General features: G+C 43.0%; 1 long non-coding RNA gene across 1 annotated transcript; it reads left to right on the forward strand.

Moving 5' to 3' along the window:
- Positions 1-30,707: 30,707 nt before the first annotated feature.
- LOC142010249 (uncharacterized) lies at positions 30,708-36,551 on the forward strand. The gene is made up of 4 exons (XR_012644741.1): positions 30,708-30,805; positions 31,311-31,432; positions 32,290-32,424; positions 36,305-36,551. It is a non-coding gene; the product is annotated as an uncharacterized LOC142010249 (long non-coding RNA).
- The last annotated feature ends 35,538 nt before the right edge of the window (positions 36,552-72,089 follow it).

Consider the following 72,089-nt stretch of genomic DNA (forward strand, 5'->3'; position numbering starts at 1 on the left):
CTTCGAAGTAGGCGGGGTCCTTTCGAAAAGGAGCCCCATCTGGACGCACCGCGCATGGCGAGGTGCATCAATTTCGAAGCGCCGCTGCTGCCCACATGCTAATGAAGAGCTGAATGTGCATTTCAGCGCTTCATTAGTAAACTTCGAAATGGCCATTTGCATGGCCATTTCAAAGTTTGGGGCACATGTAGACGTAGCCAAGGTGGGGCCGGGTGGATGGGGGGCCTGGGGCAAGTTGAACCCTCCATTGCAAGGGGCCAGATGGGGCAGGGGCTGGATGGGAGGGGGCAGGGGGCTGGACGGGGCAGGGGCTGGATGAGAGGGGGGCAGAATGGGCCTGAGGCTTGGTGCCTCCTCACACGGCTGGAGGTCGGGGACCTCAACGTGCCCCAGGTGGTAAGCCCCTGTTCCATCCTCCACAATGTCTTGGAGGGAAAGGGGGACGCCTATGTCCCCAGGGGGGGCCCTCCAGCCAGCACTGGCTATCAGCAGTCAGGCACTGCCCCCATCCGCCAGGCCCACCAGGACAGCCACCGCATCCAGGAGGCCCTCATGCAGGCCTTTGCTGACAGCCACCTCTGACCCGCATGCACACCCATCCCATGCATATCCATCACCCACTATCACTGCCACTCCCACTCCCACCCCCACCAGCACCGCACCCACACATCCCCCACCCACCGTCCCTCTGAGGAGCACAGCACAGAGTGGTAAACAATAAAAGGGACATTTATCTAACTATTTTTGTTGGTAACTGTATACAGTGGGGAACTTAATTTGGTGGGGGGTGGGGGGAACCTATCTTGGGGTGGGGCAAGGTGCTCATTCCGGGGCAGGGGTAGTGGGCCACAACCCCCTCAGCCCCTGCAGCCCATGCCTCCCCGGGTGTGGGGTCCCTGGAGCAGAGGAGAGTGTGCGGCTAGCACCGGCAGGTATTGTCAGTGAGTGGGCCTCGTGGGGGCGTGGGGGGGCTCAGTGGGGGTGGAGGGAGCAGGCTCGGTGGGGGGCAGGCTCAGTAGGAGGAGCTGCTGGGGGGGGGTGCCAGGAGGAGGGCAATAGTGGCCGTATAGTCCCGGAGGGCATGGCCAATGCCCTCCAGGGTGGTCAGCATTCTCTCTCAGGCTGCCCTCCATGTCAGCCTGGGAGAGCCGCAGGTGTTGCTCGGCCACCTTGGCCTGGTGCTGGCTGGCTGGGTCCTGCTCGGCCTGGCAGGGTGCCCTCTGGCCATGGCCCCGATGTGCACTTCCTGGGGTGGTGTCCGGGCACCTCCGAGGGCTCCGAGTGGGCTCTTGAGGAGGAGGGATGGCGCAGGGCTCTCCTGGACCACGGATGGTGTGGCTGTGTGGAGAGGAGGAGAGCATGTCAGTAATGTGCCCTGGACGGAGGGGACCAGGCTGTAGCCCACCCGCTTGAGCCCATGTCATGGGGCCCCCACCCCCAAAGGTCACTGACTCCCCAGGGGGAACATACCTGCCCCCCATGGGCTGGGCCTCCCAGCCTGGGGGTGCATCCAGGGGTCTCTCCTGCAGGTGGTTCTTCCCAGCCTGGGGTGTGTGGGCCCCAGGCACTGTCCAGCACTGACCAGCCGCCACCCCTGTGCGGCTTGTGGTGCTATCCACTGAGGGCCGGTGCCGGGCATTGCTGGTTTGCCACCGCGGGGTGCCACATCCCATGTGGGGGCTGGCCTGTGTGTGGCCCAAGACCACCAGCCCTGTGTGCAGGTGACTAGCAATTGCATCGCCCCCACCCTGTTGAGCAGGTGTGTGTCCCTCCCTGTACATACAGGAGGATCCCTCAGCAACGTCTGGGGATGTCCAGCTCCCGGTCGCCTTGACGGAGGAGCGGGAGGTGATAATGACGGTGAGGTCCCCCTCTTCACTCGGCCCCTCGGTGGTCCCCTCTCCCTCCTCGGTCCCCAGTCCAGGCTGCTCCTCTTCTTCCTCCAGCTGCAGCTCCTCACCAGAGATGTCCAGGAACACCAGGGGTGGGGAGCTCTCCTGAGGCCCCAGGATGCCCCGGAGCTCCCTGTAGAAGGGGCATGTCACTGGAGCTGTCCCTCAGCATCAGGCCTGTTCCCTGGCCTGGCCATAGCCCTGGCGCAGCAGTTTTACCTTGGAGCATACCTGCTCTGCGGTACGCTCTGGGTGGCCCCTGGTGTGGCGGCCCTGTGCCAGGTGGCCAAAGGCAGCGGCATTGCACCGCTTGACCCCCATGTGATGCAGGACCTCCTCATCCTTCCGGAGGCCGAGGAAGTCCCGCAGCTCTCACTGCATCCAGGAGGGGGCCCTTTTTTTTTCCCACCCTGGGAGCCCTGCGGGGGCTCCGAGCAGGAGCTGTGGGGCTAGCTGCTGGTCATGCTGGTGCTGGAGTGTGCAGCTGGAGCATGTGGGGAGGCTGCTCCTAGCACACTCTCAGCTTCCTGCCACGGGTTTCCTGCATGGGCGTGGCTTTAAGGCAGCCGAACACAGGGACCATAGAGCCCCACTGCTGCCAGCTGGAGCGGCCCCACGCTCCAGCTGAGAGGCGCCATGGCGGACCTGTATTTTGAAACAGCAGACTGTGGAGCGTCTACGCTTGTACTGTTTCGATTTAGTATTTCAAAAAGGAGCGATCTTCCTGATATGGGATCAGGGTTCGGATTTCGAAGTCTGCGCCCCGTTCTTTCGATTTTCTTTTGAAAGACGGGTTTACATGTGTGGCCACTCCTCAGAATCACAGAATCATAGGGCTGGAAGGGACCTCAGGAGGTCATCTAGTGCAGCCCCCTGCTTCAAGCAGGATCTGCCCCTACTAAGTCATCCCAGCCAGGATTTTGTTCAGCTCTTTTGAAAAAGGACCACTTCTTTCGAACTTTTGTGCACGTGTAGACACAACTATAATGTCTTGCACCAAGTTTACCAAGTCATTCAGAGCATTCTGTATCAGTGACCTGCTCTCTCCTTTCTTTACCACTCCTCCAATTTTTGTGTCATCTGCAAATTTTATCAGTGATTGTTTTTTATGTTTTCTTATTGGTCACCAATAAAAATATTAAATAGCAGAGGGTCAAGAACTGATCCCTGCAGGATGCCACAAGAAACACACCTCTTTGATGCTGAGTCCCCATTGTCAGGTACATTTTTGAGACTATCAGTTAGCCTGTTTTTTGATACATGTAATGTATGCCATGATAATTTTATGTTCTCTGAGCTTTTTAATCAAAATGTTGACAGCTTACAGATGTCTAAGTCTGTTATATCAGCACTATTATCTTCAGCAGCCAAACTTGTAATCTCGTCAAAAAGAGGTATCAAGTTAGACTGACAGGATCTGGTTTCCATAAATAGGTCCTAGATAGACAGATGCTCTGTCTTTCCCCACATGCCTCACTCCAGCAGGCCGTGACCTCGGTGTATCTGACTGAGGTCCTGCAAGAGTTCACATTTAATAGATGACTCCCTCGCCTGTTCTCTCCTTTCCTCTTGGCTCTGACTTTTCAGCATGTATTTAAACAACAAACAGGCCTCCTGCTCTTGTTGTGGCCATTATGGATACAGAAGGAGAAATGCTTCAGGCCTGAGCTGTAAAAAAACTGCAGCATTTCCTTTTCAATATCCATAGCCAGGTTTTTAAAATGAAATGTTGTGGTGGCTGCAAGACTGTCTTTGGCTCTAATTGGAAACAGCTGAGCAAAGCCAAATGCTCAGCTGTTTCTGAAAAGAGATTAGCACCTGTTGAAGATAAACTATGTGACAGAGTTTAACAGTAAATATTAAAAGATCATTACTATAAAACTAACAGTAACCCCAGTGACTGAACACATCCACTCTCTCTCTCTTGCCAGAGTGCTCTGGGGAAGGGAGGAAAAGCACATTAGCACATCCTCGCTGTGTGGGCAATATGTGTACACTTACTGCACCACTTCTCCGCCAGCAGGTGGGGGAACAGTTCTTTGATGCCCATCATCTACTGAAAACCAACAGAGAGTATCAGGTCAGTGTGAGTTAATGTCAACTGCTACCTGAGCACACAGCTCATCAAAATAACAGAGAGCATTACTGTAATACTTGCTGACACCGCTTGGCCCAGGAGAAATGCCTTTCATGGGTGATCTCCTGAAATATTTTTTCTCTGCAATGCTGAGTCTGGAAGACTACCTTTCCACCACGTCTGTTGGTGCACCCCCTGCACTCCTGTCTACCGGCACTATGCCTTCACGCCCAAACAGATGTGATTGGTGACTGCAGAGGATGCTGGGCTGGCAACAAAGTATCTCCCTGACAAAGGCAGGCAAAAGCAATGGAAGGAAAGGGAAGTCACTGCGTTGCACTGACAGGAGAGGTAACACCCTGTTCTTGGTTCAGTCTCCTGGGAGTCCGAGCTTTCTCCTAACAAGTCCCCTTCAATTCATCTGCAGTTCAGCCAGTCACTAAATTCATAACCTAAATTGAGACTGACAGCCCTCACTCTCCAGGGCTTACAGTGACCTTTTCTCTTCTTGTCTCTTTCTCAGAGACAGCCTTCAATGGCACTATTGCCCCCTTCTGTCCCAAGCCTTTCTGCTTCCTTTATCGCTAGTTCTTGGTCACGGCTCTGGGTGAGTGCCTCCAATGCCAGCAGTTCTGCTTGTGAGGGGATATGATCAGCGTGACTACCTGTAAATCAGGAAGACTCTCCTCTCCCTTCTGCTCATTCTGGAGCTTATAAAACCCATTTAAGACACTTCTGTTTTCTCTTTCAGGGCCTGAGCCGCCTCAGCTCTTAAGTAAGTGATTATCTTTGAACATGTGGGTAGCCCCATTGACTACAGCTGCTCAGGGTTTAGTGTCACTGCTCACATGCTTAAAGTCCACCCTGTGCTTCAGCATTTGCTGCATGGGCACCTTACTCTTTATTAAATAGTGCATACTGTGTTTGGATTTTAGAGATTGGTTTTCATATGTGAATTTGCCCATTAGAAGGCTGAACTTCTGAGCCTCTTTATTATACTCAGGTTCCTTGGTGCAAGGCAGTGTGGGCCAGACCTGTCTAAGCCACACCTCTAATCTAAAGGGTTAAGTTTAGCCCATTAGCTGAAGCTCTGTCACTATACAAATGTCAAGTCGTGTAAGAGTTAATAGAAGTGAACCTTATTTTCTGCAGTTACTCTACTGAGTATATTATTATTGTAGGCAAAGATGGCAATAAAAATATTGACCATCTTTGTACCATGCATTAGGATGTAATGACACAGAAGACCTAAGATGTTATTATTAATGAACTGTGTCTTGTCTTTATCATGCAGATCTATTGCTCTCCAGACTGCTTCCAGATGAATAGAGTTGTAAGTGGCCACTTCAAATGCACATTATTATCCAGATCTTCAGTCACTGATTTCAACAGTGCTATACAGATTTATTTCAACTGAAGTTATGGCTCCATAATCCTCCAGTGCTAATTTACATTTATTTCAGAGCCACGAATCACAAAAGAGTCTCTCTTTTTGTTATGTACTTTTTAGTAGTGATCAATGAATGCCTAGGTTTCTTTCTTTCTTTTTTAATTTCTGAACCTACATGTAGATTTTCATATGTTTCCCATGCTGGAGTCTACATTAATTGTCACTACACAGGAAAAATACATCAATATCCTTGAGTGTTGTTAAGTAAACACTCTCGGGGGCGGGGGGGTAACCATGCTAGTCTAAAGGTACACAAATAATAAGCAGTCCTGTAGCACCTTGAAGATGAACAAATTTATTAGGTCATGAGCTTTTATGGGTACGAATCACTTCTTCAGATGACTGACTTTCACATGCCTTACCCACAAAAGCTCATGACCTAATAAATTTTTTAGTCTTTAAGATGCTACAGGAATGCTTGCTGTGTATTAAGTAAACACCTCAGCCTAATGCAGCGTGGCAGTCATAAAAGCAAACAAATGTGAGATAGGTAAAGAATGGGGATGAAAATAAAGGTGATAATTTTATAAAGTCATTATACAAATCACTCGTAGACCTGGAATGCTCTCTTTCTCACATTAATGGGGAGGGGGTTGTTAAAGTAGAAATAGAAGAGTTCAAAAACAGATTGGAAGCATGGGAAAAATCCATATGAAAAGAGCCTTTAAAGTTCTGGATCTGTTTAGTTTATAGAGGAGATATAAGAAGTATATTTAATAATGAATGGAAGTGGGAAGGTAAAGCAGGAATTTGTATTTGTCATCTCTCAGATTGCAAAAGCAAGGAGGCATTGCCATGAGATGCTATAGGGGACAACTCTGTAGTAGAGGATTTGGGGGAAAGGGTAGATGTATGTACAGGCAGAACACCCACAATGTCATTATACAGGATTAAAAATAAGGATATAAACCCATTTACTTACAGTACAAGCCAAGCACTAAATGATACAGTGATAAACAGTTACAGGTAACTAATATGAGGTTTCTTGCATCTTCCTCTGAAGTATCTGGTACTGCCACCTCGAAAGATAATGTACTATTTGCTTGGGTATGGCAATTCCTAGTTTCTTTTGTGTTGTAGTCCTTATCCACATAGGCTCTGTCTACACTAGAAGCATCTGTCTACAGAAGTTACTGTCGAAAGAGATGTTCCAACAAAACTTCTGTTGATAGATTGTGTCTACACATAAAAGCAGATCAATCTTTTGATCCGCTCTGTGGACAAAAGGGCCCACCAGAGCATCTACACTTTTTTCTGTTGACTGTTTCTGTCAACAAAATGCATCCTGTGTGTAGATGCTCCACTAGTTTTGTTGGCAAAACCCCAGTCTTGTCTACGAAACTCTCTAGTGTAGAGGTAGCCATGGAGGCAGAGGGCTGGTCCTATATGTAACCCAAATATGCATTTCCTTACTGTAGTACTGAGTAAATATCATTGGAATATACTTTTTGTACAATATTATATATTCCATCTTAACACAAATCTACAATAATAGGGAAAACAGGATGACACAGATAAATTATTTTTTTTACATCAATTCCTCAAGGAAGACTGTAAGGACAAACTTGGTTTAAATAGATCATGCCCAAGAAAAGATATTTCATTTCATTTACTGAAAAGTACAATTCTAAATGTTTTAAATCTTTAACCACAAGGTGAATTTCATGAGGCATAAGAACCAGACCATGTTTCCAGTAATTGTGTTGTGGATTACTTGTACTCACAGTCTGATGCTCATCTCCGTTAAGCACACAAAGAGAATGTTGGCTTGTACAGAATTAGAGCAGGTATTAAGGGAAAACACAAGCAACTTCCTCTGCTGCTGTGGGAAAATATTGATGTTTGGGGCTAATGCTAAAGTAAACAATAGTTCAACAAGTCCTTATAAGTGATATTCCAACTAAAACCTCATCACGTTGCTGCAGTAGTTAATCTTTCTAAAGTTAAGGATGCACTATTTTACTTGAAAGTAACAATAGTTTCCGATTCAGCTGTAAAATCTGTTCATGGTAGAGTCATAAGAAATATTCACTATTTGTTTCAAATCCTATGGTTAGTAAAATAAATGGCTTGTCAGATTCATTCTCTGAAAGAGCATCCATAATCTAAGCTCTTTGAATTTTTAGTTTTGCTACATTTTTTTTCAAATTTGTTCAAAGCAGAAAATAAAACTGTCAGGTCTGATAATTACAGGTTATGCATGTCTGGAAGTACAATATCTCTCTGAATAGTGACAGCTGAATACAAAAGGCAACACATTTGAACAATTCCCAGCCTGCTGCCAGAGAATGCATAATCTCCACCTTCTTGGGACATTGCATATTACTCTAATTATGAAGTATTAAATGAAGACAATGAAACAGTTAATAGGAACACTGTCATGTCTCATTGAGTCCTGATTTTAGGCTTTGTATAACCCAACTAGTAAAAAAACTGAAGACCAATAGAAATGCTTTACTGAAGTTAAAAAATTAAGATGAAAACAAACATTTCAGGGGAAATAAGAATTTGCTTGCAATACCAGAAAAAACTGCATTATTATCAAGTTGCCTGGGATGCGTGGGCTATAAGACCTCCAGTATATATATCAATGCCTTACTTCATGTATACTCTTCATTCAGGGTTTGGGTTTCCTGGGACACACTTCCTGCAAGGGAGCACAAACAAAGAAATGCAAGGCTGGGCAGTTGCAAGCGGTAGTAGTAGGACATTTCATTACCATGTTTTTGTCCATAAACCTTTTCACTTGAAATGGAAACAGGTGCTGTGGTGGAGATAACTGGGGCTGACACAATCCCTGTGAGGTATCTGAAAGAGTCCCCACGGTTTCCAAGGCATGGGATGTGCAGTCCTAGGGATGGGAGTTCTATGACCACCATCCCTAAGAGAAAAAGATGGGTGGTGGGGGTCGGGGTCTCCCTCCTAAGAGGGACGGAGTCATCCATCTACCACCCGGACCTAGAATCCTGGCAAGTCTGCTGCTAGCCTGGAGCTAGAATCTGGGATATTACAGAGTCCCTGCCAAAAATTGTTAAACCTGTAGACTATTACCCATTTCTACTTCCTCATGTAGGAACCAATGACACAGATAAGAGCAACTTTGACAAGATCACAGCGGATTATATAACCCTAGGAAGGAAGATCAAGGAATACAGTGTACAAGTGGTGTTCTTGTCTATCCTCCCTGTGGAAGGAAGGGGTCCGCATAGGGATCATCGAATCACAGAGGTAAATGCGTGGTTGCATAGGAGGTGTAGCAGGGAAGGATTTGGTTTCTTTGACCATGGGATTCTTTTTCATGAACAGGGATTGCTGGGAAGAGGTGGGATCCACCTCACAAAGAGAGGAAAGAGCATCTTTGCGGGCAGGCTTGCAAACCTAGTGAGGGGGGCTTTAAACTAGGTTTGTCAGGGGAAGGTGACACAAGCCCTGAGATAATGGGGAAGGAGGAAGGAACAATCAAGTGGGTTTCCTTGGTGAAAAGGAGAAAGTGGGCCAATTGGCCTCTTCTCTAAGATGCTTGTACACTAATGCCAGAAGCCTGGGGAACAAACAGGAAGAATTGGAGGCCCTGGCACAGTCAAAGAAGTATGAGGTAGTTGGAGTAACAGAGACTTGGTGGGACAATTCGCATAACTAGAGCATGGTCATGGAAGATTATAAACTGTTTAGGAAGGACAGACAGGGGAGAAAAGGAGGAGGAGTTGCGCTCTATGTGAGGGAGCAGTATGATTGCTCAGAGCTCCAGTATGAGGAAGGAGAAAATCCACTTGAGTGTCTTTGGGTTAAACTTAGAGGTGGAAGTAACAGAGGTGATGTTGTAGTTGGTGTCTGCTATAGACTGCCAGATCAGGGAGATGAGATAGATGAGGCTTTCTTCAGGCAGCTAAGTGAAGCGTCCAAATCACAGGCCCTGATTCTCATGGGAGACTTTAATCATCCAGACATCTGCTGGGAGACCAGTACATCAGCACACAGACAATCCAGGAAGTTTTTGGAGAATGTTGGGGATAACTTCTTGGTACAAGTGCTGAAGGAACCGAGCAGGGCCTGTGCACAACTTGACCTGCTGCTCACAAACAGGGAAGAACTAGTAGAAGAAATAGAAGTGGAAGGAAACCTGGGCTGCAGCAAACATGAGATCATAGATTTCAGGATCCAGACAAAAGGAAGGAAGGTGAGCAGTAACATACAGACTCTTGATTTCAGGAGAGCAGACTTTGACTCCCTGAGAGAACTGATGAGCAGGATCCCTTGGAAAATGAAGATAAAGGGGAAAAGAGTTCAAGAGAACTGGCAGTATTTTAAAGAAGTCCTACTGAATGCACAGGAGCAAACCATCTCACTGCATAGTAAGAAATGCAAACATGGTAAGCAACCAGCTTGGCTTAATGAGGAAATCCTTAGTCAGCTTAAATTCAAAAAGGATGCATACAAGAAATGGAAACGTGGACAGTTGACTAAGGAGGAGTATAAACATATGGCTGGAGAATGCCGGGCAGTAATCAGGAAAGCGAAAGCACAATTGGAACTGCAGCTGGCAAGGGATGTGAAGTGTAACAAGAAGGGTTTCTACAGGCATGTTAAAAATAAAAGGGTTATCGGAGAAGGTGTGGGGCCATTACTGGGTGAGGGAGGTAACCTAGTGACAGATGATGTAGGAAAAGCTGAAGTACTCAATGCTTTTTTTGCCTCAGTCTTCACGGGCAAAGTCAACTTCCACATGATGGTCCTCGACAATGTAGTATGGGAAGGTGGAGGGCAGCCATCTGTGGGGAAGGAACAAGTTCTGAGCTATCTAGAAAAACTAGATGTGCACAAGTCCATGGGTCTGGATTTAATGCACCCGAGGGTACAGTGGGAATTGGCAGAGGTCATTGCTGGAACTTTGGCCATTATTCTTGAAGACTCTTGGAGATCGGGGGAGATACCGGATGATTGGAAGAAGGCAAACATAGTGCCCATCTTTAAAAAAGGAAAGAAGGACAATCCAGGGAATTATAGACCGGTCAGCCTTACCTCAATCCCTGGGAAAATAATGTAGGGAATCCTCAAGGAATCCATTTTGGAGCACTTGGAAGAGGGCAAAGCAATCAAAAGTAGCCAACATGGATTCACCAGGGGCAAGTCCTGCCTGACCAATCCGATTAGCTTCTATGATGAGGTAACAGGATCTGTGGACATGGCAAAGTCAGTGGATGTGATATACCTTGACCTCAGCAAGGCTTTTGAAATGGTCTCCCACAACATTCTTGTCCATAAGTTAAGGAACCATGCATAGGATCCTTGGACTATAAGATGGATAGAAAGCTGGCTTGACGGTCAGGCCCAACAGGTAGTGGTCAATGGCTCAATATCTGGATAGTGGTCGGTTTCAAGCAGAGTGCCGCAAGGCTTGGTTTTGGGGACAGTGTTATTCAACATCTTTATTAATGACCTGGATGAGGGACTGGATTGCACCATCAGCAAGTTTGCAGATGTCACAAAACTAGGGGGAGAGGTAGATACGTTGGAGGGTAGAGACAGAATCCAGAGTGACCTGGATAAATTGGAAGACTGGGCCAAAAGAAATCTGATGCGGTTCAACAAGGAGAAGTGTGGAGTCCTGCACCTGGGGCAGGAGAATCCCAAGCATTGCTATAGGCTGGGGACCGACTGGCTCTGCAGCAGTATGATGGAAAGGGACCTAGGGGTTATGGTGGATAAAAGGCTGGATATGTGTAAACAGTGTGCCCTTGTAGCTAAGAAGGCTAATGGCATACTAGGGTGCATTAGGAGGAGCATTTCGAGAAGATCTAGTGAAGTAGTTGTTCCCCTCTATTTGGCACTGGTGAGGCCACATCTGGAATATCGTGTCCAGTTTTGGGGCCCCCAGTATAAAAAGGATGTGGATTTGCTGGAGCAGGTTCAGCGGAGGGTAACAAAAATAATTAAGGAGCTGGAGCACAAGACCTCGGAGGATAGGCTGAGGGATTTGGGCTTGTTTAGTTTGCAGAAGAGAAGACTTAGGGTGATTTAATAGCAGCCTTCAACTTGCTGACAGGGAGCTCTAAAGAGGAGGGTGAGAAACTGTTCGCAGTGCTGTCAGATGGCAGCACAAGGAGTAATGGCCTGAAGTTGAAGAAGGAGAGCTGTAGGTTAGATATTAGGAAAAACTACTTCACCAGGGGGTGGTGAAGCATTGGAATGTGTTGCCTAAAGAGGTGGTGGATTCTCCATCCCTCAAGGTTTTCAAGTCCCGGCTGGACAAGGTCCTGGCTGTGATGATTTAGTGGGGGTTGATCCTGCTTGAAGCAGGTGACTGCACTAGATGACCTCCTGAGGTCCCTTTCAGCCCTATGATTCTGTGATTCTGTGCGAAACTGTCTTGAAACTGCTCTGTGCTTCACTAAAACCTGGGGAGTGAAGTTAACGAGACACACAATTGAAAATAAGGCTCTCTGTAGGCTACACGGTAGCCGTGTGATTCTCCTGCTCACCCCAGCTTTCAGAGAGGCAGCATGAGTATAAATGGCAGTGTAGTCATGGGGGCACAGGTAGTAGAGGCATAACTGAGCCCTGTCAATTACCTACCCTCTGGTTTCACACAGCATGTCTCCACCACCACTCCCAGTGCTACCACAGCTATGCGGCTATTTATACTCCTGCCCGCTCAGTGAGTGCTGGCATAGAAATGGCATAGAAATTAGTTCCCAGTGCAGGTGAAAATCCCTAGTTTATCATGGAGACATAGCCTAAAGCTGTCATCATGGATTAAACAGAGAGAAATGGAAGAAGTAAACAATTGATACACAATGGAAAGTAAATGGTGATTTTAAAACTTTGTGGTTTCATAATGTATGGTGTTAAGTTTAATGAAGTGGGCTTCCTCTGAAGTGAGCCCTTCCAGATTACAATTCTTTTTGTCATGTTGTTAAATAATTTGCAAATGAACACCAGACATGTGCAAACTTCTCCATGAATATACATAGATCTGCTTATTTTTAATTTATGGACCTAGACGTAGATTTTCATAGTTAAAAATGCTGGAGTCTAAACTAACTGTTACTGTACAGGAAAAAGACATCAGTGCCATTGAATACTGTTAAATAAACACCTATGCCTCATGCCCAGTGGCAGTCACAAAAGCAAACCAATATGAGTGAGATATATAAAGAATGGGATATATATACTTCTCAAAGTAAAGCCTTGTAGATTTTGTATCACCACGTTCCAGGCCTGTTGAACCCATACAAACATGGAGAGATAGTCAGGGTTTTCCCATTTTTTGGAAATAACTGACTGAAAAGCAACCAATAGAAATCTGAGTATAGGCACCTCTGTATATAGGCACCTCTGCCTGTTACTGGGAAGATCCTATCAAAAAAAAAAGCAGTCAAATAGCACTTTAAAGACTAGCAAAATAGTTTATTAGGTGAGCTTTCATGGGACAGACCCACTTCTTCAGACCATAGCCAGACCAGACCAGACTCAATATTTAAGGCACAGAGAACCAAAAACAGTAAGCAAGGAGGACAAATCAGAAAAAGATAATCAAGGTGAGCAAATCAGAGAGTGGAGGGGTGGGGGGGAAGGTCAAGAATTAGATTGAGCCAAGTATGCAGACGAGCCCTTATAAGCTGTCTCTACACGTGCACGCTACTTCGAAGTAGCGGCACTAACTTCGAAATAGCGCCCGTCACGGCTACACGCGTTGGGCGCTATTTCGAAGTTAACTTCGACGTTAGGCGGCGAGACGTCGAAGTCGCTAACCTCATGAGGGGATCGGAATAGCGCCCTACTTCGACGTTGAACGTCGAAGTAGGGACCGTGTAGACGATCCGCGTCCCGCAACGTCGAAATTGCCGGGTCCTCCATGGCGGCCATCAGCTGGGGGGGTTGAGAGATGCTCTCTCTCCAGCCCCTGCGGGGCTCTATGGTCACCGTGGGCAGCAGCCCTTAGCCCAGGGCTTCTGGCTGCTGCTGCGGCAGCTGGGGATGCATGCTGTAGGCACAGGGTCTGCAACCAGTTGTAGGCTCTGTGTATCTTGTGTTGTATAGCGCAACTGTGTCTGGGAGGGGCCCTTTAAGGGAGTGGCTTGCTGTTGAGTCCGCCCTGTGACCCTGTCTGCAGCTGTGCCTGGCACCCTTATTTCGATGTGTGCTACTTTGGCGTGTAGACGTTCCCTCGCAGCACCTATTTCGATGTGGTGCCGCGCAACGTCGAAGTTGAACGTCGACATTGCCAGCCCTGGAGGACGTGTAGACGTTATTCATCAAAATAGCCTATTTCGATGTAGGCTTCACGTGTAGACGTAGCCATAGTGACTCAGAAAGTTCCCATCACGATTTAAACCATGTGTTAATGTGCCGAATTTGAATATAAAAGCCAGCTCGGCTGCTTCCCTTTCCAGAATGGTGCGATAATTCTTCTTCAGTAACACACATATCTTTACGTCATTGACAGAATGCCCCATTCCATTAAAATTTTACATTAAAATGTAAAATGGTCTGAAGAAGTGGGTCTGTCCCACGAAAGCTCACCTAATAAACTATTTTGCTAGTCTTTAAAGTGCTACTTGACTGCTTTTTGTTTTGATAGTGTATAGACTAGCACAGCTTCCTGTCTGTTACCAAAGATATGTGTGTTACTGAAGAAGAATTATCGCACCGTTCTGAAAAGGGAAGCAGCCGAGCTGGCTTTTATATTCAAATTCGGCACATTAACACATGGTTTAAATCGTGATGGGAACTTTCTGAGTCACTATAGGGGCTTGTCTGCATACTTGGCTCAATCTAATTCTTGACCTTCCCCCCCACCCCTCCACTCTCTGATTTGCTCACCTTGATTATCTTTTTCTGATTTGTCCTCCTTGCTTACTGTTTTTGGTTCTCTGTGCCTTAAATATTGAGTCTGTTCTGGTCTGGCTATGGTCTGAAGAAGTGGGTCTGTCCCACAAAAGCTCACCTAATAAACCATTTTGCTAGTCGTTAAAGTGCTACTTGACTGCTTTTTGTTTTGATAGTGTATAGACTAGCACGGTTTCCTCTCTGTTACTATTCAACATGGGAAGATCCTGTTAGCTGCAATCTGGCTCTAGAGACTACAACTCCCATGAGGCTTTGGGAAGGAAAAGGAAGGAAAGTGGGGCTTTTTGGCTAGGCTGGAGTAAGAAGGTGGTGGTCTCCCTGCTTTTGGAAAGTTAAGGCTGAGCCAACAGACTGCTTCAGGGCCAGTGTGGATTTTTTTTCCCAGTAAGGAACTGTTGTGGGGAGATACAGCCTGGTAAGGAGAGACCTGCAGGGAAGGAACTTTATCTGAGTCTGTATAAGTGCTGCAGAGACCAGCTCCAGGTCAGAGGGGCTGATCTGCTTCTTGCCTTGCCTTGCCTGGACTTACACTCAAAACCCTCACCAAGCTGTCAGCACTCCAGGGGAGCAACAGCCACATGCCAATACAAGCAAGTAACTGTAACTTTGATAACTATAGAGTGTAAAGTGTAGGGTGGGCTAATAGGTTGGAACTGATGGCAGTGTACATGTCAGTTATATGTTTCATTTATTTCTGTGTACACGTTTAAATTATTCATGTTTAGTCTGTAACTCTGTTTCCTTAAGTTGTTAAGTAAAGGTGTGTGTTATTTCTAATTTGGTTTATTATATACATTTACTATTTATAATTTCTGGTTAAGAATTAAACCCAGTTTATAAATGGAATAGGTTTCCTGGAGGTTTCCAAAGGCACACCATTAAGATGGAAGCACCACCATTTTACAGACCTTTAGAAATCGGGTGGAAAGGGGATTCCCAACTATCCAGCATCACCACAGGGACACTCAGGATTTCCTTTAATATTAAGCCCATCAGGCGCGCAGGCACACAAGTGAGTGCTCTTTACTCCCGAGTAACCCAGGGATGAAAGAAAAATGGTAACAGAGTTAGCATCAAGTTGTCTTTAGCACAGTCTTTGAAGTTCAAATAACCCAAGATTCAAGTTTCTAATGTATTGGCCACTTATTTTGGAAAAGAACATGTAACCTTTTGTAGATTCTTTCCTTCTAGCTGTGCAGCAGTACAATGCAATAGGAGCGCAACACAAAAAGGAAGCAAAAATAAATGCTAGCACAAGCATCAGGTGGAATGACATATGCAACACATTCATCACTCCCTGACTCAGTCAGCTTGTTGTTAGAGACATCAGATGTGAAGCAAACTCAGCTATTATGTGCAGGTTTGAGAATATATAATTAGCCAGTATTTTAACAACCAGTGGAAAAAAATGCCAGTAATCACATTGAGGATGGGGGTTGAATTGCCACAGAAAGCAGCTGAATTAGCCAGCTCACCCAGCAATTTTTTGCACTGTCTCATTGAGCAGTTTGTCAGTCTGTAACAATAAAAGTAATTTTACAAATCAAAGCAGTATATAAACTGACAATAGTGTTCGTTTACATCTGTGATCCAAAATAAGAACATGTTCATGAATTTGTTATGCAAAATTATCTTAAAGGACTGTTGAGGAAAAAAACTGTCAGGAGAAACTTTTGTCAGTCTTTAAAATGTGATCAGCAGGATTAGAGGACAATCTATATAACAGGGGTTACAATGAAGTAGAAGAGGACCTGACCTGCTTCACTTGTGATTCTGGGGAAGATTAAAACTGTTTGATCAAAGGAAGCTTGTCTTGAAATGCTCCTTAAACTGAATGGGGCAAGAAATATTCCATCAATAATGAAAATCAAGGCCCCGATCTTGCACCTACAGAACTCATTAGGAGTTTTGCCATTCATTTCTATGAATCAGGCACTTTTTCCCAAAGGTGCGTAGATCACATAGTTAATTATTACAATGCTTCAGTTGCAGGGTTTAAAGTGTTGCCCCTCCAGTGTAATGTCTGTGCACCTTCCCTGTATGCTGGAATCATAAATAATGTCCCTCCTGGACTGCATGCAGTCACTGGCACATCTCCCTTTTGGGAGTAAAAAGTCTTGTTAAAGTAAGTTTCAGGGGCTAGTTGGTTGTTAGTTTTACATCAATGCCAAAAAAGAAGTTAAATAAGCAAAAACAGAGACATCTCACTTTTACAAATGAGTAGTCACATTTATGGGAATGGAAAGATATGAATCGATATTTAAGATACTGATGTTACATGAACTTTTGTCCTATTTTAGGCATGTATGTGATATGATACATAAAACAGGAAAATTATTTTAGAGAGTTGTTGAAAAGGAGAGGATTATTTTTATATTCTTCTGCCTGAAAAGCCAGGCTGCCTCAGCATGACAAATCCAACTATACAGATTTCAGAGGAAGAGACAAAATGTATCTTAATAAAAATTGTAAATGCAACTTTTTAATACATTCTTGAAATCTTTGAAAATAACCTAAACTAACTATCCTACATGTTTAAATTATACACCTTGGAAGTCTAAGTACGTTCAAAGAGTAGAAGAAAGTATTATGTATTCCTTTGGAAAAGCCATAATAGCTTCTGTCTAAGGGCTGAACTCAAATGTCTATCCAAGAAGATATTGGACCTTAATCTCTGTCTGGAACAGGGCTGTTGTCAGGACCTAGTCTCAAATTCAAGCCCTTTAGAAGCTCAGAAGACAGCTTTAACCATCACCCCACATCCACATGCTGGCTTCTGAGGGCATTTACACAGTTGAATGGCTCGGCATCCAGGGTCCTGCAGCCTGTTCCCTCATTGCCCACATGGTCTTTGACGCTGATTGATTGGTGTCTCTGTATAACTTCCAGCTTCTTTTTTTGTTTCTATCTGACCAATGAGCTGTTGCCTGCTGGTTGCTACTGGAACTAGGATGACCAGATTTCCATTTTTAAAGGGTTAGTCCCATAGTTAAGCCCTCCTGCAGGTGTCTTCACTTCTTAAAAAAGGACAAATTGTCCCGTTTTCTGTCCCTTCTCCCCCATCAGTACTGACATGTCTTGCTACTGGCCAGATCCCTGCTTGCCAGCTGCCTGCTCAGCAGCAGTGAGGGTGGGGGAAGGTCCAGCAGCCAACTGTAGAGATCCATGTACAAAATTGGTGGTGGGGTGAAGCCGCAACATGCAGGGCCAACTGCTCCCCCTGCTGGCCTGTGAGCACAGTCTCCACCGTGGGCCAGCTCTCAGACGGCAGGTCCCCAACCTCATCCTATTTCCCACCAGCACTAGCTGTGAGTTGCAGTGGATGGTGAGTACCGGCAGGCCCCAGACAACGGTGCTTTGTGTGTTGCCTCTGCTGTCCACCATCAGCCCTTTATGAGTTCCCCCCCTCACTGTCCTCTCCCTGCTCCTCTGATGCCCCAGCCCCACTGCTGCTCCATATCTCCCTTGTCAAGGTGTGTCCCATTCTCAGTGTAATGCAGAGAACCAGCCTCTGGTCAGAGTATTCAGCTCACCAAGTGCCTGGCTGGTAGGCACCTTCCTTCCCCCACTGCCTCCAGCAGGGACAGTGCCTCAAGAACTCTTAAGGGCCAGGGCATTAGCCGGGAGGAGCTGAACCCTGTGTATGCCAAAGACCTCAGCAGCACTGGCATGGGTAAGCCTCTCCACTCCTCAGTTAAGCTATGGAGAGAGAGGGAAATTTCATTTCCAGTCTGGTCACAACCCAGCCCTGCAGGATCCACAGCAGCCCCCCCAAACTCTCTTCACACACACCTTGCGCTGGTTTCCAACACCAATGTGTTTGGGGCCACTCCATCATTTAGGCACTGTCTGCTAGCCAACTCAGCCACAACCACTGCACATCTTCAGGTACATAGTGTAGCCAGAGGACTGTAGGGTGCTGAGTTATGTTCCTGGCCAGCAGCAACCTGAAGGTGTCAGCTACCTTTTAGTACAGTGCAGTGCAGGCAGGAAGTAAAAAGTGGCTTCCAGACACTTTTGGGGAGAGGAAAAGGAGGAGGGAGTTCTAGAAGCTCTGAAGTCAGGTCATTCCTCCACACACACGCTCCTCACCTGCAGCGGGAAACTGCTCCTGTCCCTTCCCTCCTGAACAGTGGGGAAAGGCTGCTGGTGGCAACATTCTGGTGTAAACACTGGTAGAGATCTGGGAGGGGGTCATGCAAACTGAATGCCCCCGTGTGTTGCCTCAGGAAGACCGAGTGCCATGTAGGAGGGGAGGCAGGTCCATCTTGGGGACCCAGCCAGGTATGGAAGATAGAAGGTGCTGGGGAGGGAGTGTCAGTCAGTTCTCTATTCTCCCTGTGTGAGAGAAGGGTTTGTGGGAGAATATCCCTGTGCAAATCCTAAAGCCTTAAAAATAAGGTAAATAAAAAGAATCCAATTACACTGTATTTCTTTTAACAGGGACTCAGGCAACTTGATATTAATTTGAATTTTTGCACTGCACAGTTCTGACTGATTGTCATTGAACTGGCTTGAATGTGAGTAATTTTACAGGTTGAACCTCTGAAAATTTTGACTCTCCGGGTTGGCAACATCCATAGTCCAGCATGACCACAGATGTTGCTGGAGCAGAGAGCCATGGAGCCCTGAGAGTTGAGGGCTCAGAGATGGAGAATGGTAGTGTCGAGCCATGGCTTGCATCCACTGCCACAGACCTCCCATTCCCTGTTCCCAGCTGCGAGCCGTGGCTCTGTGGTCCTGCCGCAGTCCACTGCTCTCTGGCCCTGGCTGCAGTGTGCTGCTCTTCAGCCCCAGTGGGGGTGGGGATCAGCAGACTGCAGCCAGGGCTGGGGCACATTAGCCCACAGCTGGGCTGGGGAGCTGTGGTCAGGGCTAAGGAGCAACAGCCAGGGCCAGAGAGCCACAGCCAGGCCTGGGGAGCTGCAACCATTGTCTGGGGCCAGAGAGCCATGGCCTGCGATTGGGCTAAGGAGCCACGCTGGAGCCAGAGAGCCGCAGCCAGGGCTGGGGAGCAGGGACTAAGGCTGGGGAGCAAGGACTAGGGACAACACGTCGCTGGCAGCTGGAAGGGTAGCCTGGGAGTGGGGCCTGAGGCCAGCAGGGAATTGACCTCCCCTGGTCCAGCGAAATCCCTGGTGTGGGACTGCTCAGGTTCCAAGGGTGCTGGATGGAGGAGGTGAAACTAGATGTTCTCTATGCCACATAGGAAAGTATGGTCGCCCTAACTTGGACCCTATTGCTGCTTTGCAGAACCTTCCCCTTGGATTTGATCTCTTGGTATCAGTGCCTTGCATGAACTCTGATCTGTGGACTATGCTTTAATCTGCACCACCTTCCGTGGGAATTAAACCTATGTAATGCCCATCCTTAATTATGCGCCAGTGTAGTTTTTGTAGAGAAGGGGGTGAAGAATCCCCACTTGCAGGAAAGAACAATGCACTTTTCTCTATGATCTGTTTTAATCTTTGAATGTTATACTGTATTATCAAATGTTAGATGAAAAAGTAGTTCCTTTTATCAGTTTTAAATTCCATGCGCTTTAATTGCATTGTGTGGTTCTGTGTTCTTGATTAATGAGGTGGAAGACCAGTAGTTCCCAATGTCCCTTCTCCAAACCATTCACTATTTTATCTACATTTCTCATATTTCCTTTCTAAAATAAGCTATCCCAATATTTTCAGTCTTTCTGCAGATGAGAGTTTTTGCAGGTGCTTTATTACTGTTTGTCACTCTTTTCTGAATCCCCTGTAATTCTATAATAGAAGAAATACAATCAAGAACTGCTGAGTTTAAGGCTCAAATGTAACTCATTTCTCCCATGCTTATGTCTAAGTATTGCCTTTTATAGAATTCTAATAATTTAAAAAATAATAAGATACACAGCAGAAATTTCTTATGCTTGCATGCAGTAAATCACATTGTAGTACATATAACCTTCCGCCTTCTGGGAATTTTTTTTTCCTTGTGTTTTTTGGTTTTGTTTTTTTGTAGCAATCTCTACAAAACAAAACAAATGTGAAGAAAATCAGTTCAGCAGCTTTAAGTTAATGAACTTTCAAATTGATGGCTTGGAATTTGGGATGATCCAAAATTTGAGCTGATCCATAAATTGTAATAAACTCAAGGGGTTTTTTAAAATATATGCTGTGGTTTCAGTTTTTCTCCCACTGGAGAAGTCATTTAAATGATCCAGAGTCTGAAGCAATCCCAAGTGTGAGATGTGCTAGAATTTGAAGCTGTCTAATGTTCTAACCCATGCTGGCTCAATTCAATCGTAAATGAAATTAAACAAGTTGAAATATAATAATGCAAATGTTCACACAAATAATAATATTTATATGATTTCCTTTAAGGCAGTCTTAACCTTAACTGAGGTGTTGTCTTGTGAAAATGGTAAAACTATAGAAAGCTTCTATTTTATAGGCCAGTTCTAAATTAGAAACATTTTAGGCATTTACACTAATCTTTATGAAAAACACAAGGGATGGAAATTGATTATTTGTTTGAACTTGTTTTTAATTTTACTGATGGATGAGTGTTGAAACATTGGTTGCTGCTAGGGTGTTTTGTTTTGTTTTGTTTAAATTTGTTAGTCAGCTATTTTTAAAGGAGTTTGATGTTGAACTTTCCATAAACTGATGATACATGCCTGCTTAAGAACTTTTACAGATAAGACTGTGCCAGCATGTTTAAAACCAGTCTCATGTACTTGAATTTATTATTCTTTGAAGGGATATGTGGCACAAACATCAGCTGAAGAGTTTGCAAAGCTTCTGTTATCTTAAGTGTTTTGTTTTTCTGTTCTGAGTATTTTTTAGCAGGGAGACATTGCAGCCTTTTTATATTCTTTTTAACTTAAGGATGTGAGCAGGTGGCTTTGTATGTGTGTGTATGAATATCCATAATGTCCACCTCAGAAAGGTGAAAAAGTTTGTCAGGTTTTGTAGCTTAAAATATTGTCTCATAAAATTATTCACAAAAAGTTTTGTTTGGTGGTAGTTTATCCTGAGAGACTTGAGAGTCATTGGTTATATCTAAATATGAGCTGTCTAACTTCTGCTTAAGTTAATTGCTGAAGTCTAGACTACCACACCCAAGAATAGAATACTAAGGAATCTTTATGCCTGGGGCCTTGTCTCCACTACTTGGTGGATCAGTGCAGCAACGACAGATCAATACAGCAATGATTGGTCCACCCACGGTCAATTTATTGCATCTACTGTAGAGGCATTAACTCCATCTCCAAGCTTGCTCCCATCAATGCTGGTACTGCAACAAAATGAGAAGTGTAGCCAGTGTCAATGGGAGAGTAGCTCCCACAGAACTTACCATGTGCAAGACACAGTGGTTGGTACATTGACTTCAGCTACACTATTTGGACAGGTGAAGTAGATCCATGGTGCAGGTAAGTATAGACAAGGCGTGCTTAGAAGATGTCATGGCTTAGGCCATGTCTACACTAAAAAGCTATGCGAACCAAACTTCCTTCAGCACACCCCCACTACAGTTATTAAGTCACTTGTGTATGTGCTCAGACTTGTCAATTTATGTCTGTAGTTTGTATTGCCTGCGTGGGGCATTGTGGGATGGCTCTTGAAAACCAGTAATAGTCAATGTAAGCAATGCAGCATCTACACTGTCTCTGTGCTGACAGCAACCTTGATTCTTTGTCATTTGGGGATAAGGTGTTATTGAAGTGGCGAAGAGAGGCACCTGCGTCAATGGGAGCCAAATTGAAATGAAGATGCTTCTGCCTCTAGGTCAATGCAAGTCAGCTGAAGTCAACTTAACCATGTAGAATATACCAGGCCTTAGACCATTTGGTTTCAGTATTAAGCCAGTGACCAGCTGTAAATCATAGCTTTGAAAAAAAGACAGGGAAATTCTTAATTAGGCTTTATAAATAAACAGACAGCAACCTACTTAAAATCCTCTTTAGAACTGATTATGTTCATTATGTTTAGTACACCAAGAAGTCCTGTGGCACCTTACAGACTAACAGATATTTTGGAGCATAAGCTTTCGTGGACAAAGACCCGCTTCATCTGATGCATCTGATGAAGCTGGTCTTTGCCCACGAAAGCTTATGCTCTAAAATATCTGTTAGTCTGTAAGGTGCCACAGGTCTTCTTGTTGTTTCTTGAGTTTGATTGCATTTTTAAATAAAACATTTGTGCTCGGAGGAAAAGAACATGTTATTGAGTAACAATGGTATTGTTGTTATGTTTACTGAGGAAGAAAATATAGTTTTATATTGAGTCTGGGAGGCACTACTTGTTCTTTGTTCTGTGAGGGACTTTGAAAAGTCCTTGAAGACGTACATTTTTCTTTACTGTTTATCAATAACTTTATAAGCAAAGTATGTTCATACACAGTGTCTATGGCTGCACTAGCAAGAGAACTCTCATTTCCTAGCTTACTGTCGTGTCTCTAAAAAACATCAAACATTTCTCCTCCTTTGCACTTAACTCTGAAGCATCCACCAGCTGTTAAGTAAGAATAACTAAAACTTGAGACATTTCACAGCCTTCTCCACTCTACAATTTAGAGGTGACAAATAAGTTGCCTAATGCAGATGTCCCCTCATGTGTAGGGATCATCAAATAAGTGAGGGCATCAGGAAGCTGGGAGTAACAAATGGCACCAAACCACCTTTTTTATCTTGTCTCAGCCCTCCCTAGTTAAATCTAGTTCACTTGTTTTAACTCTGCAAAAAATATGATTGCAGATGCCTCTTATAACCTGGCAGTTGTGCGTAACCTGAGGTTGGATTTTTGTTTTAAATAGCAATCTTTTGTTTCTTTTGTTGTTGCTATACATAATAGAGCTGGAATAAAGCCTTAGATAAAAAGACACACTAATTAAAAGACTTCTCTTTTTCTCCTGAACATGCCAATCCTCTCCAGCTGCATATGCCAAGGAGCGGGAGGGCAGGAGAAAGGGCTGCAACACGTCATGGCTTGTAGCAGTTTCCATCTGATATAGGGTTTATAGTTTTAAGGCACCTCATCTATAAAAATTGTTCCAACCTCACTTGCGCTACTGTGAGATTCCATTTTCGTATTAGGTGGAAGAGACTTCCTCCATCATTTTCTCTGTAGATACTTCAGCTCCTCATGTTCTACAATATTACAGATTTTTTCCCTTCTCTGTACTCTGTAAGATTATGATATTGATTTATCACTACTCCTGCCAAGTGGGAACCCTGTCATATTTGTAGTGGTAAGTGTAAGTTTTGTAAGCCTGCTGCAGCTTCTGACTACGGAAAAATAATGGACAAGATGCAAAATTATACCAGAATTCAGTGCTGATGTTAAGAACTATATTACTGTTGCCCCCAGTCATGCTCTTTAGGAGGGCTGCAGGGCTTCTTACTAAGCGTGTCTTAATTTTTAATACTTCAATTGATGGCTTCAGTACTGATGCACAAGTTGCTACCAGGTGTTAGAAAGAAAAAAAAATCTAAATATGTATAGTCCACAACAGTGCTGATGGGTGTGGCTCTTGGTAAAGTCTTTCTTTTAGAAGATCTTAAGTGTGGTCTGCTTAGTGCTAGCTCATCCACTTTCTTTCTTCTCAGTCAAGTTGATCAATAAAACAACTTCTAAATACTAAACATTCTTCTTTTATTCTGCTCAGAATCTTGTAGGCGGTGATTAAATAATCCATTACAGGAGTAAGTGGATAGGATACAGGAAAAAATAATTCAATGTTCAGAGAAAATAGGTTGGATGACTTTATTTGATTCATCTCAATAACAGAACAAGGGATACTCAAAGCAATTGTAAGGGGACAAATGTAACTTGATCAATAGAAATACTTTTTTACACTATGCATATCTAATCAGTAAAATTCATTGCTATTCAGTCTCATGAGGCAAAGAGTTTCAAAAAGATACAGAGAGGTTCATGGTACCCCATAACACTAAGAGGTAGAGAGGGGTCCCATTCCTGTGTGCTCAGGATGGCTGAGTGCCTGCTGGAATGATTATTTTAATGGTGCTGGCATTACTGTATTGTATAGTTAACGTGTTAAGATGCCCAAAGTCTTAGATATGTTTTTGTCAGCTTATGTGAAACAAACTAAACTAAATTCATTGGTAACGAAAGCATCTATAACTGCATTATGTATGGTTATTTTTAAAATAATCTTTTATACCTCTGAAAATAAAATGCCATCCAACTGATGAGGCTCACAAACGTCAGTGGAAACTTGTCCCTTAGTTAATGCTGTCATGAAGCCCCTATGGGTTCCATGCCAGTCGCAAGCCTGGATAAAGGAGGAGGGTTGGTCAGAGAAGCAAAAATGCACTGATAGTAAAACAAAAATATGAATGAAATCTGATGCCAGTATGACTAACTGATAAAAGATGCCCACTCAGATGGCACCTGGATAAACAAAGGTCTGTGATGCCAATCAAGTGATAGGGGTTGGGTTGACAAGTTGTCTACTGAAAGAAAATTACAACTAATACATACACTATCATTTGGAATGTGGAGCGTCTGAACACTGTGAGTGACTGGAAAGTTAGAGCTGCTTTGAAAGGAGATGGAGAGATACCAATGCTATATACTTGGACTGGCGGGGATGTGTTGGATGGCATTGGGAGAGATGTACGGTTGTGAAGTCATTTGATCAGGGAAGGAAACAAATCATGAGGCAGGAGTCAGATTCCTTCTTAGCAAAAGAGCTAGAGGAGCATTTTTAGGATACAAACTCATGAGTGTGAGAATGATGGTAGCAAGATTCAAAGTGAAACCATTCAACATCTCAGTCATTCAGATATATACACCCACGTTGGACAGTACGGAGGAAGAGACTGAGCTATTCTATAAAGACTAGTCAAAGACTCTGGAGGAGATACTGAAGAGAGATGTGTTGGTCATCAGAGGAGGTTGTAACGTGAAGATCAGAACAGATAATGAAGGTTGGGAGAGAGTCACAAGAAGGTTTGGATACAGAGAAAGAAATGAAAGAGGTGAGAAACTACTAGAGTTTGCTCTGGAGCACAAGATGGTGATCTGCAACATCTGTAATTGCTTTATTGATTTTTCAGAAGGCATTTGACAGTATTGATCAGAAAGTGACTTGGGCAGTATTGGAGTCATATGGACTGAATAGCAGACTGATATGGTTGTTGAAGAATATCAATGACAGTGCAGCGACAGCGGTGAGAATGCGCAGAGATTTGGGAAGTTGGTTTAGAACAAGTAGAGGCACGAGACAAGGAGATCCAATATCGCTGAGTATCTCATCATGAATCTAGAGAGACTGATGAATAAGATCAAGGAAGAGGTGGAAGGGATATTGGTGCACAAGATGAAAATTTAACAGCTTGATTTTCTCAGATGATATAGTTATCATTGAGGAAGATGTGGAGAAGCTAGCGAAAATGATGCAGGTGCTAAATGAGGAAGGGAAGCACTACGGACTGATTACGAACATTGATAAAACAAAAGCAATGGTATTTGGAGATAAGGAAATAGTAAAGAAGATCAGTGTAGACAGGATCAAACTAGAGAATGTAGAGAAGTTCATGTATCTGGGGACCAATATAATGTATGATCTACACTATAAGAAGGAAATAGTGACTAGAATAGCAAAAGCAAGAGCAAGTTTGAAGACAATGGATAAGATCTGGAAAAGCAAAGCAGTTAGTATAGGAATGAAAACAGGTATGCAGCAGCATGGTGTGTGGATTTGAGACACGGGTGATAATGAAAGATTCAGAGAGAAGGATGTTGGCGTTCAAAAGGAGTTGTTACAGAAAGATTCTGAGGACAGGATGGATGCAGAAGGTCACCAACAAGGAATTATATAGGAAGATGCAGCCAAAAGAGGACCTACCGCAGAAGGTTATACAGCAGAAGTTACAGCTATTGGGACATATCTGCAGAATGAACAATGAACAAAAAGTCAACACTCTGGTGTTTAGCATAATGGACAGGTTGAATAGGAGAGGCAGGCCCCAAAGAGAATGGGTAGATGATATCGTATGTTGGTAACAGAGAGGTAGTTGTGTTAGTCTGTACTCCAACAGAACAAAACAGCAGAAACGTAGCACTTTTTTAAAGACTAACAAAATGATATATTTGGTGATGAGTTTTCGTGGGACAGACCCATTTCATCATCTCAATCTCATTTCCAATACAGACTGAAATTTATTAGTACAGAGAACCAAAAAATATGTGCAATAAAAACTGACAAATCAAGTGCATAGGACTGAAGCATGTGGCAGAGGGATGGGGGATGTTAACTGTTCTGATGAATAAGTCAGACTATGAACAGGAGGAAGCTAGACAACTCTCCAACACCACATTTCACAGACCTCTTTCCTCAGATCCCACTTTAGAATTCCAAAAGAAACTGCACCATCTACTTAAAGAACTCCCTGCCGCTACTTGAGACAAAATTCATTCAGACACACTGTCTGAGCCGCGAAGTGGATTATTCTATTTACTGCCTAAAATCCACAAACCTGGAAATCCAGGATGCCCTATCATTTCAGGTGTTGGCACCCTTACCACCAGACTGTCCAGCTGTGTAGACTCCCTCCTCAAACCCTACGCAACCAGCACTCCTAGCTATCTCTGAGATACCACTGACTTCCTGAGGAAATTACAAAACATTGAAAACCTTCCTGACAATTCCATCCTTGCCATCATGGATGTAGAGGCTCTCTACACCAATATTCCACATGAAGATGGACTACAAGCAGTCAGGAATACCATTCCTGATTTAACACAGCAAATCGGGTGGCTGACCTATGTAACTTTGTTCTTGCACAAAACTGTTTCCAATTTGGGGACAATTTATACTTCCAGATTAGCTGCACTGCTATTGTCACTCGCATGATCCCATAGTATGCTGACCTTTTTTTGGCCAATTTAGAGCAATTATCCCTTAGCTCTCATCCCCTATTACTCTTCCTTTACTTATGCCACATTGATGACATCTTTACTGTTTGGACCCCCGGTAGAGAGACTGTGGAAGAATTCCACAAAGATTTTAACAACCTGCACCCTACCATCAGTCTCAGCCTTGACTATTCCACGCAAGAAATACATTTCCTGGATACCTCAATACAAATCACCAATGGCCACACCGACACCACTCTCTACCAGAAACTCACTGACTGCTACACTTACCTACATGTCTCTAGCTTCCATCCAGCACACATCACATGATCCATTGTTTATAATCAAGCCCTGAGATACAATTGCATCTGCTCTGATCCTACTGACAAAGACTGAAGTCTTCAAGACCACTGTCAAACATTTATAAAACTTAATTACCCACCGGGAGAAGTAAAAAAGCAGATTGACAGGGCCAGATGAATACCCAGAAACCAGTTACTCCAAGGTAGACCCGAGAAGATCAATAGCAGAACACCTCTTCTCATCACCTATAGCCCCCAACTCAGACCCCTGCAATGCATCATTAAAAACCTACAACCTATTCCAGATCATGATGCTACATTCCAGAAGGCCTGGACAGGCCTGTCCTCTCCTAAAGACAGCCTCCTAACATAAGAGAGATTTTCACTAACAATCACAGGTCACACCACAGTAATACTAATCCTAGAACTTTTCCTTGCAACAAACCCCACTGCCAACTTTGTCCACATATTTATTCTGGAGATACCATCACTGGACTTAACCATGTTAGTTACTAGATCAAGGGCACGTTCTCATGGACTTTGAGCAAAATTATGTATGCCATTATGCACCAACCATGCCCTGCCACTATGGACATTGGATAGACTGGGCAAAGCCTTCACCAAAGAATAAATGGACACAGAGCAGGTATCAGAAATCTCAATTCACACAAGCCGGTCTTCTGTTAAAGACCTGAGAACTTGTGTCGCAGAACAAAGAGAACTTAAAAACAGATTACTGTGAGAAAGTTGTGAATTAGAATTCGTATTCAAATTCGACACATTGATGCATGATATGACCAGAGACCTCAATTACCTCACATATTACAAGGAGTGCTTCCCTTCCTTTGATGCTTGTAATTATCTCAGGCAGGACACTTAACATCCCCCATCCCTCTGCCACCTACTTCAGTCCTATGTACTTGATTTGTCAGTTTTTATTGCAATTTTTTTTTTTTTGGTCCTGTGTACTTGTAAGTGTCAGTCTGTATTGGAAATGAGATTGATCTTACGAAGTGGGTCTGTCCCACGAAAGCTCATCACCAAATAAATAATTTTGTTAGTCTTTAAAGTGTTAGAGTTCTACTGTTTTTGTTTCATAGTAGACTGGTGTGGAGCTAGTCTACAGAAACTAAGCCACTCTGCACTGGACAGTGAAAGATGGAAGGAGATAGTAAGGGAGGCATCAGACACCAATGAACACTGAGCCCATGGTTGTTGATGATGATGGTTGTCCCTTAGTTGACCAATGTGGGATTTAATGCCTCTTACTCAGAAGCATTAAGTTCTAGAACTTTGTTGGAGACAGGATACAAGAGTAGATGGAACAGTAGTCAGTCCAATAGATTTATTATTTTGCAAGTTATCTTCTACTAGACTCATGTCTTCAAAAATGTATCCTACACAAATGTGTCATGAGTAGGTGTTCAATGAAAAATACACAGTACTACATATATATTGAGCTGTTTGGCTGGCTTCATTAATCTGTCACTCAATTTTGGTGACAGAATACATCTATTCATTATTTATTTGTGAACTTTAATGAATAGTTTTTAGTGGCATTTGCCATATTTCTGTTGTTCTGTAAGACTGGCATATTTATAAATAATTGCATAGTTTGGTATTTATCAAGAGTTAGTGACAGCTATTAAATTTCTGTATTTATGGGGGAAAAAACTAATACTCTTACAATTTGAAAGTGAATAGAAGTAACTGTTTTAAATTATTTTTTGAATTACATCTTACCCAGAGAATTATTGTGAATAAGGCTGAAGAATGGAAAATGGTTAAATGCTTGTTTACAGAGTTTTCAAATACAGTAGGGTCTCAAGATTCACAAACTTAATGTTTGCAAATTCTATTATTCGCCAGTGGCCAAGTGGCTGCTTCTTCTGGGGCCCTGGACAGGAGCACCGGCAGCCCCCATTTACCCTGGGGCCCTGGGCAGGAGCGTGGGCAGCCAGGCTCCATGGAGAGCCATATTTGCGAAATTCAGCATTCACGAGGGCTCTCAACTGGGAACCCTTGCAAATATGGAGACCCTAATGGTGAATGTGAATTGAATATGAAGTACTAGAATTGTATGGCTATGTCTACACGAGCCCCAGAACTTCGAAAGGGGCATGATAATAAACCTAATCAAAAGAAGCTAATGAGGAGCTCCCATGAATATGCAGCACTTCATTAACATAATGGTGGCCGCAGCACTTCAGAAGTGCTGCTTTTGATCATGCACAGCTTGTCTACACGGGTTCTTGTCGAAAGGACCCCACACACTATGAAATCCCCTTATTTCTATTTGGTCATAGGAATAAGGGGATTTCAAAGTGTGTGGAGTTCTTTTGAAAAGGACCCCATGTATACGAGCCACGCGCAATCGAAACCGGCACTTTTGAAGTGCCATGGCTGCCATTTTGCTAATAAGGCACTGAATATTCATGGTAGTGCCTCATTAACATTGTTCGATTAGGTTCATTATCACATCCCCGTCAAAGTTCTGAGGCTAGTGTAGACATAGTCTATGTAAACGCCATAAACATTTTATCATAGACCTTTTGAAATAGCAATACAGTAGGGTCTCGACATTCGTGAGTGCCACGTTTGTGAATTCAGTTATTCACGAGTGGCCTCGCTTCCCTGGGGCTTCGGGGCCAGGAGCACCAGCAGCTGCCAAGGCTTCTCCAGGGCTGGGTGCACTGGTGGCTGCCACAGCTTCTCCAGGTTCTGAACACAGGACCCTCACAAATGTTGAGACCCTACTGTACTGTATCCCAACTAGAATTTAAACTACTCGGGTAAGTGATTTCAATATCGGTATAAAATCATAGATCCTTTATACAAGTCCTTTTCTAGTTTACCAATCCAGTTTGATATGCCAGTTATGTAAGCTATGGGCCTTGCTTGTGCTTCCTCAGCCAAATAATGCCAAAGAATTTCAGGTACCCATTCTGAAATCTGGCGCACATGAACAGATGAGTACCCCATTGATGTCAGTGGGGTTCCATACAGGCTGCAGAGGCTGGTCCCAAGCACCCAGTTAAAGAACCGAGGTCTCCAAGCAATAACTTATTTACTGAAACTGCTCATTCAGTTCAAAACTACTTCTCTCAGAATGCAACAGACATGCTGACACTTATCACACACCAAAATCCAATTATGACGGTGATCTAAATAAAATTTTCTTATAAATATGCACTGATATACATTTCGGAAAACAGAGCTTCAGTTGAGCCATTACTCAAAAGAAAATGCACTAACAAAGTCTCTGGTCCTCCTTAGGTAACTGTCTCATGGAGTTGGATTCCCTAGCTCAGTTTGACAGCTGGCGGTGACTAGGTCTTGATATGGGAAGGACATTTCAGGTTTCTTCTGCAACTGTATGTATAGAGCTGTGTTTCTGTTTTGTTGTTCCTGGAGCTTGGCAAGTGCTCCTCTTGAATCCAAGCAGTTCAGTGAGTGATGGCACGTTAAATGCACAAGGCTATTTTTCTGGCAGTACGTGCCAGTGCCAGCACCTCCTCGCTGGGGTTCACGTGGCTGGGGCTGCCATCGGGGCTCAACACGCTGGCTGGCTTTCAGCTGCAGGGCTGCCAGAGCCCCCACCGCCCTGCAGCAGCAGGAGCTAGAGCCCATGTGGCAACAGGGCTGGGAACCAGAGCCCCCATGCAACAGGGCTGAGAGCTGGAGCCCCTGTTTGCCCTCCAGCAGCCTGGGCCAGGAGCTGGAGCCCTCATTGCCCCTCCAGCAGCCCCAGCTGCGGGAACCCAGTGGGGAGGGGGAAGCAAGGAGCTGTACTGGCTCCTTATTTTTTACACTCACGTATACGCACACACAGAAAAGGCACTGTAAATGCTTCATAGATTGTTTGTTTGGTCCTTGCAGGTTGGTCAGCTTTCTACATCCTGTCTCAAGTATCTCTCAAACTCAGGTCTCAGAGGGGTAGCCATGTTAGTCTGTATCCGCAAAAACAACAAGAAGTCCTGTGGCACCTTAAAGACTAACAGGTATTTTTGAAGCATAAGCATTTCATAGGCAAAGACCTACTTTGTCAGCATCTGGCAAAGTGGGTCAAACTTGGGTGATGGTTGGCTCAAAACTACTAGTGCGGCCATGCTCCAAATCCCAGATTTCTGCCTCCAGTTGCAATGTTTTGGGGGTTGGAAGCAGTTGTTTCGCATGAAGATCTGGTGTTCCTCACAATTGTTCCTCCTCCAGGGTCACTTGATGAATCAAAAATAAGCTCAACTTCAAGCCATTTAACACAATTAAACTCTGACAGTTTTCCTAATTATGGGTCTTCCAATGGGCAGATCCAGAAAGCGCATGTCGGGATTTCGCCAGTCATAAGCACTTGTAAAATTTTTAGGGCTAAACATGATAAATATCTGCAGAAGCCCATCCTAACATTCCCAGTTACATATTCCATTAAATCATTTAGTTAAAGTCCAATATTCCAGTTAATTGTGTGGTTAATGCGGAGCCCCTGTCTTGTTGTAACAGGGGTTAGCATGTCTAGCATGGTTCTACACCAAAGTAAACAGTATTTTAAATAAATTGTGAATCTAACATGCATTTCATCCAGCTCTGGATGACAGATTACATGCCTTAACTCAATGCTAACAGTGTGATGTTGCACAGTAATAAACATTAACATACATGCCATTTTGGTGATCCCACTCATTCTTGAAGCCTCATGGAATTTAGCCTATTTTATTAGATTGGTTCTGCTGCATTTAACATAGGTAATGAAAGCTGAAATGACATGTTTAAGAGCATTTACTTCCTTGCTAACTTGGAATTTATCTAAAATTAGTTTGAAAGTCAGAAAATGCTTGCTGATCAGTTCACATGAACATCACAGGTGTATTTCACTATAAATGAACGGCTAGTGTCAACTGTCATGGTTCCATTGACTTGAAGACAATTTACACCAGCTGAGGACCTGCATATCACGGCAGAAGCATCTTTTTCACCAGATAAACAGAGCCTCCTGAAAGTAAGTCTTCAGTCAGAAAATGAGATGTTTATGAGATAGCCGGAATGACCTTAGATTGTCAAATTCAAGATAACTGGAATAAATGAAAGAAGAAGAACTTAATGCAACTTTATCAGTATCTCCTTCAGCTGGCTGGATAACATTACTTGTAATACAGGCAAATACCCTTAAATGTGAATAACGTAATTGTACTGACACATAATCCTCAGCTGATAGTTTTGGTTTGCCTTCCCACTGACAATCAATTTTCTTGTCTAATTTGTGTTTACCTTACATCTCTGTGGCTACGTCTACACGTGCAGCCAACATCGAAATAGTCTATTTCGATGAATAACGTCTACACGTCCTCCAGGGCCAGCAACGTCGATGTTCAACTTCGACATTGCTCAGCCCAACATCGAAATAGCCGCAGCGAGGGAACGTCTACACGTCAAAGTAGCACACATCGAAATAGGGATGCCAGGCACAGCTGCAGACAGGGTCACAGGGCGGACTCAACAGCAAGCCGCTCCCTTAAAGGGCCCCTCCCAGGCACAGTTGCACTAAACACCACAAGATACACAGAGCTGACAACTGGTTGCAGACCCTGTGCCTGCAGCATAGATCCCCAGCTGCCGCAGAAGCAGCCAGAAGCCCTGGGCTAAGGGCTGCTGCCCACGGTGACCATAGAGCCCCGCAGGGGCTGGAGAGAGAGCATCTCTCAACCCCCCAGCTGATGGCCGCCATGGAGGACCCAGCAATTTCGATGTTGCGGGACACGGATCGTCTACACGGTCCCTACTTCGACATTGAACGTCGAAGTAGGGCGCTATTCCTATCTCCTCATGAGGTTAGCGACTTCGACGTCTCGCCGCCTAACGTCGAAGTTAACTTCGAAATAGCGCCCGACGCGTGTAGACGCGACGGGCGCTATTTCGAAGTTGGTGCCGCTACTTCGAAGTAGCGTGCACGTGTAGACGCAGCTCATATCTCTCATTCCCCATGTGTAAAATCAGGATCCAGAAAATTCTTCAGTATAGCTGCTAGTAGTTACCATAACCTCCTTAAAAACAGTAACAGAGAGCTGTTAGTCTGTATCCTAACAAAACAAAACAGCAGTCATATAGCAGTTTAAAGACTAATATAAAGTGTATTAGGTGATGAGCTTTCCTGAGTCAGACTCACTTCTTCAGATCTATAGCATTTCTAGTCCAGACTCAGTTATATAGCACAGAGGTCCAAAAAAAGAGGTCCAAAATAGATCTGAAGAAGTTGGTCTGTCCATCCCACAAAAGCTCATCACCTAATAAATTATTTTGTTAGTCTTTAAAGTGCTACATGACTTCTGTTTTGTTTCCTTAAAAAAGCTGTGATTTGAAAGGAAGCTAGTTGGCAATTAAAAGAACAGTAAGTTTTGCCAGTATTTGTAACAATTTAAAAGAGAAACAGCCATCAACCACAAAGTTAAACAATAGTTGAAGGAATAGAGGGTTAAATAGAATATATATAGAGAGAGAGAAATCTTTGCCCAGGTTTTATTCTTTGTACCCCTTTCAGTTTTACTGGTGGAGAGATTCTTGTCTTTTTGGTGATCATGTTCCATCTGTAAATAGCTGTGAGATCTCCAGAAAGGCCCAGAGGGCCAGTATAGATTTGGGTATTATGGTCTGCAGCCTGCAGTGGATATTTTTTTTGTAAAATTCTAATTGTTTTCCCCTCAGAAAAGATATTTTTTCAAATCAGTGAGTAAAATACATAGATGTTATTGTCTATTGCTTTGTTCCTTGTGTGGGCAATTATCCCAATGAAAAATTAACATGAACTAGACTTACGATACCACAAAATGAAAATGGTGGTGGTCTATATCCAAGCTAAGCTCACTCTGCATAGGGGCAATGGACCGCACAAAATGCAATGAAGAATCAAACCATGTTTTTTATATTAATTCAGCCACTCCACTGTGACCAGCATGATCCATATAATAATCCAGAAGCAGCCATGTTGGATCCTTCTCTCAGACACAGCCTTTGTGTTATATAACACCATCACCACTGGAGGACACTCTTGCACTAACACAACATTGCTTTATGCTGCTTATTCTTATATCTTTACTACTGAGAGAAAGCATAAAAATTTGAAACAATTTCTTTTTTTCATGGAGTGAAAGTACCACTCTGTATATTCACTGTAACAAAAGTCTCTATTTAGAGAGAATACATGCTGGGATGGTATAACAGTTTTATTCAATGGTCAGCTTATATACACAGTGAAGCAGTGAGTGAGTCCCAAATAAAGTGCTGTAGTAAAGTATTTTATAGAATGTGTGGAAGTTTTGAAAGTAAAATATTGCCCCATTCCAAGAGGGTTACTACAGATGCTACTAATTGTCCTCTGGGTTCACTTCAAAAGGCATTCTTGGGCAAGTTCCCTTTGGAAGCCTACAGTACCTGAGCCATACAGTTCCATTATCTTGCACAACACTTCATTTCTTCCAGTGTGAATTTCACTGAATAACTTTAAGTTTAAAATAAACCTCTCTTCCTGCAAGTCAGGTGGAATTTCAGTGCTTCAGAGGCCTGATTCACTTGTTATTTACACTAGTTTTGTACTTGTGAATTAGATCAATGAAACATAAAATATTTAAATGTCATGAACCAAAGCACTTTTTTCTCAAAATGGAGGTCCTGACCCATAGGAAGGTGGGTCAGAAGCCTGTTGTAGGTGAGAGTATGGTATTGTCAGCCTTATTCGTGACCTGGGCATCCAGAGAGCAGTGGCTCCTCACTGGCCACCCGTTCTCAAGGCACTGCCATCAGCAGCAGCATAGAGAGCAGGGTGGCATGGTGGTGGGAGCAGATGTCATCACAGCCTGAAATATTTTCAGAAGGGATACCAGTAAAAACTGGATTGAGTATGGGTTAAAGTATGTTGTTGAAGCTAAGGTTTGGGGCAGGGATGGAGTATTGTTGTTTTTGATGTCTTCGCTCCTGGAGTCACTATTTGCAGTGTTGTCTTACTGTCAGTTGACTCAAGGATTACGCAGAATAATAGAATAATTAGGATTAGGTGGGTCTCCTGTCACCTCACTGTGAGAAGTTCTGGACTGTAAGTACCAATCCTTGTATATTCCTTGTAACAAAAGTCTATTTAGAGGACTTCTCTCAGGAGTTCTCTAGCCCATTTGCATGCACTGTCATAGGAATTTAATTAATCCTTAATCATCTGCACTAGATGGTTATGAAGACTAGACATGAATTCTCACAGTGATGTTGATTCTGTAATATTCCCTGCATGACTAATGTTTATACTTCTTTTTTCTTAATATTTAACTTAATTTGCTGCAAGTAAGCCCTTTATATTTTGGTCCATTGACAAATGAAGATAACTGGTCCCCGTACTCTTTATAGCTCTACATAGCCATAGATGATGATGATGTCTTTTCTCCCTTTCTCTGTTAACCAGTTCTGCATAAATATATCTATTAGTCTTCTCTTTTTAGAGAAGAGAAAAAAACATATTCCAGGTAAGCAGATACTCTAGTGGTAAGCACTATAGACAGATCTTTGAATAAATTCCATATTCTCCATTAGTCTTTCAGTGCCCAGTCAAGCCCTCACTGGAGAATAAGAGCACAAGTGGTCAATCTATTACAGGGTTAACATCAAGAGGTATTCTCACTCTGTTTTTAGAAATTGCTGCAATATCATATAAAGCCTCAAGAGCAAAGATAGAGAAGAAATTAACTGCAACGTGCAGAATACAGTGCTATTCCCCCCACACACACACACACATTTTCAACAGCAGGGAACTTGGAACTTCTAAGAAAGGGGAGAGTCTGTTTTTGTTCCAAAGCTAGGTGGCACCAACTCTACTTTCTGACAGCTGATGAATTCCATTACAGGTCTTATGATGGAACATCTGATTGCTGCTATCAATACCCTAATGTAACAGCATCTGATGCTAGGAATGCAGCATGAAAAAGTGATGGGGGCTTGCTAGCTGAAGTAAAATAAAGGAGTCAAGGAATTCTACAAGTACTCTTCATCATCTAGGAAGTTAGTCCAGTGGAGATTGGTGAGATTGTTACTTTGGCACATATTATAATTGAGTGAGCTGCATTCTGCACATTTATAAAACTGGATCTTATGAGGGGAAGATGCCTTGTAGATGCAGCTTTTGTCAGGTGTCAAGGGTGGTTCTTAACATTACAAAACAGACCTGGCTTGAGGCCCTACTCAGTCTGGGAATAACTAAACACCATTCCAGGCACCACTAAGAAGCAACACTTTTCTATTTGCAAGCCCTGAGTCTGTCCAGGACTCCATTTAAAGAGTCCGTACCCTGAGGTAGAAACATCTGCCTATAACCTCTCTGCCTTACTACCTGTGCAATCAGTCGTTAAGACCTGCAGTCACTAAGAACTGGAACCTCAGAACACAGCATCCTCACCAGGTTAAATTGTGAGTGAGTCCCTCAGTCGGGGCATGTTAAGTACAGTTCTGCTGCCCTTTACTCATTGAATCAGGATAACATTTCTGTGGCCCACAGAACCCCCATGGACAGAGAACACCTCATGACTCCCATCGGGCCTATCACATATGTTGCCCCTATTCCCTGTTCTCATAATCTGTATCTGTAAGCGCCATAGAAGATGTTACATGCAAGCTGGTCACATGCTGGCTCTTAATATTAGAGCATGAAATATGTATCAAAAGTGTATAAAGAATTATAGGTGTGTTCTGGAAATACGTTCCTCAACTGTGTTTAGCACACAGTACCTAAGTACAGCCTGTCTCAGAATAAAGAGTGTTTCATGGACCTACGGCAGTGAAAAGCACACCTATGTTGAAGGTAAAACAAAGCCATCAAGCGAGTGGGGGAAGACAGCCTCTTGATAATAGTGATGGGGGAAGTGATGACTTGGCTCATCCTTACCTGCTTCTTTAAACAGGTTCAATGGACTTTGGAAGATATAAGTAAAGGGCAAAGGCCATTTGTCATCCTTTCCCTGAGAAGACAAAGAAATCCAGTGCTTTAGGCTCTATCTTGGTTGCTGTCTAATGACTGTCCAGTCATGCTGGAAGAATGAGCAAAGAACTTTGAATAAAAATCTCTGTTTAAGATTGTAGATTTAAACACTTATTACTTTTGTTTGTCTAATACCTCTCCTAACCCTATGTTTTCTACTTGATGTCTCTTAAATCTGGCTTCTCTTGGTAATAGTTTTGTAAAAGTAAAATAATTTTATCTCAGAATTATATGTTAAATTGACGGGTAGAATCCTCAGTGAATCTAGCAGGCTGGTGTGTATTGTCTGACTTTGGAGCCAGCTAACTGGGTACCTTCTGTGAGGGTGCAGTGAGACGGACTGGATTCTGCCAGGGAGGTGGTTTGGGAGAGACTTGGAGTCGGAGGGACAGTGGGTGGATTGCTGCACACGCGGCTGGATGCCAAGCTGAGGCAATTTGCTGTGAGCGGGCTATGTGGGTGCTGAGCTGAAGCTGCATAGCACAGAAACACACAGGGTTACAGGACAAGTGGTGACATAAACTCTTACTGATCTGACTGAAAGCCCAAAGCATCACATCATAGTTCATTACTGAAGTGAATTTTAATTCACTATGGCTAAAACAAATCTCTTTGCAAAGCTGGTCTGTTGGTTGGTGATCATTTGGGCAAAATAGGAGTCTCTTTGCAAATACAGTCTGCTCATGAGGTCTTTTCCCCCCAGTTCATCATTAGATGTGAGGGAAGGGCTCATTCAGACTCTGCTTATGTAAAGGCACTGGGTTTCATTGCTGAGATTTCAAAAGACAGATTGATGCATTTCCCATGGGTTGTTAAATTAAAAAACCCTGTTGTTTACCTCAGTAATGAACACCTGATATTTTTCTTCCCTTTTTATTTTTTTACTGATTATGAGTTTGATTCACAGCTACCAGTATAGCCAGGCAGTCTTTAATTAAAATGTCTGTGGTTTGCTTTAATTACCATCTATGGACTTCTATTAGCAGAATTACTTCAGGTATAGTCTCTGCTTCCCTTTTTGTTTTTTTCTCATTCACATGATCAGTATTTAGTGTGTATTTTTAATTTCTTCTCTTGGTATTAATCTCACACTGATTAAATGCATGATCAATATTTTAAAAGTAATGGAAATTATTTATGCTATGTGTTCAATATGCCATTTTCAAACCTGGAGCTTGATCCTGGACCATAATATGTCCTGGATATTTTAAGTCAAATACCTCCTTAAAACCAGTAGGAAATTCTGTGTAACATTCCATGACATGACATGGCTGCCTGTAAATCGCATTGAAGCCAGCACACATAATGAGAAGATTTCCAGTTATATAAATAAAAAGAGAATAAGGAGGAAGGAGGTAGCACTGCCCTTGTGGATGAGAAGGAGATAATCTATCCATGGCCCAAAAACTGACTACTTTGACTCAGTTTGCAATAAAGACAATAATACAGAACAAGAGCATGAAGGCAGGACGGCTGATGGAAATGTGCACAGAAATGGAAATTACTGCATTTCGGAGGAAGAAAAAACTTTAGTTTAATGTACTCAGGTCAGCAAGACTTAATTTTCATCCCAGAATACTGAAAGAGCTGGCACATTAGGTTGCTAGTTGGGTGGCAAGAATTCTTAATCTTTTTTATTTGGGTGTGGTATGATAGTGATTGGAAAATGTCAGAAAGGGGTGAGGGTCTGCTAGTCTGGTCTCAGTAGCAGCCAAAACTTTAAAAGAACACATTTTAAAGGAAAGAAAAATTAATTCAACAGAGGCAAATAGAAGAGGGGATGTAACACAACATTGGTTTACCAAGCAGATTGTGCCAGATAATCTATCTTGGAGATAATGAACTGATATTTTAGTGTGCTAATGAAATTTACGAACAATACAAAGTTGAAAGGCATCCTTAGTATAGAGAAGGAAGAACTGGAGAACCTTGAGAAAGACAGAGGTAATAGAAATGGCATGAAGTTTAACAGTAGAAAGTGAAAAGTAATAGACTTACCATCTATAGAATTCGTGCTCTAAGCAAGGGGTTCACCAGCTGTAAGTGACAGAAAGAAAGAGACAAGGTTATAGTGGCCAAACACTGGTGTTTCATAGTTATCCGTTGTAATGGAACTGCAACAACAACAAAATGTGATTCCAGGCTGTATTGGGTAACACATTTCAGGGGCGATTGTTAAATATTAATACCACTGTACAAGACACGGGTAAGACCCCATTGGCAATACAGTAATACAAGGGAAATGCCAGAAAAGAGGAAGAGCTATTTAAGATGAATGACAATATTTGCACAAGAACAACTTGGTACAAACTGGCCATGAATAAATTTAGGCTATTTAGTAAAAGTACCACTTAATGCACAAGAACCATACTTTCTTTCCAGTATTGCAGGCTGGGAACATGCCACTTTATTGAATTATACACAGACAAAGTGAGCAGAAACACCCACTAACACACCTGGAGGTAGGAACAGATGGAGCATAGCTCCACCCCATAATACTCTGAGTAAGACAGTTAAGCCCTGGATGATCTCTAAACTGCATTGCTCCCCCTTTTGATTTGCAGCACTTATACAGTCTTGCAAAAAAAAACTTGGGTCTATTCTCTTTCTCACAGGATCATGCCTCTATTGCACCCTAGGTATCCTCCAGGGGCAGAGACCCACTGCATCCATTCTTCTGATCCAGGAGGTTTGCAGATTTCCCCATGTTAGGATCATGGGCATTCCTAGCAAAACTGGATCTTTCAGCTTCATCTCCTCCAGACTGTCATCATCTACGAGCAAAGGCTCTGTTGCTTGCATGTCACTTGAGTCATAAGAGCACTGAATGCTAGCCATTTGCAGACATCATTTAAACACTTCCAGAACATGACACGTAATGCTGCAAGGATCTGAGAACCCCCAGTGAGACACAGTGACCCAGCAGGCTCTCCCACTGGCATCAATTTTAAAAAGTGGAACTGAAGCCCTGAGATTTCTCCAGAGCAACAGGCTAATACACAGACCTCTTATAATCACAAACACACAGTAGGTGTTCTGTCCAGAGACGGATGTTGTCAAATGTTTAATCGGTACCTGCAACACCCAATACAGTAGCAGAGGCCCTTAATATTGATTGTACGTCATTCTGATGAGATCAGTTTGGGATGTGGTGTTCCCTCAACTCCCCCACTCTGGTGCTTCACATTCAGCCATTTGAGAATTAAGCTACACGTCTCAGGAGTTAAGAGAGTACAAGATTGCCGCAAAAGAGAACCCACGTAAGTTAGTCCCTGTCACTAAATATGTTTGTATGTGCAAGTAGGGCAGACATAACAAATCAGAAGTAAGCTTGGTGTAAAACATAACAAGTACTCAGTTCACGGCAGGCAATTTAAAACCATTCCACTTCTTGGGGCTCTTGGTACAGATGTACTTCCTCATCTTGACACTGAACTGAGTGGGAAACTTCATAAAATATTTGAGCTTTCACTGCTTGACACTTTCCCTTGCTCATTTAAAGGCTGATCTCTGTTTAACTACATCTTTTACACAATCTTGAAAAATCATCATCTTATATTGTTGTATTCCCCCCACAGTTTTTTTTTTCCCTTCAAGCTAACTCAGTTTTCTTTGTTCTACAGTAAATCTGAGAAAATTGACAATCAGTGTGTGAGGTTTGGCATCTGAGGCAGGCTTAGGAGCCAAGGACCTATATGATCTCGCTAAATCAGATTTAAAATCTTCTGGCAGACTGACCCGCTTCTGCAAGGACATGGGAAGCAAATTCGAAGGGGCTGCCTATCTCTGCTTATTCAGGTATACCTATAATTCTCAGATCCTTCTAGCAAGAGCTCTGCACAATATCTTGCACTTTTGATTGAAGAGAAGATTAGTTTGTGAAGCATCGCTGCGCCTGAGCAGAGAGCCTTTGTGCGTGAACTTCCACCACTGGTACTCTCCCTTCTGTTTCATTCATGGTTCCTGTCAGCATTCCAGGGAGGAGTCAGTTGAAATAAGTCAGCTGTGCTGTGGCTTTGATAGCTAATGTGTCTGCGGTGCCAACACAGACTCCATGCCCACATCAGCCACCTTGTTCAAGGGGCGCGGGGATTGAGCTAGGCCTCCATTCTCTTTTTATTTGGCTGCTTGCAAAGCTCCCTGCAGTCAAATATTTCCTGAGCTGGCATCTACACTACTACCTAAAATCGAATTTATTAAAATCGGTGTATTAATGCTGGGTTTTATCAGTTCAGTTTTGAGCATCATTACCTTCCCACATGCTCTCCGCAAAATCAATTTATTGCTGCCACACACAAGTAGCTTACATCGACTGTTGCAGCGGTGTACTGTGGGAACGTATCCCACAGTTCCCTGAGCTCCGTAGCAATCTCACTATTTTCACTGGTGCAGAGTGGGGAAAAAAATACCCTGCAAATGGCTGTAGGTATCTGACAACATCTTCCCACATTTCATTTCTTACATTTCATTTCTCTCTTTCCCCTGCTATTAACCAAATGTCCCTTTTTCCAGGCAAGATCTGGCTTGCCTGTATAAGAGATGTGCTTTTTATAATTGAGGGGAGAGGAAGAGTATTAAAGCACTTAGGAAAGGTTAGAAAACAGATTTTGGGTTTCCCAACCAACAGGTTTTCCAAACAGGATGCCAAAGCACTGGCTCTTTGCAGGTTGGATCTGGATTTAGACCTCCTGTCAAAGAAAATCCTCAGATCAATAATTTTGTCTCAAAGGCCCAAGAGTCAGCCTGGGGCACCAAGAGGCAGGTCTCTCCTGGACCTATGGAGCAAGGAGGATCTACTGCAAGACCCCAAGGTGAAGTGACGTAATGCCCAAGCCTATGCTGGATGGCCACCACCCTGGCGGAATGAATTCATCCCCCTTCTCCCCCTCCCCCGCCCACTGCAACATGGAGGAAGTCCAGGCGAAGGTGCAGGGGCTCCAGCAGAGCTACATCTGGGCCCAGTGTGCTGTCCAACACTCTGGAGCAGGACCCGCCACCTGCCCCCATTACCAGTGTGCCCAGGCTTGGATCTAGGTTTAGAGCTGACAAAGAAGACCCTCAGAACAAGAATTTTTTTACTGAAAATGCAATGGATTGTTGACTCAGTTATGGCTGCTTTGGTTGCTTGCTGACACTCCAGCACAGGACCCACCACCTGCCCCTATTACCAGTGTGTCCTGGAGTGTTGGCGGGCAACCAAAGCAGCCATAACTGATTCAATAATTCATTGCATTTCGGTGTACCGCCTGTGTCTACTTAAACATATATTTCAGTTGAAAAATCTTGTTCTCAGGGTCTTCTTTGCCAGGTATTTTCTTCTGTTGACTAAAAATTGGGTCTGCCAAGGGAGACTTCCCCTGGGTGGCTAAAAGACCCATGAATACCACCCAGACTGCCAATATGCTAGCCACCAAGGGAGACTTCCCCAGCCAGCTACAGGACCCTAACCATGCACAAGCTGCCTGGCATCTTGCACAGCATGTCCTTTTATTGGTTTGGGGTGACGCTACGTGACGCAGCTGGGCACAGAAAAGTTCCAGGCTGAATGGCACCTCCCAGGGGAAAGGAAGGGAGAGGATGTGGGGGCCAGGACAACAAGTAAACAGCTGAAAAGAAGCATGACCCCCACCCACAGTCTAGACAGCTAGCAGAGGTAGACACAGAACCACAGACCCCACAGACACACTAATAGCAAAAACAAAAAAGAAGATTTTTCAATCTCTTATGACTCTACAGCTGTGGACTTCCAGGGGCTGAATTGAAATGGTCTTCCTGTTGCCTGAGTCCTGCTTACCTGAGAGCAGTGGAGATGGAAGAGGCCAGAGCAGAGACAGTGGGGCACATACAGGACATGTCTGGAGGCTAATGAATTCGATTTAAGACATGTCGCTTCCTCATTACCCTTCATTCAGAATTTTAAATTCGAACTGAACACTACACCTGTCAGGTTAATATGATATTGTCAGTTTTAGTGCACCATACATCGAGCTAATGGAATTTATAGTGAAGACAGACACTTGCTCTAATTGGGCTAAATGACTTAAAATTGATATTATCTAATGGTGTAAAGCCTGTATTACATTCCAGAGATTTTGAGGTATTTGTTCCATTATTGGGGCAGTCAGTCATGGCCCTAAATTCCAGAGAGAAATGCACAAGTGGATAGCTATGGAGGTCAAGCAATGTGCTCTTCCATGTTGACTGGAGCCCTATGAATTCCTTCTAGTCTGTCATATAACTTCTGCCTCCAGTCTGTGAAGCGCCTTCTCCGGTGGTCACAGATGTTCCACATCACTTCCAATTATTATGAGGATGTCATCAGTCCTCACTACAACAAATTTTTCATGGCCCTCTGGAAAATTCCTGGTGCTGCTGATGTTCCGTACAGTAACTGATGGTATTGATATAAACCTTGGAGCACGTTTCTTACAGTCCTCTTCCTCCTCCAGCCCCATCCACTGGTATGCCTGTGACATTTCTAGCTTACTAAAATTTTCATCCCCACCTAAGGCCTCTGTCCTGGGAAAGGAGTAATTGTCTGACTTGGAGATGTGATTCCCTGTGACGTTGTAATCTATGCAGTTGCAGATGGCCTTGCAAGGTTTAACTACGGGCATTTATTATTGGGGTGACCCATTCAGAAAAGGTGGTGAAATTATGCTCTTTTGTTTCCAGCATGTCTAACTCGCCTCTCAGTCTTTCCTTTGAGGGCATAAGAAACTGGCCTTGCTTTAAGTTATTTCGGGTTTACCCCATTCTATACATAAATTCTGGTTTTGTTTTTTGATTTGTTTGTTTTTGGTTTTTTTAAGTTTCCAGAGTCCCTAAACCTGCTTTTAAAATAACTGGATGAGCATTCAAGACTAATTTAAATATTTCCTCTCATGTTAGTTTTAGTTTTTTTCAAACAATCTCTGCCTAACAGGTTTTGCATGTGTCCCTGGATTACTAGGACTTGTATCCTTTTCTTTTGCCTCTCATATTTTACAGAAAGAAGCACAGAATTTACCACCAGGACAGGTTCCCTGTTGTAGATCTGCAAGGTCACTCCTGCACTAAGAAGATAACTCAGTCTCGCTTTTTGCATTGCTGATACGTATGGTCATCATATGAATGGTTTACTGCTAGTGTTACTTTATAAGGCCTGATTTTCTTCTACCTTTTGAACACTCAATCCCATGTGCCACCTTTCCCTTGAGGGAAAGAGTTACTCTGCTTTTGTTCTTTTCCTCTGGTTTTTTGGAGTCTACCTTCCTGGCTTTGAGATCCTGTTTGATAGTCACCTTTGCATTTTCTGACATAGTGTGCAAATTTGAGTCATTCATAACACTAGGCCATTTTATACTTAAAAACATTTGTGGCGGGAGGGGAAGCTCCTGCTCAACAGAAGCACCACATGGAGCCTGAGCTCATTCAACTTGCTTAGTCTTTTTTTTTGTTCATGGACTTTAAGGCAAGAAGGACCATCAAACTCATTTATTCTTGCCTCTTACCAATCATAGGCCACAGAACCTCAGCATCCTATAACCTCTCGCTGAGTAACTAAAGTTCTCAAATCTTGATTTAAACACTTCAGGTTATGGAGGCTCATTCCACCATTTAACAGTCTCTTCTATTGCTGTTACCAATTCTACTGGTTTTGGCCAGATTAAATTCGCCTCCACCAGCAATTGTCTTTGAATTCTCTCATTACTTATACCACAAACAAATCTGTCCCAGAGCATACCCTCTAGAACACTTCTGAAGGGACAATCTTCCAGCTTATTCAGTCTGACCAAATCGTAAACCACCACCATGTCAGCTCTGTCACATACACAGGAACACAACCACAGGCTATACCACAATAATACTAATCCTGGAACTTTTTTCTTGCAGCAAGCCCTGTTGTCAACTTTGTCCACATATCTATTCTGGGGATACCATCATTGGACCTAACCACGTTAATTACAGAATCATTGGTACATTCTCCTGTTCCTCAACTAACATCATATATTCCATCATGTGCTAACCCTGTCCACATACTTTGTATATAGGACAGACTGCAAGCACTCTTTGTCAAAGAATGAATGGACATAGAGCAGACATCAAAAATCTCCAAATACACAAACCTGTCAGCCAGCACTTTAATGGAGTGGGATGTTCTGTTAAAATCCTGAGAGTTTGTTTTCTACAGAAAAGAGACTTTAACAACCATCTGCAGAGGGAATGTTCAGAACTAACATTCATATTCAAATTCAGCACATTAACACACGGTTTGCATGGGGACAGCAATTACCTGACCCATTACAAGGACTCTTTTACATACTTTGATGTTTGATCTAACACTTACTTCCCCATCTCTCACCCCACTCTCTTGCTCTTCTATCTGATTTGCCACCAATGATAACAATTTTTCTGATTTGTCAAACTTGATAACAATGTTTGGACCTCTCTGCTTTATATATTGAGTCTGTTCTGGTACAGCTGTAAATCTGAAGAAGTGGGTCTGTCCCACGAAAGCTCATCTGACTGGAGCTGGATGAGAGAATTTGCCAGACCATGGGAGGTCAATATTGTCTAGCAGCATTATCAACACTTTCACTGCTTAGTAGGCTCTTAGAAGATATTTAGGGGTAGATTGCAGCTAAATAAAAGCACAAAATATTGAGAGCCAGGATTGGTGTCTGTAAACAAACTTTATGGGACCACAGGACACTTGGCCACACCCATGATAAGTGGTCGTCCAGCTAAGTAAAATCATGTTGGATTACGGATTAGAGGGATCCAACCTGTAGTTTTTAGATAAAGTGGACACATTTATGAGTATGACTTGGTAGGTTTTGGAAGAGTGATTGGGACTCAACAGCCCTGGAGGTATCTTCTGATTCATGTCTTTGTATTCCATAAATCTCAGGTTTTGGGCCTTCAGTTTTGTCACCTGCAGGCATCAGGAAGGGATTTTTCCTACAATGTGCACTGAAATGGGTTCCTTTTTCTGGAACATCAGGGGTGTCCACTGCTGGAAATGGGACATCACACAGGGAGGGCCAGGGCACTGTTGTAGGATTCTTTTTCACCTGCTTGGCTGGTAAGCACGTGGTCTATCTGATTTGCCTGTCGTGGGTCTGGGAAGGTATTTTCTCCCAACTCCAGTTGGCAGTGGTATGGGAACATTTTTAAGAGAGAGGGTGCTGGCACCACTCCTTACCCCTGCCTCCCCCAGGTGAAGCCGGGAGCAAAGCCCTAGTGTGCAGGGCCAGCAGTCAGGACCTTGGACATGGGGCTGGCACCAGAGCCATCTGGTGTACAGGGCCAGCAGCCAGGACTCCAGACCCCAATCCGCCATTAGCAAGAATCCTGGGTGCAGAACCAGCAGTAGGGCTCTGCCCCCACCAGAAATGACAGGGGGAAGAAGTGCAGCAAGACAGCTCAACTGCTTTTCTCTCCCAGCTGCACAGATCTGAGGTAGAGGGCACAAGTGACTGGGGGATCAAAGCAGTGGAGCCATCTTGCACCACACCTTCTCCCCACCACTGCCTGTGAGTCCAGGTGGGGAGAGGACCCCTGTTCCTGGTGTCAGCGCCCAGCCCCACTAGTTCTGCGGCTGCCTCAGTTGGGGGGAAGAGGAGAGGTGGGGGTTTGAGCAGGAGCAAAGACAAGGCAGGGAAGGGTAGAACATGGGCTCTGGTTGCCTGGGTGTAGGCTGGCAGCAGAACCGACAGTGGATGGGAGGCAGCTGCAGCAACTCCTGCTCTCCTAGTTCCTGCCCAATACAGGCTGGCAGTTACACTAGGTGATTTTTGCCTCTTCGCAGGGGGAGACATGGGTTTCACACCAGGATTATCTGGAAATATGTCATTTAATTATTTCTCTGGTGTTTGCCGGGGATGTCGGGCACTGGTGCACCTTAGTTCCTCCTGTTTTCTGCTGGTGGCAGACAGGAGTTTTGTTTCCTGTGAACTGTCACATTTTCTGATTCCTAATTCCAAATATTGGGTTGAGTGTGCAGTTTCTGAGTGGTGTTGGTGGTTTATCATTTGGTCAGACTGAATGAGCCGGTGATCCTATCTGGCCTAGTTTTGACTCTGACACCTAAAGTTGCTGAAGCTTTCAAAAAACCATTTTTTTATAAAAAGAAAAAAAACCCAGACCATTTCATGAGAAGCCCATGCAAACCTCCAAAGCAAAGACGTGTACTTGGATAGCAAGGTTAATCCACTGACCTCTGAAAGCACTGGTTCAGTTCCAGTTCAGCTACTGATTTCCTGTGATATCGTGGGCAAGCCACTCAGAATCACAGAATACTAGAACTGGAAAGGACCTTGAGAGGTCATCAAGTCCAGCCCCCTGTCCTCACAGCAGGATCAAGTACCATCTCTGTCATCCCCATTAGATATTTATCCAACCTGTTCTTAAATATCTCCAATGATGGAGATTCTGTAACCACCCTACACTTTAACCTACCCTGGGCCTTAATTCCCCATTGGTAAAATAGAGGGAAGTATCATTCTACCTCATTGTATTGTTATGAATATAAAATATATTAATGACTTAGGGGTGCTCAGATACTGGTGATGCAAGCCACCAAAATCAGTGATAGACCTGTGAGTGTTTTTCTTCAAAATATTCAGAAAAATGAGAACAAGATACCACATGAACTTATTTTTTCACCTTTGATCCCCCTCCCTCTCATGACAGCCATGAACTGTGTTTGCCTTCTCCTGTTGTCACACAAACACAAGCCCAATCATGCAAACAATTAGACAAATGCGTAACTTTTCTGACTTAAGTAGTTCCACTGAGGTCAGTGCTCAAACCAATGTTTTCAGGCTTGGGACCCTGACTTGTAAGTTTCCAGGTTAGCGTATTCATCCTTACTTGTTTCACAAAGCCTCATGCTCTTTTCTTTTTACGTTTGTAACACATAATCAACATAGCTAAACATAGTTCTGAAACTGAAAAAGAGCTAAAATCCTAGTCTCTTCACTCTTCATACTCTTTTTTTTTTTTTTTTAAGTAATTTCCGGGCTGCAACTAAGCATGAGCAAGGTCAGCCCAAAAGTTGTATTTTTCAGCCATTTATTAGTACCTCATATTAAGATTTTGGACTGTGCTGTGAATCACAGTTGCAGAATTGCTATTAGGAAAGCTATTGTGAAAATACCATTGAAGTTAAAAGAAAAAAAAATCAAGTTAAATCTAGTTTGTAAATCCCTTGTCATTGCTTTAATTTTGTCTTTCTTAGCCCCAATCATTCAATCACTTAGGTATGTGAATTACCCTAATGAAGTCAATGGAATTACTCACAGGAGTAAAATAGTCATACGTACAAGTCTACAGGATTAGACTCACTATGTTCAGATTAGAAGTTAGAGCCAAAAGCACAAGTGTTGTTAGCATTATTGTAATAATGGCATCATCAGGACTAGAAATAGGAAATGTAATGCTTTCATTTTGCATGATCACTGTTCCATATATTGTATACATTTTACAACATTGCAAGTATCTTGCAAATGCAAAGAGCAAGAGCAGTTTACCCTCAACTTAAGGAACAAACAGGAGCATATTATAAGTCTTGCTCTACAGGGCAGAACAAAATTGTGTTTATCACTATATATTTAAATGGGGCAGATTTACCCTATCATAATTTAATAATTCAGAAGAAGTGAGAAGACAGCTAATTAGCTGCAGTAATTTGCATTTTTATGATCATTCATTATTTTCCAAGTTCTTGTCTGCTGTTAAAGCACTACAGAAACCATCTTTCAAAGGTGAAAAGCAAACCTGGTTTTTCTTTGTAGGATAATCATTCCCCTTTAATTATTGAAGACCAAACAAATGAATACGTTTCAAAGAAAATTCTTTGGCTGATTCAAGTTAGTTGTGAAATACCCTTTTTCAGTGTAGTTTGTTTTCCTGTGCTGAAGAAAATTGTGCTTATTTTCAAGTGTTTATTAGGGCACTAAATGCAAGGGGACTACTCACATGGTTTAAGTTAATCATCTAAGTACCTTCTAGGTTTGGACAGAGGGCTACACGCAAGATGAGATAGCTTCTATAGCTGGGAAGCTTTCTCTCTTATGCAAGCACACATATTGCAAATAGAAGTTTCCTTACGAACCTTCCCACCCTTAGGCAAGAGAAAGAGCGGGATATAGGCCTCTCACCAAATATTTCATTACTAAATAGTGGATCTAAGCAGGAACTATGGCACAAGATGCTCCCTTCCAACTGTTCCAGGAATCTTCTTTACTAATTACTAGTGTAAATTATTGGCACCTCTGGCCCTGCTCCTGCAAACAGATACACATTTGCTTAATGTTACACCCAGGAAAAATTCAACTGAAGTCAATGAAACTGCTTGTGATCATAAATTTATGTACATTCATGCATATTTGCGAGTTGGGGGCCTCTGTCGCTAAATTGTGTTGCAAAGACATTATGCTAGCTAGGATCCATTCTTCTGGGCAGGGTACAAGTAGTGCAAGCCAAAACAGGGAACGAACAGGCTGAGGCTATTTAGATGAATTAGGTGCATTCAAGTTGGCAAGGTCTGATTAAATTCATCTGAGGGTACTTAGGAAAACAGCTGAAGCAATCTTGAATCCCTTAGCAATTATCTTCAAGAACTCCCAGAGGATGAGTGAGTTCTCAGAGGACTGGAGAAGGGCACGTGTATTACCTATTTCTTTTAAAAATGGGTACAGAGACAACCAAGGGAATTATAGACTGGTCAGCCTAACTTTGATACCTGGAAAGGTACTGGAATAAATGATTATATAATCAATTTGTAAGCCCCTAGCAAATAATAGTGTTTATAAAGAATAGCCAGCATGGATTTATCAAGAACAAATCATGCCAACCCAACCTAATTTCCTCCTTAGACAAGGTTATGGCCTCATGGGCTGGAGGAAGCAGTAGACATGATAATCTTAATTTTTGGTAAATCTTTGACATTGTACCACATGACATTTTCATATGAAAATGAGGGAAACATGGTCTATCTGAAATTACTATAGGGTGGGTACACATCTGGTTGAAAGACTTTACTCAAAGAGTAGTTATTAATGGTTGACTGTCACAATAGGAGATATATCAACTGGGCTACGTCTACACGTGCACCCAACTTCGAAATAGCTTATTTCGATGTTGCGACATCGAAATAGTCTATTTCGATGAATAACGTCTACACGTCCTCCAGGGCCGGCAACGTCGATGTTCAACTTCGACGTTGCTCAGCCCAACATCGAAATAGGCACAGCGAGGGAACGTCTACACGCCAAAGTAGCACACATCGAAATAAGGGAGCCAGGCACAGCTGCAGACAGGGTCACGGGGCGGACTCAACAGCAAGTCGCTCCCTTAAAGGGCCCCTCCCAGACACACTTTCATTAAACAGTGCAAGATACACAGAGCCAACAACTAGTTGCAGACCCTGTATATGCAGCACGGACCCCCAGCTGCAGCAGCAGCAGCCAGAAGCCCTGGGCTAAGGGCTGCTGCCCACGGTGACCACAGAGCCCCGCAAGGGCTGGAGAGAGAGTATCTCTCAACCCCCCAGCTGATGGCCGCCATGGAGGACCCCGCTATTTCGATGTTGCGGGACGCGGATCGTCTACACGTCCCTACTTCGATGTTGAACGTCGAAGTAGGGCGCTATTCCCATCCGCTCATGGGGTTAGCGACTTCGACGTCTCGCCGCCTAACGTCGATTTCAACTTCGAAATAGCGCCCAACACGTGTAGACGTGACGGGCGCTATTTCGAAGTTACTGCCGCTACTTCGAAGTAGCGTGCACGTGTAGACGCAGCCCTGGAGTCCCATAGGGGTCATTTCTAGGTCCAGTACTCATCAATATTTTCATTAATGACTTTGATAATGAAGTGCAGAGTGTGTTTATGTAATGCCGACAAACCAAGATCGCCAGTACCAGGGATAGACCTGTGCTCTGTGGCGTGAGCTAAAGGCCAGCTGGCTCTCAGCCAAGGCTGTAGAGCAGAAACTTCATTCACCCTTGTATGAGGTCTCAGTGCCTCTGGGTACTATGCTTATAAAATCTGTGGAAAATGCCAGCTGGGTGGGATTACAATCATCATGTGAGGCAGGATTAGATTTCAGAATGATCTGGACAGATTAAAGAATGAGTCTGAAAATGAACATGAAATTCAAGACATACAAATACAAAGCATTTTACTTACAAAGGAAAAAACAAATCCATAAATACCAAATGGGGAATATCAAACTGCTTGATAGAACTGCTGAAAAGGATTTGGGGATTATAATTTATCACATGTTGAATGAGTCAACAATGATTTGCAGTTGCAAAAAAAAAAGGCTAATATTCTGTACTGTTTTAACAAAAGTGCTATAGGTAAAATATAGGAGGTAATTGTCCCACGGTACTCAGCACTGATAAGGCCTCAGCTAGAGTACTGGGTCCCATTCTGTGTTCTGCAATTTAGGAAATATGTGGATAAATTGCAGAGAGTCAGAGGAGAGCAACAAAAATTATAAAATAATTAGAAATCTTGCCTATGAGTGAATGTTGAAAATACTGGGCCTGGGTCATCTAGAGGATGAAGTGGGAGAAGATAGTGGGACAAGATAAGAGATGTTAGGAAGTGGACAACAATTAACTGTTCTTCATTTCCACCGATGGTAAGACAAGAAGTAATAAATTTAATCTACAGCATGGGAGGTTTAGGTTTGATAGCAGGAAAATCTTTCTAAACGTAAGGGTATCTAAGATGCGGAATAAGCTTCAAATGGAGATTGTGAAATCCCCATCCCTGGAAGTTTTTAGGAACAGGTTGAACAGCCAACTGTCATGGATAGTCTACGTTTAATTGGTCCTCTCTTAGCACAGGGAGTAACTCAGTGATCTGCTGAGATCCCATCCAGCCTTACATGTCTGTGATTCCTGAAGTAAATCTCATTGGCCTCAATGGGAATTACATGCACCCCCCTACAAGTTGTCTGTGGTAGAGCTGTTTTTCCATTTTTATTTTGGTAGTTTTCTTTTCCAAATGATTTTTTACCTGGGTCTATTCGCATTTTATTTTTGTAATTATTATTTAATTTTAATATAGTTCTTCTTCCCAGAGGTAGATCATGCTTTATAACTGGTAAAAGCATAAATTTAAACCCAAACAATGTTGAGGCTGGAGCCTTATAAAATGTCCCTGGCACAGGGTAATGAGCCCCTTCACTGAAATCAGGCCCAGTGCTGCGGTTCCAGTGCAGAAGTACTTCAGTACAATGTAATGAAGAACACAGGGCTTCTCCTAGGGTTTACATATTAGAAACATCCCAAAGGCTAAGTGGGGGTTGTCAGAACTGAAAGCTGAACAGGGCCTGACTAGAGAAGTAGTGAGAGAGAGAGAGAGAGAGAGAGAGCTCAGAAAAAGAACAGAGCTGGGTTGAGAGGATGCCCCTAACAGAGGAAGCAGAGTTCCGAGTGGAGCCGGATCAGGCTGGTAGGTGGTGGAAAGGCAGTTGGGGCCATCCACAAACTTCTCCAGGTCAGAGAGCCATGGCCAGAGAAAACTGATGTCTGAAAGCAATGGAGGAAGATGCTTGCTGGCTTTCTGAGCTGCATAGATGAAAAATTAAGGGGGCTGAAAGCTGAGTCAAAAATGGAGGAGTGATACTGGTGAGGTCTCCAGGCAAGAGCTGGAACTGCGCCTGAGAAGGAAAGAGGATGGAGGATTGATGTAGCCAGGAGATCTAAGGTGGGACATGGTGAGAGACACTGGAGCCGTACCTGAGAGTCTAAAGCTGGGGAGGTGATTCCCAGCATGAGCAGACATGCTCATGCTAGCCCTCAAAGAGCTAGCATGCTAAAAATATTAGTGTAGCTCTGATTGTACTACCCAGGCAGCAGAGAGCAGCAGCACAGGCTAGCTGCCCACAGTAAGTTACCACAGAGTGCAGTTGACTAGCTTGTGCCACCACTCGCCACTGCCTGTGCTGCTGCTATTACACTGCTATGTTTAACACACTATGGCTACGTCTACACGTGAACGCTACATCGAAATAGGCTATTTCGATGAATACCGTCTACACGTCCTCCAGGGCTGAACATAAGAACATAAGAATGGCCATACTGGGTCAGACCAAAGGTCCATCGAGCCCAGCATCCCATCTGCCGACGGTGGCCAATGCCAGGTGCCCCAGAGAAGGAGAACAGAAGACAATGATCAAGTGATTTATCTCCTGCCATCCATCTCCTGCCCTTGTTATGAAGGCTGGGGCACCATACTTTATCCCTGGCTAATAGCCATTTATGGACCTAACCTGCAAAAATTTATCAAGCTCTTTTTTAAACCCTAATAGAGTCCTGGCCTTCACAGCCTCCTCGGGCAAGGAGTTCCACAGGTTGACTGTGCGCTGTGTGAAGAAAAATTTCCTTTTATTAGTTTTGAACCTACTACCCATCAATTTCATTTGGTGTCCCCTAGTTCTTGTATTATGGGAAAAGGTAAATAATTTTTCTATATTCACTTTCTCCACACCATTCATGATTTTATATACCTCTATCATATCGCCCCTCAATCGCCTTTTTTCCAAACTGAAAAGTCCCAGTCTCTCTAGCCTCTCCCCATATGGGACCCTTTCCAAGCCCCTAATCATCTTAGTCGCCCTTTTCTGAACCTTTTCTAATGCCAATATATCTTTTTTGAGGTGAGGAGACCACATCTGCACGCAGTACTCGAGATGTGGGCGTACCATAGTTTTATATAGGGGAAGTATGATCTCTTTTGTCTTATTATTGATCCCTTTTTTAATAATTCCTAACATCCTATTTGCCTTACTAACTGCCGCTGCACACTGCATGGATGTCTTCAGAGAACTATCCACTATAACTCCAAGATCCCTTTCCTGATCTGTCGTAGCTAAATTTGACCCCATCATGTAGTACGTGTAATTTGGGTTATTTTTTCCAACATGCATTACCTTACACTTACCCACATTAAATTTCATTTGCCAACAACGTTCAACATCGACGTTGCGCAGCACCACATCGAAATAGGCACTGCGAGGGAACGTCTACACGCCACAGTAGCACACATCGAAATAAGGGTGCCAGGCACAGCTGCAGACAGGGTCACAGGGCGGACTCAACAGCAAGCCGCTCCCTTAAAGGGCCCCTCCCAGACACAGTTGCACTAAACAACACAAGATCCACAGAGCCAACAACTGGTTGCAGACCCTGTGCATGCAGCATGGATCCCCAGCTGCAGCAGCAGCAGCCAGAAGCCCTGGGCTAAGGGCTGCTGCACATGGTGACCATAGAGCCCCGCAGGGGCTGGAGAGAGAGCGTCTCTCAACCCCTCAGCTGATGGCCGCCATGGAGGACCCCACAATTTCGATGTTGTGGGACGCGCAACGACTACACGGTCCCTACTTCGACGTTGAACGTCAAAGTAGGGCGCTATTCCCATCCCCTCATGGGGTTAGTGGCTTCGACGTCTCACCGCTTAACGTCGATGTTAACATCGAAATAGCGCCCAACACGTGTAGCCGTGACGGGCGCTATTTTGAAGTTAGTGCCGCTACTTCGAAGTAGCGTGCACGTGTAGACACAGCTTATCTGGGAATCACATGCTTCACTCCAGGAGTAGATGTAGTCTCAGTAGGGTGAAACACACGGGAGCTAAACCGGAGATCCAGAGCATGGTGAGAGATGCCACAGCTGTGCTTGGTATGTTGATGGTCTAATGGAGTCTGTGTGTACTGTTCTGACCATACTGGGGAATTCTGGGTTAGAGTTGTGAAACTTTTTGTAATAGCCATTATGCTCAGAAAATTTGCCAGGAGTGACTGAGGGAGTCTGGAAGAGGGGAACCAAGGCAGAGGCTTCTTGCAGGGTCAGTATGAGGGCTGCCTCTGGCAATAAAACTACCCTAAGTTAGTCCCATAAGATTTATCAGAGAGGAAACCAATAGGGTCTCTAGAAGTGTAAACATTCTGTATGAATTACTGTATTCTGAATCAGTAATTTTCAACTTCTAAAGACCCTCTAAAATATTCACATGGACATGCAAACCCCTTTAGAAATCTTAGACGTCGTCTATGGCCTCTCAGTGTCCACAGGATCACAAATTGAAAATTCATGCTCTAAAATATTATAGAAGTCAGCCATGGGTGGTGGGTGAACCTAGAATTGGTGGAGGCAAGCCCCCTGCCCCATCCTGCTGCCGTCCAGACCTGGGAGTCCCACAGGGAATCTACCCTCCCATTTTAGGGGCAAGCCAGAGCCCCTCGCCCCATTGTAACTGCAGGCCACCTCCCTCCAGCCGAAGGTGCACATTGCAAGCCTTCCCCAGCACCCGGAGATTGTGCAGTCACAGCCTTCCCCACCCAAGGAGCACCAAGAGGGAGGGCAGTTTATGGCTGAGTCTCCAGAAAGACTGGCAACACAACCTAGCCTTGGTGGGGTTGAAGCCCAGGCAGTTCCAGGAGATTGGGAGACCCAAGCTGAAGGACTGAGGCTTCTGACTTTTTTTGCTTTTCTGCTGCAACCCACGCCTCACTACTGCTCTCTAATCCTGTTTTCTTTTCCTCCCCACTAAACCAAAGTGTGGAGTCATAGAATAGCTCTGATATTCTGGCAGCAAAGTAGGGTTCAGGGGGGAATGAAACTGTATTTTATGTGAGAAGAGAATAATTGAAAAGAGCTTCTTGGTGTGCTGTGTTTTTAAGGTAGTCTCTCTCTCTCTCTCTCTCTCTTAAGCATTGTATGGAGTCTGGATGTGAAGCAGGCTCACTATAGGGTGCGGGAAAAGAGGGCAGTTGCTCAGGGATTCAAAAGGGCATGGGGCTCCAGGCCACTACTGCAGCAGTAGCGGCAGCTGGAGCACCAGACCTTGGCGCTGGAATGCAGAGCTGCACACTCCAGGCAGCTCTGAGAGGTGGCTGGAGAGGTGTGTGTAGCACGGTTTCAGTCGCACTGAGGGGTGGGGTGCCCCAAGCCCTGCCCTTTCCACCTAAGGCTCCATTCCTTCCCACAGCATGAAGCTGCCCCCCTCCTCCTTTCCCAGGGGTCCAGTAAGTCTGTTGGACCCACTGCTGTGGAAACAAGCTTTTGAATTTTAATTTGTGAAGTGAGGGGCACAGCTGAATCCAGGATATTAGCCATGACTCAGCAACGATTGTTGCAGATGGAGAAATAGAAATGACTTGATGTTAACGTATGCCAATAATCTCATCTGAAGTCAAAAATAGCAACAGGACTAAAGAATGGCTCCTGAAAACAGTCCACTCTGCAAGCAATATTTCTAGTTCTGCACATTGACTGGGGTGAGATTCTGTGCTGCACCTTTATAGCCATGTCCCTGGCTTCCCTTGCCCTGCACCAGGGCCTGCCATTGCAGGTTCTCAGGACAGCTTGCAACTTCTGCGCGCGTGCACACATAAAAACAACAACAATATAAAAAAACCACCAAAAAACACACACTCCAGTGGGCTCAAAGTCTCTTAGAGCCCATTTATACTACGTTGGACCCTTTACCCAAAGCATCCAGGCTACAAAGTTCTCTCCAGGAATGTTATTTCCACTATGGAGATCTGCATTCAGGTTAGGTCTGTGCGGCACCTCATTCAGAAAATTCAACCTCTTCATCTAGTCTTACAAGCAATGTACACTCTCCTCTTACTCACAGTACTTCCTTTTCAAGTGAAGAATTAATTTTCTGAGAATTCACAAATTTGTTAATATGACTATAAATTAAAATTACAGTAAACTCTTTCATATCCAGCAGCCCTGGAACCGGGAGGTTGCCAGATATTCAAACATTCTGAATAATAGAGAGGTATACCTGGCAATCCATAATACTAAAGAAAACCACGATTAGATATTAAGAAACAAACAAACAAAAAAAGTATGCAGAGTACTTTATTTCCCAACAACAGTAGCACTGTACACTGTAAATGTATACTATACTTGCTGTATTTATTTGTATTGACTTTCACTACACTGTACTTATAGAAACTGTAACAAACTTTACTTACGGTTAAAATGCCAATTATTTGAGAGTTCCGAATGATAGAATACCAGATATGAAAGAGTTTACTGCAATTACAGAGTGGTCCTTTAAGAAATTTACCTTGTGCTACAGTCTTTGCCTCAAATGATCTTAATAATGGAATGATGCAGACTTAAATTTTTCAGTTTTCATTAAAATTACTTCACAAATTCAGATTTTTAAAGCCAAAAAGCACCACTCTGATTGTCCAAACTGACCTCCTGTGTAACAAACTGCAGGACTCCCTGAATTAATTCCTCTCCCAAGACCCATAATCTAACAATTATCATAGTCTAATCCTGAATTTAGAATTTTTGATGCTGTAGAATCCACCACAACCTTTTGTAAATTGTTCCATTGGTTAATTATCCTCACTGTTGAAGTGTGAGCCGTACTTCATGTCTGAATTTGCCAGTCTTCAACTTCCAGCCATTTTATCTTGATATTCCGTTGCTAAACTAAAGAGCCCTTTACTATCAAATTTCTGTTCTCTCTGGAAGTATTAGGGACTATAAAAGAGAGAAAGAACAGGTGTGTGAGGGACAGTGTTCCTTGTAAGCTGAGTGCTTGGGTGGCTGCCCAGAAGAGTTTTGGGTGCCACCCAGATGATTGGCAGAGAGCCCGCAGCCAGCAGTGTGTGCTTCTGCTGGTGGTGTACATCTGCACATGCCTTAGTGCACATAACAAAATCTATTCCATCTATGGATGAAAAGAATTAGAGGGAACACTGGTGAGGGACAATCTTTTCTTGGACCAACTTCTGTTAGTCAGAGAGGCAAACTTCTCAGTGGCCTCTGCAACTTCATTAGTGAAAATTTTGCTTTATTCCAAGTCATTGACAAGAAGGTTAAATAGTGTGGGGCCAGGAGTCAATAGCTGCAGGTCCCAACTAGAAGTACACATGCCCAATGACAATGCCTTGTTTACTATTATCGTATCGTAGGTAGTCCGTCATGTCCAACGATGACGTCTTGAGCTTGCACAGGTTCATCGGTTGTGGACTTGCATGTGGTTGAGGAGTCCAAGCTTTGAATGGCATGGGTGTTCACGGTGGGGGCAAAGGAATTGTCCTGTTTCTGTTGGTGCAGCTGCTGCTGTTGCTTTTTTCCTCTCGCGAGCATCAATGAGGCGTACGCATCACTGCTCTTCAAAGTTGTCATGTGCGTGTCGTACGAGAACACGCCAGCCTGTTTAGTCTTTTGCGTGCTGCTCTAGCTGATCTGGTTTTAAACCAGCATAAGCAATGTTGGCCTTCACACAGTCTTTATATCTCTTGCAAGGCCTACCTTGATTCCTTTTGCCCTGGGAGAGTACAGTGTAGAGGAGTTGCTTAGGGATTCTTGACTCCTCCATTCGTATGACGTGCCCTGTCCAGCGAAGCTGGGCTGTCAGAATCATGGCTTCGATGCTCATGGTTCCTGCTCTGTCCAGGACTTCCAGGTTCGTAACTCTGTCCTGCCATCTAATGAGCAGTATTGACCCCAGGCTGCATGTGTGGAGGCGCTCCAGCAGTTTTATATATTTTCTGTACAAGGTCCAGGTTTCACAGCCATACAAGAGACTGGTCAAGACTACAGCCTTGTACTCCTTCAGTTTAGTGGACTTGCTATTTGCAGTGGTATGCTAATTTGGACATCAACATCTTGGGAACCGTTACCTTGCCTCCATTGCACACCTCCCAGCAACCACAAATGGAACATAAGAAAATCAGTGTAATCCATTGTGGAACTTCAAACATTAAAATACCCTCACCGTAATCATTCTGTCATTGCACAGCTTTTCCAGAAGGCAATGTTAAAAGATTTGGGGTGTCTGAAGTTCCCATTTCCATTCCTTAACATTTTGGGATTTCTAATCTTAGTTCCTGTCTTCCTTGGTTTACAATACCTGTTTTGGGAATAACTACAACATGCCTGTAAGATTTTTTTTAAAACCTTTCAGATACAGTATTTTATCTTTTATCTTGGCATATGCAGAAAATTCAACACAATTTCATTTGGGTGAAAAAAACTAAAGGGTGTTGAAAAACAACTTAAGTCACTGAGAATAGCCAGGAAAGCAAAGTCAGATGGTGCATGAAGGAAATTGCCATCAGAGAGAGCACAGGTTGAAATCACTGAGAAGAGCATTGTGGGGGATGCTAAAAGAAGACATGTGGCAATTACCAAGACTAGTGAGAACAGCATAAGGGAAAATTAATAAGACCTTACAGCCTACACACATGCAATAGATACTCAGCCGGTGACAAGAAAGAGACAGTAGAAATTGAAAAATATGCTGAAGAGATAGAGTAGGTCAACCAGGAACAAGAATAAAATGCTAAGTGGGAGAAGGAAGGAAAGAAAAGAAAACAAGTGATCCTGTTCAGCAGAGCAAGCCTTTGGTATTTTGCTGTCCAGGGCTGATGGTGTTTTCACTGCTCTGGAGCAGCCAGTTTGTTTTGGTTTTGGTTTTGGTTTTGGTTTTTTTTGAAAAAGAAGAAGCACCAAAAATGAAAAACAAAAAAGCAGCCCCTATGGCGTGGCTTCTACCCACAGATATTGATTTGGTACTTATGGCAGTTGGTTCCAAGGATGACCACCCTGATTGTCCCCCCTTAAGGCCAGTAGGGTAAACTTGCATCATTTCTACTGAAACAGAAGGGGTATCATCCACCTGTGTTCAGAAGTGACTAAGCATTATTCAGCTATCCACTCATGCACGAAATATGAGAAATAAGCATCAAAAACTAGAAGTATTACTAAATAGGTAAGATTATAGTGACAATCTATATAGCTACAGGTTAGAGGTGGGACAAGTGGGATACGTATTTGATATTAGTTTCAGATTTTGAAAATACTCCCTCCTGATGTTTTGGTTTTGCAAGCTAAAGGCCAAAACCACTCTGGTTTTAATTTTGGATTCCGGGATCAAGGGCATACAGAATAGTTTATACTTTCTGTGTTTCTTCTCTACATTTGTCAAACTTGAACAGAAATAAGCTCTTTCCTCCCCTTTTAAAGGAATCTTGCTTTGCCTCAAGACTTGCAAAGGGGATCAATTTTAAAACTCACATACCCATGTTGCTAATGTCAAAGAACATGAATGAGACAATATTAAGCCAATGTCAATGTGGATAAATATGTAAAAATTTTAGACTCATTGTGATGGTCTCGCCTGTTTTTAAAATTAATCATCAAATGAGTGAATAATTGGAGAAACTCAAAAGAAGAGCTGTCTAAAATACTCTACTTGAACATTTGGGACCTAATTCTCTTACATTTACTATTCATTGATATAAAGCAGAAGTCGATACATTGAAATCAATGGTGTTACAGTGCTTTAACAAGGACCTTGCTGGAATTATAATAGCACTCAGCAGAACAGTTCAAGAAATATTGACGAGGCCGTCAATGAGAAAAAGGTGTGAAGAGTCCCACACCCAGCACTTACTCTGATAATGCTGGGTAGTAATTTTCTTCACAGCCTCCAGCTCTTTTGCCCTCCCATTCCATTAAAGTTTAAAGTTTCAGGCATGGCTCTATGAAAAAGTCAGTATTGTTGAAACCTTGTATCAAGGAGAAACCACTCAGCACAAGCTTTAAGAGGTAAAGAGATGACACTGAATCAACTGAAAACCAAAAGTAAAATGTCAAAATCAAAATGCTGTTGAAAAGATTTGCACTGTAGGGGATTTCCACACCTCATAATCATATTTTCTAATAGACTGAGCTAGTGAAAATGGTGCAGGTGCTAAACAAAGAAGGGAAGTGGTACTGACTGATTATGAACATTGATAAAATGAAAACAATGGTATCTGGAAATAAGGAACTAGGAAGGAAGATCAGTGTAGATGGTACTGAACTGGAGAATGTAGAGAAGTTCACATCTGGGGAGCAACATAATGTATTATCTGGACTGTAAGAAGGAAATAGCAACTAGAACAGCGAAAGCAAGAGTGAGTTTGAAGGCTATGGATGAGATCGGGAAAAACAAAGTGATTAGCTTAGAATGAAGCTGAGCATCTTGAAAATGTGTGTATTCAGCCTTATGAATGAATGTGAGAGATGGATGATGATAAAAGATTTGGAGAGAAGAATATTGGCATTTGAGAGGAGTTGTTATAGAAATATCCGAAGAATAGGATGAATGCAGAGGGTCACCAACAAGGAATTATATAGGAAGATACAGCTGAAAGGGAACTTACTGCAGAAGGTTACACAACAGAAGTTTCAGCTATTTGGGCATATTTGCAGAATGAACGATGAACAAAAAATCAAGACCCTGGTATTCGGCATAACGGATGGTTTGAATAGGAGAGGCAGACACCTCAGAGAATGGGTGGATGATATAGTTGGTGTAGAGCTAGTTTACAGAAACTAAGCCACTCAGTACTGGACAGGGAAAGATGGAAGTAAATAGCGAAAGAGGCATCAGACACCAATGGGTGCTCAGCCTGTGGTTGTTGATGATGATGAGCACCGAAAGTAAAAGTTTTCTACATAATAAGGTTTGGTAAAAGAATTTAGAGAAAATTTCAAATAGGCTGATTAGGACTTAGTCAAACAGCAAAGTAGGCCTGAGGCAAAGTTTATTCCAGAATGCAAGTTTTACATGGTAACAGCAAGGCTAGGGGCACATGAATCCCTGGCCTCCCCTGCATAGTGTCTCCAGCCCCCTCTGTCACCAGACTCACACCAGGCAGGGCTCCCAGCCATTGACCCTTTTCTTTGCAACCACCCAGCCGTGAGTCTCTGATCCAGTAATGTTGGTGATCCTGCTGGACGACGGATGTTGCCAGATGAAAGAATCCATGTTTCAAGAGGTGCAGCCTGCACTGCCTTTTGTCTCATGAAAGCAATGAGAGATGAGTAGCTTCACTTTCCTTATAACAAGCTTACACAAAATAGTCCTGTTGTGATTTGAAAACTAACAAAGACATCCTCGGCTTCATAGTAGCACGTACAGAATAAATGGACCAATATGCAATGGAAAGACAAATAGAGATGGATCCCTGGAAAAGATGAGTGTCATTATAATGTAGTATGTCAGACATCTTTTTGCCCCTCCCTGTCATGTAGGGCAATGAGAACTTTTTTTACTTGGCAAAACTTTGTTTTGACTCAAAGTGTGAAAACAGTCAGGAATGTCATCTTTCATGACTAAGGATGGGATTTTGAAAACTCCTAAATGATTTAGGAGCATGAACCCTCCCATATGTGTGCACCTAAATCACATAGGTCTTCTGAAAAGCTTACTCTACACCAATGGTGCTTACACAGACAGTCATGTAGGCTTTAGTAAATGTAGTCTGTAAAAGTCAATGTTGATCATAAAGTGATGGTATTTTACCCCTTTGGGAATTCCTAAGAAGTGAAGAGAGAGTTTGGTAGAAAGATGTTTTGTTTTGTGATAATTCAGCCCCTTATAAAGAGAAGCCATATCACAGTTACAGAGATTAAAATATTAATATGTCAAGGTTTAAAAGAAATAACCTGACTAATCTCCCCCAGCCCCAGATAACAAAAGCATTATACAGTGTACTTATGAAAGGACAGAGTGTTCATAGAATCTGTCAACCATTTCACAATGACTAGTGTAACTACCCACAGGTAGACTCAAACCTGGGACCTCTGTGCAGAAACTTCTACAGCATGGGTCAACAATCCCTGGCACAAGTGCCAAGAGTGGTATATGAGCTGATTTTCATCAGCAGGTAAGGCAGGAGCTCAGCCCCTCTCCACCTCCCCCTGCAGCCGTGAGCTTGCTCAAAGCCATGCCGGCTGTGGCTCAAGAAAAGACCAGCTAATGCTACCAACCACCACCTAAACGATAAAGCTCCCCAACATTATTTATTTATTAATGAAGCTGTTGTAAGTGGGACTTAGTGACTTTTAAAAAGTATCACTGGCACTCACACCGTACATAGAGCTCAAATTTCAGCACTCCACCTCAGAAAGGTTGCTGACCCCTGTTCTACAGTGTGAGCTAAAAGCCAGCTGTCTGTCAGCTAAGACATAGAGGAGACTCATTCCTTCTCTGCGTAAATGGTCTAGGTGCCACTATATGGGAGAGCAAACCACACCCCTAGGTGTGTGGATTACACTAACATCAGAGATTGGGAGCATATATAAAAGTGTTTCTGCTCAGCACTTAAAAACCATATGCATAATTCGTATGAGGTTTTTTTTTTTTAAATAAGTGTGGCTCAGAATTCATACCAGCAAGGCTGAACCAACTGTGAAGATCTTGTCTGTAGGTAACTGGTCTGAAGCTAAAATTTACTGTAGAATAACAGCCCCCAAAGTGATTGATCTCCACAGGAAAGGTTGGATCAGGCATTAGAGTTCAAAGGTCTCCTTTCCTGAAGACTGAAATGTGCCCCAAAATGAAACACACAAATAAAGATTTATCAGTGGGGTTGGGGGGGAAACCTGTTCAATAAGACCTGTATATAAATGGGAGTGCCTGAAAGAACAATTTCAAGTGTAAGTGTTCTGAGAAGGTGGGACTGATGAAGATTAAAATAATGAAGACAGTAAAATTGTTGTAATAATGTTCAATAAGTCTGAAGCTCTGTATAGGCAACTTGTAAAGATGGATGTTTGTTACACACCTCATAATTCTAATAACTGTATCATACTGCATATGTGCTTGGGAGCAGAGAAATGGCTGTGTATGTATTTCTTTGTTTCTGAGGTGCTTAACTATGTAACTAACTTTCTGTACACATATTGTGTCACTATGCAGTTACCAGTCAGGAATTAATCTAAGGACCATCAGGACCAAAAGCATTAGCTTTGATTGACGTTAGAGGTTCATGCTGCTTGGCCAGAGTTTATTACAAAATGGCAACCCAAATGGAACTTGAACTCCTGTGGACCTCAGAAACTCAGGGCAAGTTTCTCTAAGTTGGGCGGGGCTGGCAACCAGTGGCTCTTTCAGGAGTCAGTGGCAGCACTGGGTGTTGCCACTGCTGATTCCTCCTGTGGCTCCCTGCCCTGCCACCACTGAAATAATGGAACTAAATTTAACTGATTTAATGACTGACAGGGTGGCAGGAGGGATCCAGCTGTTAAACAAATTAAATTTAGTTCCATTATTTCAGAGGTGGCAGGCCAGGGAGCTGCCTGTGCTGCAGGTGGGGGAAGTGCTAAGCCCCCAGGAGAGCTGAGGAGAGGGGCAGCTGCGTCTGCCCCTGCTGGAGCCACGCAGCCCTACTGAGAAGGAGGTGGTGGCTGTGGAGGAGCAATGGGAGCCTGGGGTTGGGGGGTGGATTTAGGGGCTGAGACAGGTAAAGCCTGGAGATGGGGGGCAGGTTTGTGGGCTAAAGGGGCTAGAGCCTGGGAATGAGGGTGGGTGTCATGGAAAGTTGTAAACTTGTAAAGATGCAAGGATGCATGGAAGGTTAATGAAAATTTTGCTCCTTCCTACTTCATGTGCAGCGTTTTTCTTGTCCTCATTTGCTCTCCAGCCAAGAGGTGAAAGTAACTTAAACTCTGTAACTGGTACAAATCATTGGCTGTGTGCTGTTCTTAAAATCGGGATTACAAAAAGTACGGTTTGACAGTATTTATGTTCCAGCATTTCTGCGGACTGGTCTTGATATCTGTGTATTGACTACACATTTCTGGTGTCTGTACCGGCCAGAGACTTTTCTTAATGACCGCCAGGATTTTTGAGAGCAAGGCAGCAGCAGCTTCCCAGCTGTGCTGGTGTTAATATGCAGGTGCAGCACACTAACACACTCCAGCTCTTGCAATGGTAGAAGCTGTGCTTTTGGTGTTAAGAGTCTCTGGTCCAGAGCCTACTGGTTATGTATGGGTGCCCGTAGTGTGTTACATTCCTGGTTATGTTGTTTTGGCATCAGATAAATAAAACATTGTGATACAAATTTATTAAGCACCGGTTCAGCAACAGCTGGAGTTCAGTGCAGAGTTTAGGTCACTTTTTTATTGTAAAAAAATCCACACAGTAAAATTTGAAAAGTACCTTCAGGGATAGATTTTTTTAAGATATTCAGGCATCTACCACATCTTTAGGTAGTGTAAAAGCATACTGCTTGAACTGCTAGAATGTGTTTCGTAGACCTACTCTGTAAGTTTCTGATAAATTTGTGTTTGTTACACAATTTTGTTTTTATAACTGCCAATTAAGTTGTTTATAAAACAAGAATGCATGATTCTGGAAATTTTTAAAGACATCAGCATTGTCCTTTAAAGAAAAGGTCCCAGGAGAGCTAATTAGCCAATATTCAATCTCTCTGACCAACATCTTTTCACGATCTTATTTTGTTCTTTGTAAATTAAAACAAGATGTTTGTTTTAAACGATTGCTTTACTACGAGGAAAAGCAGAATTGTTGTTCTGTTAAGTTCCATGTAGAAAGTTACTGCTGAATATAGCTGATGTATGGAAATATTATAGTAATAGTCTGCTTTGGTACAAGGCATACGTTTTGCAATTCTGTTTTTGCACTAGAGGGGTAAAAAGAAGACAATCATCAACAGGAGATATTTGCAACTTTAATTTTAATGATGTAAGGCAGAAAATTGGCCCTGTGTATTTGTTTAATAACTGGGAAATGAAAACTATCTTAGCCTCATTACACATGACTTGTACTGTATTTTATTATGAATGAACATTCAGGGAATGTTTCCATTGTTTGTTTTTCCTGAGATAGGAGACTTGTATGATACTGCTGTGTTCTCTATACAGCATAGCCGTACAGCAATACCAACAGGGAAGATAAATTAATTATTAAAAGATAGCACATTTCCTGATGCACCACACAGCATATTTAGCTCAATTTTCCATTTCAGAATTTATTGTATGATGGCTGCCATTTCCTTTATAATAAGTAAGTCCTGACTGCAAAGACTGACAAACAAGCACAGGCAACTACTTTGCCTATTAAGAACATAAGAACGGTCATACTGGGTCGGAGCAAAGGTCCATCCAGCCCTGTATCCTGTTTGCCAACAGTGGCCAATGCCAGGTGCCCCAAAGGGAGTGAACTGAACAGGCAGCCATCAAGCAACTTCTCTCCTGCCATCCATCTCCAGCTTCTGACAAACAGAGGCTAGGGACACCATTCCTTACCCTTCCTGGCTAATTGCCATTAATGGACCTAACCTCCATGAATTTATCTAGCGCTTTTTAAAATCCTGTTATAGTCCTAGCCTTCACAGCCTCCTCTGGAAAGGACTTCCACAGGTTGACTGTGCACTGTGTGAAGAAGAACTTCCTTTTATTTGTTTTAAACCTGCTGCCCATCAATTTCATTCCTGAGGTTATAAAATTTTAAATAAGTGTTCAATAAAAATTAATAAGTTTAAATTAAAATTAATTTCAAAAATTTTAGATATCACTCAGTTATCTCATATTATGGTCCTGGCCTGGCTTGCACCTTGCTTGTGGGTCATTTATGCTCGTAAAGCATGCAGAAAATACTACCAAATAAGAACCTAAACCTAAACTCTAAGAAATTAAGTTTAATTGGTCATCACTTATAAATCTTGCGAAAGCTGTATGATAAACCAATTACATCAAGTAAATAAAGTCTCACACAGCTCAACAGCCTTCACTCTGATCCCATCTAAGCACTATTCTTTCACCAGTGATTTGAAAATATCCTTCTGATAGAAAACTTATTAAAAAACAAAATTATATACATCTCCAAATAATGACACAGTGTGTGGTCCATTAATTTGAATGCATGTGGGCTACATTTTCAAAAGTGTCTAGTGATTGTGGGAAGGAAGACATCCTAAAGCAACCAAGTAGTGGTACATGTTCAATTAATTTTGAAAATCTAGGTTATATTATGTGATGTTTCTTTTTTAAAAGAGTGTGGTGGTGTGATTATGTTTTGATATCAGTGGTGAGAAAATAAATAATGGATCCCAGAGGCCTTCAGAGATTGAGGGCACAAAAACATATTGAGCATTGATAATGTTTGGTGTTCATTTCATACGAATTTTGAAGCTTCAGCGATGAACAACTTAAGCTCCAAAAATTTACAAAGAACTTCCAAGCCGGTGCCAATACTCTGAATACATCTACTACTCATAAGTCCGATTGCAAGAAATCATAGTTTAGAGAGCAAAAGTGACTGCCTAGAAGCCAGCTGTGTATGTGTTTATATTTCCAAAACAGCTGCTGCATTTGCCCATGCTGCTGAGAGAGAGATTGAGTCTCCTCCTTTCCCACTGGCCACTATATTAAGTAGCTTGCTGTAAATGCTGCATAGCACTTGGCAGTTGGATACATGGTAACACTCAGTATTAATAAAAGTAGAAAGTGTTCTCACAGTTACATGTGTTAAACCTATCATATTTAATGTGGGCAAAGTGGACTTCTACAGAAAGGATTATGTGAGATCAAGATCCAACAAATATTTTCAACCAAGTATGAATGCTGTAGCCATGTGACCAATATAACACAAAAAGTCAAGTGGTTTTTTAGCAAAAAACAAACAAACAAACCAACAAACAAAAAAAACCCATAACCACAGTGATGACTTGAAATATTGGCATGTTGTTTTTCTATTCTTTTGAAACCTAGTGCTTTGGTAGTAAAAATGTCTAAATTTGTACAAGCCTGTGATTAATTTAAACATGAATACATTACTTGCACTTAAAATAACGAGGCCATAAATATATTTAGATGTATTTCTCTTAATATCTTCTTCTGCAGCGAGGGATGAGTTGCAGTTGCTAGTATATTTTTCTACGTGTACCTGTCAATTCCCAAAATATCAGAACCAAATATTTAAGGAGCTTTTTGAGTGACAAAATTAAAGGGCAAGGGCAGCTTGTGGAGGAGGGGGATTTGCATTTCGCTAAGTGATTTCTTTTTCCATTTCTTTTTTATAACCCCAGATAAACAAGCCTCTCCAATTTCAAACACTTTTTTTAATTCTGCTGTGAAGTCAGTTCTAAAAAGATATCTTCCAAAATAAATGTTTGTCTTGGCTCATATATCAGCTGTTCTATCTCCTTCCTTCTAGTATATCTCCAGAGGTGTGTGCATATAGATATATAAATCACTACACTGCCTCATCAGCATTTCTTAGGTAAAAACTCATATTGACTTTAAGAGTTTTGCCAGATTAAAGAGAGCTTAATAAAGAGCAAAATAAGTAAAGACAGCTCTATTAAGATAAAAATAATAGCAGAAATCTGGATTCATGCTATCAAACTAATGATTAATAAAACCAGGGTTATTTGTTTTATCTTATCGCTTAGGTATATGGGACTAACATAGGTAGGAGACAATCAGCTTCAACTCCCACTGATTTGAGTAGAAGCTAAGTGTGTGCCACATCTGTGAAAGTCAGATCTCTTCTTAAGACATCCAAATGGAGGGCAAATCTCCTAAGTCCTCTTATTAAGTACTATTCATGCCAGTGCAGAAGCACACTTGCTGTAACATACTTTCAGGTTTTTAAAGTTATTTTTAAAAGTAGTATTTAGATTATAAATTGGTTGGAGGAGGAGAATCCAGCATGGATCAAGAAATTATCATTTTTAAGACCAAAACATAAACAAAGATTGAAAAATATATATAAAACAAAAAATAATTATTTGTTCCTTTTTGTATTTTGGCATGCAGTTGTATCCTGATTTCAACTGAAATAGCACGATAGCATTCCCTTGCAGTACATATATATTCCTATCAAACACATAAGAAACCTCATTCTCCACTTCCTTGCTCCTGGAGGAATCATTCACACCTGGGCAAAGTGCAGACATACTGTCTGTAAACCCCTACTCTTACCTTCTAGAAGAATTTTACATCCGGCTAGAATAAGTCTAAATGATTGCCATGCAAGCAGCAGGTGGCACCAAATTCCTCTCTCCCTGTGTATGATATAGAGTGCAGGAGAGAAATTTGACTCTCCCACAAGCTGAAGGGGAGGGCGGGTTCTGGCAGTGAGAAAGAGGAGGACAGAGAATTAGGCTCCTTGTGGTTTTAGTCTGAACAAATAAATTGAGAGAGACAGCGCTGAAAGAGGAAGAAGATGAAGGAGAAAGCATGCATAGCAGGGTGGTCTGTCCCTACGTGGTCTGGGAGGCTAGTCTGGGATCAACTAGTCTGATTCTGGAGATGAGCCCAAGTGCTGTGACTCATCCTTATTGCCAGACAGCATCAAGCAATTGGGTCTGTTGCTTCCAAGCTAACGGATATAAATGAACGCCTTGGCTTAGTGGGGGAGGCTGAGACTAGGAAAGGGCTGGGACCGTGCTTTTTTGTGTTATATAAGCAGTTAGACTAGATGAACACAATTGTCCTTTCTGGCCTTGGAATCTATATCTCTGTGCCTACAGCAGAAGTCTGCAAGAGTGTGAGCAGGTTACGTAAATCATCTGGGGATGGGGAAGCATTTGGCCATTAAATGGCCGGAGGCCAGATGGTCCCACAAGCTACGCTGGGACCGAAACTGTCACTTGGTGTTATTGTTCCATGTTGCCTTTTCTGTTGAAGAATAAAAACAACCCTAAGGGAACGATATGGCTAGCCATTTGTTCCAGGATGTTCTAGGTTTGTTCTAGGTCCATTACCCACAGATGATAGAGACTGCTGGCAGTGTTTGCCACTGCTCAGGGATATGCATAGGTCCAGAAGCACCAGTAAACATGATTGAGAGCAGCAGGAGCTGCAGCAGATCTTAGTGCAGCCCCAGCAATGGCAGTGGTAACAGCAGTCTACAAGATGGTGAATGAGTATAGTGGAGCTGACTCTCTCACCACATCCTACAATCAATCTTAGGTGGCCCTACAAGACCAGGAATTCAAAATTTCTGTGGCCATGGCCCAGCACCTAGTTTGCCCTGTGGGACTGAGGCAAGACAAGGGCCTTATAGCCAGTATTTTGAGGGTAGCTCTTAAGGTAAAATTATATTACAAAGTCACATTGGGAACAGTGTTGAGGCTGGTGGGAAGGCACTCAAGGCCCAACAGGAATTAAATCAGGAAAGGATATTGTTGTGCAAAGCAACAGGGATTCTCCTGTGGCATGTCCACCAGAATGAACTACCTGTCACCCACCTCCTGGGGAAGACATACCATCCTAAGCCAGGCATCCTTACTTGGTCCAAAGTCAGAAAGAGGACTGCGCATCAGACCATTTAGCACCTAGGACAAATGAGGAAATGGGTAATCCTACCCTCAACTTCCAGTATTCTTGGTGAAGGTGCTCTGAGACAACACACCAGAGCCTAGAAAACCCAGGTTCTGGTTTCTAAACTGTACCAGAACCAAGTGTTAAACTGGCCCATAATCACCTACTCTTCAACTGATTAGGGTTCAAGAAAACCCAGAAGTGCATGTTGAGTTGATTATTGAGCCATTATGGATTACTTTGTGGCCAGCTCAGAGTTCCAGCTGGTAGGCCTGAGACCTACCCATGGTGCTCCTTTAGTCCCTCTCTGTCTATTGGGCACCCCATACAAACAGCGCAAGGTAGACCTCATAAGGTTCCTAGAGTCAAGTGGAAGTGGGTGCTAATTTATGCTAGTGATTGTAGAGTATGCCACCTGATATCCAGAGGCCTTGAATTTTCACAATGCATCAACGTACTCTGTGCTCAATTTGTAAGCACCTGGAGAATATTAGGGTTTAAAGGAATAGCTAGCATACATATGTCAAGAACAAACCATGCCAGACCAACCCAGTTTCCTTCTTTGACAGGTTTATTGGCCCTAGAGGATATGGATGAAGCATTAGAAGTAACATATCTTGATTTTTACTGGGCTAGTCCCACTTGACATTCTCATAAGCAAATGAGGGAAGTGTGGTCCGAAAGAAATTACTGAGGCGGGTGCAAAAGTAGTCGGGTTGGAGAAGGGCCTATGTAACTATATGAGGCTATACTGAAGGTTGGAAACACAACTGTCACTATATGTTATTGTTCCACACTTACATTTTAGTGTGTTGAAGAATAAACATTGCCATATGGTGAGGGCTAGACTGAACAAGGGATGGCCATTTGTTTGTCTTTCCAAGTCCACCAATGTTATGCACCAGTTTTTCAATGGTCAGATAAGAGATGCTCTTGTAGCTTACTGAGGGCCTCACCTGTTCATTGTCCTGAGCTCAATTAGCTCAGTTATAGGTGCTGGAACTAGGGGTGCTGGGAATATTGTAGCATGCCCTGGCTTGAAATGGTTACCAACATAGACAGAGTTCATAGTTTGGTTCAAAACCTTCAGCAGTCCCACTTTACAGATTGCTTCAGCACACCCATCTCAGCTACCTCACCTTAAGAATTACCTGACAAAGACTGTTTTTTAAAATGAAAATGTTAAAGAACACTAATTGAACAGACTGTTACATTATAAGAATAATGATAGGATGTCAGAGCAGATGACAAGGGAGAAGTATAGTGTGTGTGTGTGTGCGCGCGCGTGCACGCTCACATACACTTGGTTGTATTAGTTAGCTAATAGGGCAAGCCTCAATCCGACTTTGTACCCTGGATCCCATAACTTCTAATGATGTCTCTGCTGCTTAAGAATCATAAAATGTGGCAACACAGGTCAGTTTATTTAGTGTTGTTTTATCTCTAAATTCATATTACTTCTAGTCTCAATATCACATAGTCACTTTCCACTCACTTCTTTTCATCAAGAGAATAAAATAGGCTATTCTGTAGCTCATGGTTAATTTTT

Source organism: Carettochelys insculpta, chromosome 3, assembly GCF_033958435.1.
Source record: "Carettochelys insculpta isolate YL-2023 chromosome 3, ASM3395843v1, whole genome shotgun sequence".
Taxonomy (NCBI): domain Eukaryota; kingdom Metazoa; phylum Chordata; order Testudines; family Carettochelyidae; genus Carettochelys; species Carettochelys insculpta.